General features: G+C 37.8%; 3 protein-coding genes across 4 annotated transcripts; 1 reads left to right on the top strand and 2 right to left on the bottom strand.

Moving 5' to 3' along the window:
* Positions 1-3,913: 3,913 nt before the first annotated feature.
* Positions 3,914-7,093, top strand: LOC145638918 (uncharacterized). 2 transcript variants are annotated; one of them, XM_081689981.1, is made up of 7 exons: positions 3,914-4,211; positions 4,849-4,889; positions 4,973-5,071; positions 5,156-5,212; positions 5,289-5,352; positions 5,442-5,651; positions 6,419-7,093. In XM_081689981.1, the coding sequence occupies exons 2-7, from the start codon at positions 4,858-4,860 to the stop codon at positions 6,917-6,919; spliced, it is 963 nt and encodes a 320-aa protein (XP_081546107.1). In that variant the 5' UTR covers positions 3,914-4,211; positions 4,849-4,857; the 3' UTR covers positions 6,920-7,093. The 2 variants fall into 2 exon arrangements, with proteins under 2 accessions (XP_081546107.1, XP_081546106.1); XM_081689980.1 differs by having other exon boundaries at positions 3,916-4,211; positions 6,410-7,093.
* A 9,838-nt stretch (positions 7,094-16,931) lies between these two features.
* Positions 16,932-17,480, bottom strand: LOC145640014 (uncharacterized). The gene has a single exon (XM_081691324.1). It carries the CDS (start codon positions 17,478-17,480, stop codon positions 16,932-16,934), a length of 549 nt encoding a protein of 182 aa, XP_081547450.1.
* A 1,669-nt stretch (positions 17,481-19,149) lies between these two features.
* Positions 19,150-19,833, bottom strand: LOC145640015 (glutathione S-transferase T3-like). The gene has a single exon (XM_081691325.1). It carries the CDS (start codon positions 19,831-19,833, stop codon positions 19,150-19,152), a length of 684 nt encoding a protein of 227 aa, XP_081547451.1.
* Positions 19,834-72,089: the final 52,256 nt, after the last annotated feature.

The following is a 72,089-nucleotide window of genomic DNA, read 5'->3' on the forward strand; positions in this document are numbered from 1 at the left end:
AAAAATCTTCTAAAGGCATGCTTGGATTGGGATATATTAAGGGGATAATAAAAGTCAAACTTGAAAAATACAAGTAATTAGAAATGTTGTTATGGGATACAAGGTGTTTACAAATGCAAAAGATAGTTGTACCATGAGCCATTGAGGAAAAGATAGAGACAAAGAAATTATTATCCTTATAAGGAGAGTTATAGTTACCCACTCTCCCCGTCCCCTAGAGTGAGTATTACCCCTAAAATGAGGGTATTAGTTCTTCTTTCTTCACCTTATACCACACCATTATTACATAATTTCCTTACAATCACACCATTAGAATTTCCTCCTTTCCTATATTCACTTTCATTTTGGTTAGTTTGACTTTTATTACTCTAATAATACATCTCCATCAGTCCAAGCATGTCCTAAGAGAAAGAAATACAATAAGTCGTACATGTATATTAGAATTTGGTATAGATACACCCGGTTGTACCGTACACCCAATTAATTTAAAGTTAGTTTCTTCATTTGATAATTATATGAAAAACAATCATCAAAATGAGTATAAAATACACATAGGTATATGGTACACCCGGATGTATATAACAATATGTGCGTTAGTGCGTATGTATATAAAATGAATTTACGTTAATTATATTGTATGACATGCAAACGCAAATGCAATTATCAATTAACTAATGTTATTAAATAAATTTTTCTTTGTATTAAAAAAATTAGAAATATAACATTCTGAAATAGCTTATTGGTCCCTTGAAAAAAGAAAGATTAATTGAATTGAAAGATTAAAAAAAAGAAATAGAACAGAATGGTAGCAGGATGATGTCTTATTGTGGTGATAAAAATGATTGTCCAAAAAGCCATGCACCACTCACGTGAGACAGCAGTAGGAGTGTAAGTATCAGAATTGGTGAGAGTGTGCCGTTAAAGCAAATCACATGCTCCGTTTTTTTTTTTCGTTGTTATAATAGTGGATTCAATTTAATTACATGTACTGTGCCGTTAATTATGCTAGGACAACAAGAATTCACTGTAACATGAAGTAAATATTTATGTGAAAAAAAAAAAAAAAAAGAAAGTGATAAAGTGGGGCAATAGGTAAAAAATTTATGGACAACAAGAATTTGGGAAAATTTGTAATTTTATTTAGATGGGAGGGGGCAATAAGTTTATATTCCCTCTTTCTCTGAAAAATTGATATTGATATGTTGAGCTAGCTTTGATTAAATGAGTAGTTTATGAGCATAAATAAACAAATATAGTTCATAAATATAAATATACGAGTAGTTAGTGAACATATATATAAACAAGCAGCTCATGAACATATGTAAATGAGTTGTTCATAAACTTTTTTAAACGAGTAAATCTATATTTGTGTTCAAACTCATTTATTAAACGAGGTTTAAAATTGTTTACGCTTAGCTCATTTATTAAATAAACAAATGTGAACAAGCTTCAACCGAGCTTGAACTCTTGTAGTTTGTTGATCTGCTCGGTTCATTTATAGGCCTAACAATGACAATTCTTGATAGATAAAATTTAGACAAGACCATGTACTTAGATAATGTATGTAATTGTACAATCAAGTAAGTTGGGTTAAATTTGAGTCGATTTGAGTACAAGTTAGCTTTATGACTATTTGGATTGAATTTGAGTCGAGTCAATAAGAAGTTCAGTTGAACATGGATCGACCGGATTAGTAACAGGTCAAGTTAAATATATCGGTTTGCCTATTCTTCATAAGTGTGGTATATGAGTTGTAAATTTTACAAGCTTCAAATCTATGACTAAGGTTTTCATGAGCCCATGAGGCCATGACTTTAATCTTGCTTCCAGAACACTCATTGAAACTTGGTGTTTGTAAGAGATTGAGAACGTAACTTAAATTCCTATATACAAACACATACATGTTTTCTAAATTACATTACCATTACCACAACCTATATATTAAAGGTGGTTTCATACAAATTTTAACATTAAGAAGTTTTCTAACAACATTTCCTTATAATTTTGGGGGTTAACTGAAGTCAAGTGTCTTGCACATATGCTCAGCTAATGCAAGAAAGTTTGGTCAAAATGTCACATACTCGTGCAATAGGTTGTTTTTCATATTTATTTATTTATATTTTTTTTGAAGAGTGCATGCAATAGTAGGCTGTGTACACCGCAAAATTTATTTAATATGTTTTTTTTAAAGCTTTTCCAGTACTTATAAATAAAAAAAAAAAAAAAAAAAAAAACATTCAAAGAACAAAATCTTTATTAAGGGCTCTGTTCACTCCGCTTTAGAAAAATGATATTGAGTAAAAATAATTTCAGTTCAATAAAAATAATTTCAGTTCACCAAAAAATGAGTTCAGTTTAGTAAAAATAATATTCAGTTCAGTAAAAACCAATAGCTTCAAAGAACAAATATAATAAAAATTAGTAAAAATTATTTCAATTCAGCAAAATTAATTTCACTTCAATAAAAATAATTTAAGTTCAAAAAAATAATTCCAGTTCAATGTAAATAATTTCAATTCAGCAAAAATAAGGTGAAGTGAACGGGGCCTAATTCTTAAGAATTTTGTCGTTTTCCTCCAGCATAATATGGGGCAGACATGAAACAAACCAATTCAAGGCATCAAACTAAAAGGTTGTACATAGTTCAACTTATTTTTACTTATTTTAGATCAAATTAAGAAAAATAAATTCAAATTACAGTTTAGAAAAAAAAATAAAAATTTGACATGCTTTATCGTTTAAATTTGCGGGTTTTTATAGCTAAATATCAATAATTTAATAATGAAAAAAAATATAAAGGTTACAAATTAATAAAATTCATATTATTACAAATCTAAAAACACCTCATTTATACAATTTTTTTCTAATTTATAAATTAGCATACAAATAAGGTCAAATATTAGTCTAATCTTAAATCAGATTAGATTAAAAAAGAAAAAACAAGTACTAACCCTTCCTAGAAGGTGTTCAGTTGCCTGAGTCCAATAGTTGTTCCTGGTTCAGCTTAGATCTCTTCCTAGAAGGTGGCTAGGTGTGATCCTGGAACTAGTGTGGTGGTGTTTGGCCTATTTTTGGGTCTTGTGGTGTTTGGTGGCTAGTTATTGCTTAGCTCTTTGTAAGCTGTAACTTTGTTTCTTTTGGTAATAAAATTTTCTATTTACCAAAAAAAAAAATTAAAAAGCCCTAAGTATATTTTAATGATACCCCTTTCCTTCCAATCATAAGGTTGATGGTTCAATTCCCCGTTAGGGTCCCAGTAGGGGACAAATCGATTTTGAGGGTAAGAAATCTAAGAATCCCTTAACTTCACCCATCACCTTTTAAGTGACTAAATTGATATGATTGGGTTATGTTTACCTTCAAAATAATAAGTATTAGGGTTAATTAAGTCTAATCAGAGTCTAATACTTAGTAAGAAATTAGAGGTAATCAGCTTTACTCAAGTGTATTAAGGCAACAATTAGAACTAATCAAGTCTAATACTTTGTAAGATATACTACCATAAACTTTTAAAAAAATTCAGATGAGGAAAAACGTATGCTATCCCAACTCCTGAGAGTTAACTTATACTGATCTAACTCAAGAGTTAACTTGTATTGGATTTTGACCCAACAAGATAGTTATTCTCACTTAAGAAGAATAATAAGAATTCATGGCTTACAAGGTTGAAGACAATTCCTAGCGAAATCTATTCCTTTCCTATCCTAACTTTGCCATAAACATCTAATTCCTTTCCTCCCTTCAATACAGAGGTTACCGTTTACTTCAACTCCAAAACTGCCAAATGTCAACCATCCAATCAACTATCACCCAATTCAACCTCATCAGCCGTCCGATTAAACTTTAAACATTCAACTAACTCATTTTCATCCCCACTATAATATAAATAAAATAAAAATAATAAACCTTGAAAAATAAATTTTCCCAAAAAAAAAAAAAAAAATCTAAAATCCAAAAAAATGAAGAGAGAGAGGGAGGTGGTAAATTTGAAAAAAAACAGGGATAGGCACAAATAAACATCTCTGACTCTCTCTCTTCCCTCACTTTCTCTCTCCTCTTTTCTCAGTCACTATCTCCGCCGACTTCGCAACGGTTAGCCGTCGCTCTTCGGCGGAGAAACTTTCGACCGCCACCTCCGTCGTCTTCTTCTCTCTCCTCTTCTCCTGCTCTTATTGATTTTTCAATAATCCGTTAAAGATAATCTATTACAGGTACGGAACAATGGATAATCTATTAGTGTTATTGAATGTTTGATATTCTAATTTGTTTGATTTTTGTAATGATTTTGTAATTGTTTATCTCATTGTAATATTTGATTTAGGTTTTGTATGTTTCTTATTGATTTTTTTTTTTACCTTATTTGAAGATGTTTGTTGGAATTGAATGTTTGAATCTGATTTTGTGCATATGCATTGATCGAAGTTGTTTTTGTTTGATTGTTGATTGTATTATTGTAATTACTTCAAGTTTCAGCTTCGAATGTTATTGTATTAAGCTTTAATTCATTTATTTTTTATGTTAGAATATTGATATATGTAAAATTATCTTTTGTACAATGCATTTGATGCAATTAATCGTAATATTACTATGTGAATCTTAGCTCAATAGCTATGAATTATCATCATTGTGGTTTAATGGTGTATGTAAGCTGCGATTTCTATTGATTGCGGCTCGTATTAGGCGATTCATTTGAAATTATTTAACAAACATTGGAGTTTTGTATAATTTCTTCATTTGGTAATTATATCTATGTTATGAATGTAATAGATTATTGCAGGTGCTGACCATGTCTTATTTTGGGTGAAATCTTGATTACCTTTTCTGCATTTGTTTTGTTGTGTGTTTCAGGAACTCAAAATGATTGGGCATTTTCTTACTAGAGGACTTGTGTAAGTCGCCTACTAATACTCTATTATCTTGCGATTTTAGGGGTGGCTCTAATTTCGGTCTTAATTGGATGATTGTTTCGCAGGATGATTTTTGGCTATGCCTATCCGGCATATGAGTGTTATAAAACGGTTGAGAAGAATAAACCGGAGATAGAGCAGCTCCGCTTTTGGTGTCAATACTGGTATATACTAATCTGATTTGGTTCGTTTGTGTATTTTCTTTACTTGTATTTGCAATTTTTAATATTGTTTTGGTATGATTTCAGGATTTTAGTTGCTCTAATGACGGTCTTTGAGAGGGTTAGTGATACGTTCATTTCATGGTAAGAGTGCTGCTGGAATTGGTTTTGATTGACTTTGCAATGTCATATGGTCGTTTATTAATCATTTTTTTTATAGGCTTCCCATGTACAGTGAGGCTAAATTGGCATTCATAATCTACCTGTGGTATCCTAGGACAAAGGTAATAATATACGTATGCACAATTGTTTGATTTGATGTCAATATATTAGTTTTTATTTCTTGTGCGACCGACTTGTTATTTTGTTTCAGGGAACAACATACGTATATGATTCCTTCTTTAAACCATATGTTTCAAAGCATGAGACGGAAATTGATCGCAACTTGCTGGAATTAAGAATTAGGGCTGGTGATATGACTTACACGTACTGTCAAAAAGCCATGAGCTATGGTCAGACAAGAATCTTTGAGATTTTACAGTATGTTGCAGCACAATCTACCCCAAATCGTCGTCCTACCCAGGTATTCATTTTGAGCTTTATTGTTCACCGGGAAAATGACAGTGTGACATTTTTACAAGTGTTATATAGTCATTTCCATTAATGTCTTTGGTGTTGTGTTTGGGTAAGTATGGTTTGCTAGTTCAACTTGGGAAAAAAATATAACAGAGTTTAGGCTAGCCACAGCCCACAAGTAATATGCAGCCTTTTGTGATTCGTCATTTTATCACCAAAAGATTGAAACTCCTCTTTTATATTCAGTAATAAATTCATTATATTTCTGGCATTTAGAAATAGAAGTTTCAATTCTGGAAATCTTTATAGATTGCTAATGCATCTGATTATGATGAATAATTTTAGTTATCAGCGATATAGAACTCCTGCTGTTCTCAATACTTTTATGGTTATCTCATTTATAAGACTGAAGGAAGTTGAATTATACAGCTCAATTTTACTAATGGTCTGTTGGCCATTTTCTTGTTATTTGGGGAAGTGTGTAATGGGCTATGTTTGGTCTCCACTTTAAATAATCAATAGTCTTGTTTGTGAATGCTTTTTGAAAGGGTAGGGCATATCCAGAGATTCATTTTTTATGTCGTTTGTATTTTTCAATCGATATCTACTTATTTCTTTTGTTAATGTTGATTAAAAATGTGCTTGAACTATCCTGTTCATGAAAAGGGCATGTAAGTGCAATCCTTGTCAGCAAATTGATGCTAGTTATACTTGGTTTTCGTTATTTTTTGGCTCATCTGATCATGCAATCCTGCTTGTATCCAGCCACAACAGCCGCAACAACCAGCTCCAAGACCCCGCCCATCTCCTCCTGCTGTCAATGGCACTGCTGCTCCTCGGCAACCTTCGACAAAACCCCAAACTACAACACAGAAGCAGGATGAAGAGCCCATGTCTCCTACTTCAAGTACATCCTCCAGTCAAGACAATGAGATGGAGGAGGAGCTCAGCTCTGCCAAAGAGCCATCAAGCTCTGCTTCTGCTCCTGCTCCTGCTCCTGCTCCAGCTGCCGCTGCTCCTCCTTCACCATCCTCAACCTCTATAAAGAAGTCGGTATCATTGCCTTCTGCACCTGAGAGCCGCTCAAGTCAACCAGCAAGTAACACAGTAGATGTCAAGCTGATTGAATCAGCTCCCACCAAGGTTGTAAAATCACCAATCAAGCCTTCGGGGGCAAAGTCTCTGCCTACCCCAGAAGAGACGGTAATGGAAGAAGCTATTCGGGTGACTCGGGGCAGATTGAGGAAGACTAAATCCACCACAGCAAACAAATAGATTGACTTGCCACACTTCTCATCTCATTATATTAAATGTGAGTATTTTAGCAGTAGGTTGGATGTGCTTGTGAAATGATTATTCGAAAAATATAAAGATGGAATAACTGGGGATTATTTTTTGGTCTCCTTGTATATTCGTTCCACATCTATTTTGATTCAATTGGTTGCTTTATATAGTTTATATATCTTCTGATCTCATTAGCTATGGTAAGAATATACACAATGTGACGCCTCATGCGTTACCAACTTTCTTTAAGTTGCCATCACCTGCAAGGACCACCACTGGTTACTGGTTAGTGGTTACAGTTTTAGGTAGTTTGGATAGCATTTATTGTAATTTGTTTTATGTTTTATTTTGGCTAGTTAGCATAGATGAGATTTGGTAAAAGAGACATACTACTATTAAATGTATTGTTGGTTTAAATCTAATCAATCTTATGTTGATTAGGTAGATGGAAAATCAGCTTTACGGTGTTTAACAACTTGATGTGCCATTTAAGCTTTACATGTTAGAATATGCCTTGAATCTGTTTGTCTACTACAAACGACTTAGCATGGGGATTTCACTTCTTGGTTAGTGACTCGGGGTCTAGGCGTAATGTGCTCTTGTTGTAGGGTTTAGTGGTGCAATGATATTTATTACATTGGGCTATGATAATCTATTTGGCTCAATTTCAGGGGACTTATTTTGACTCTTCAAGTTTTAATCCAGCATATCTTTACTTTGTACTCGTAGTTAACATTGTTAGTGATTTCACTTCTTGGTCAGGGAGTCAGGTACTAGGGTGACACGCCTCAGTTTGGGGGCGTAGGGGTGCAATAATTATTGTCATATTAGGCAATGACTTGTGTTAAGGCCTATTTTGTGGCCTTTTTCATCATTAGTGTTTTGAGAATGTCATATAAACAACTTAGTTTTGAACTTACTCTCTGTAATCTGTATTATCTTCCAATCCAATAAAACTTCCTCTCGCACGATGCATTGTCGTGGATATAGATAACTAGAGTCGGTTAAGGCCGACACAACACGATACGAATCGGACACTAAAAAGTCGGGTTAGTGTCAAGGGTTTACAATATTTTTAATAAAACGAGTCAACATGACACGACACATTTTATTAAATAGGTCGGGTTTGTTTTGGGTGTTTTTGTCCCTCGGGAGAGTTACAACACGAAGTATGATCCGGCCGAGCTGTACCTGCAAAATAACGGAGACTCCGGGTGATTGGAGCTCCGCCTCCGACGGTCAAGTTAGTAACTTGAAAAGGAATAAAGAGGACGGAAATTTAGGTGGATATCTGCTCGGATTCCAAGCTCAGGTGTTTCTCTGATGTGAGAGAATGCAAATGTAATAAATGGTAAAACGTGTCCTCCAAATGAGGGACATCTCCCTATTTATAGGGTCTTGGGGAATTGCCCCTGATTAGGTCACTTTACCCTAATCATTGGTGGGTTGCGCCGTTTTCCGGCGTTCTCGGGATTTGGGCCTGAAGGCCGCATTTTCCCCTTTATTTCTGGAATGACACGTGTCAAGCAGGGATTGGTCCATTTTGGACCAATCTGAGGCTGACACGTGTCACCCTCTGATTGGGCCACGTGGCAGGGTAAAAATACCCTAAACAGGGTTAGTGTTATGAATTCCAACCTGAAACTAACACAAATCAACCCACTTTATGAAAATTTACCAATAATGTATGAGAATTATGATAGTTATACATGAGACTAACATTTTTATTTATGACACGACAACACGAAATCAGATACAAAAATAGGGAGTTAGCTAGTGTCAAGATTATTAAACACGATTGATTAAGCAAGTCAATGTGATACGTTTATTAAGTGGGTCGAGTTAGTGTTGAGGTTCTCCAACCCGTTTAACTTTGTACACGAACACGATAATAACTCGACATGACACGCTTGTCAGCTCCATGACACGTTTGTGAAATTATGTACGTATGTTCTTAGCATAACATATCATTTCTACCTTCTAATGATGTGGATCGGATCATCCCCTTCTGGCCCGGCCGAGATCTAAAGAGACTTTTAGTGTTCCAAGCTTCCAACATCTTGAGGATCACATTGTTGGAAATACGACTGATCCACGTACCAAAGAGGGCAACACGACTATAATCCAAGTATATACTTATATACTTATTGTTTTATTCTTTGCGAGAATCTATGAATGAGTTTATCGTTTACTAGTTCACAATCTCAGAGGAGATCACGTGGATTAGGTGATTACTCTGATTAGGGTTGGATTGTTTTTTATTTAGAAAATCTGCTTATTTCCCTGGTTCTCGGGACCAGATTATAACATAATTTGAGAATGCTCGTTGGAAGATCTAGTTTCATGTCTAATGTTTAAGGCTCAACAATTATTAATACTCTAACTCTCACCATCTTATTATAATATAGCATACATTTTTCATTATACCGTTATAAATATGTAAGTTTGAACTTTAAAAAAAAAATGTATAACTTTGACCATCAATATCATAAATTACATATTAACAAAATTTATAAAAAAAAGTAATGGTAAAAAACTATATGTTGAAATGAAAATGAATCTAAGAATAAATTATGCTGTTTGTAGAGGTATATGCTACTGAGAAGTGGGAAACTTTAGTCAAAATGTAGAAAGTGTAACTATGAAAATGGAAATAGGCACCTTATTATAGAAGTAATAGAACGAGGGAGTAAAAAATTTATAATCTTGAAATGTAGTGTCGGAGTGTTTGCATGTCTGATTTTCATTGTTAATAATAGCATTATGCGGCAATACACTATCCAACATTGTGTTACAGATTGCGGCAACTGCTCTATTGATAAAGTTTGTAAAGCCAGAGGATTTTGAATTTACTACGGAGTACCAAATAGCTAAAAGCTATTTAAAGATCAAGTTTAATAGAAATTAGAACCTAGTCCCAATTGACCGGGCCCTAATACAGATTGGGCTCCTTTCAAAAAATAAAATAAAAATAAAAATAATACAGTCATACAGATTGGGCTGCTAAGCCTTGTATCTGAAAATCCACTCCTACATGGTGTACCACTCGAAACTAATTTTCCCATAGCAGTTGACAAGGCTCACCTAATCTAATCACCCATCATTAAAATTGAATTTAAACTGACCTACCTAAATAATGATTATTTGGTAAATAAGTCCATTGACAAGAGAACTAGTTATGATTTTGACTTGAATCGATCCAAACCGAAATCAACCATTCAACCGTAACGATATTTTAGTCAAATTTGATCTAATTTGAAATGAACAGACTCAACTATGGTCTGAACAAGTTTAGTGTCATCTCTAGTGATCATGTCTCCATCTATGTTATCATTACCCGACAGATGATGTGGTGTCATGTCATACGGTTAAATATAACTAGTACTCCTTAAACAAAAAGTTACAAATATTAACATTAATTTAGAGAACATTAATGTGTGAACCCATGACCCCATGTACATCGTCTGGGCCATAAACTATTTCTACAGCTAAAAAATCTTCTCTAAATTGAATGAATTTATTACCTTATGCTATTAAAATTTAGAGTAGTTAAGCCACATTAAAGTGACAATGTACGTCGTAATTTGTAACGCTATACAACCCGATTGGTAAGGGGCTTCAATTAGAGTTATGGCCTTGTGGGGCACTAGGGCTTGTGTTGTTGTGGGGATTCATTGCATATGGGCCAAGTGATCGAGTTCTAAAAGGACAGGAAGAAACAATGTGAAATGTACAGCATAGAATTGTTCTATGTGACAACTGAAACGACCTTAAAAATCCGAGAGTACCTTTAATTTGCCATTATCAAGAAGTCAATAATTGGCACCAATGACATTTAATATAGGAAAATACCTACACCTCTTTATAATAAATAAATAATAATAATAAAAAAGAGAAAATACAAGTTTATCAATATGATAAATAAAATTTGTTTATCAAATGACAAAATTATAAATAAATCAACAACTTTTTATTAAATATGAGTCCCACTGTTGTTGATATATTTATGAAAATGCCATAATAACTAGGCATTTATGTTGTTTTATTTACCATTTTGCCTTTTGTTTATCAAATTGATTAACTGGGACTTCTATCCTACTACTCCAAGTAATTGCATTACTTATATTATCACATTTATTGATGCACAAATTTAATCCTTAATTTGACCTAAGAAATTTAGTACCAGAATTTGATCTTTAATTGATCTAAACTTACCTGAATTTGAATATTCATTTTTTTTATGCTATTTGTACTCATATTTCTAACTTAGCTTTCATTGGTGGTAGGGGCAAGCATGGGTCGGTTCTCGAACCATGAATTGAACCAAAGTTTTTAAATCGATTTTTAAATAATTGCTCCATTTCTCTTGGACACGTATTAAATAATACGAAGTATCTGTGTTTGAAAAGTTAAACTTTAAAATAAATTATTATGATATCATTCAACACTAATTACAACATTACCACATAATTTCAACTAAATTACAAAATTATCCGTATTGTTAAGGTTAATGGATTGGGTAACCTATTTTGTTTAGAATGTTTGGATTTTCAATTTTTAGAAATAAATATGTTTAGCCCAAATTATTGGCTGTTAAATTTAAGTCTTGTAATTTAGGGTTCGTTTGGCATCGTTGTGGTTTTCTGTTTTTTTGTTTTTGGTTTTTTAAAAGTATATAATATATGTCACATAATGAATCAAATATTATTTAGAATTATTAAAATCGTGATAATTTTGAAAACTGACAATAGAAAAGTGGAAACACCTTTTTCTTGTTTCCTGTTTTTGGTTTTTAGTTTTCAAAAAAACAGAAAACTGAAAACCAAAAACGATGCCAAACAAGCCCTTAAGGATTAGCTTAAAACCTTTGTTAATTATGGATTTGTTATTTGTATTCGCATATCTATTAGTTTACTTACATTTACTCCAACAACAACAAAAAAAAAAAAAAAAAAAAAAAAAAAGCTCTAGAATTTTAATTTCTGTTTTGGACAAGATGTTAGAGTTATAATTTGGTTTGTTTAGGTTGAGTTCCAATTTGGCGATGGTGTGGCAGACCACATTTAACTTTTTTTTTTTTTTAAAAAAATACATTTATAATTTAATATGAACATATTTATATAATTTTTTCTTTGAAAAAAAAAAATCTATCACACTCTTTTAAAATCTTTGTACATACTGGTATGTTCTAACACAATAACACATTAGTCCCTGAATTAGCTAAGATAGTTAATAATTACAATTTTTTTTGTGTCTTTCAAAATAAAATCCAAATAGTAAGAAAACAAAATTATAATTACAAAAGCAATGTTGCTCGGAAATTTATACTATGTTTCAGTAGAATACACAACTACACAAGTATGAAATTCTGAAAGGCAACCTTTTTTTTTATATGGTAATGATCCAATGAAACACCAAAAATGTTAATTGTAAAAATGTAAGCGACAAGGGAACACCACTAGTTGTGAAATGGGGTGTCCAAACCCTGAAATTTATACTTTCTAACCACTCACTCACTTCTTACATTATTCAAACAACCAAAATTCTTTCCACTATTCTATTATTAAATCATGATGTTCATCTTTTTATTTTTATGTGGAGCACTCCTAAGTCTTTTCCCCAAAACCTTCATAAAAGCCACCTTATATTAAAAGTAAGATAAATTTGCATGGATGTTAATGTTATATCTGAGCATTATAACGGGCGTACACTTTTTTTTTCGTATGGAAAAGTAATGGATTAGACCTACCTTGTCGATCTTTTACATTTATGATTCATAATAGTTCAATTTAATTTGAATTGAAAAAAAAAAGGTTGCATGATTTTTGGTTATGTTGGAGTTAGTTGGACCTCAAATCTTGTTTTGGTGACACTCATATAAGATAATCAGTACATTATCAAAATCAAGCAAATTTAATTTGGCTTAGGTGTGAGTTTGGTCTCATGACCTAATAAGAATTGTTTGAGGTTGGATTCTCATATTCTTCTCCTTCATTGTCAATGTTCCCAAATGCAAATCTTTACAAGATTGAGTTGTGAGAGGTATAAATTTGCTTAATACGATTGACCGAGAATGACCTTGTAATCGTGGTTACTGAGAGCTCAAAAAGGAGGCTCCAATATTGAGCCAATATGATTGCTTGGACGTGTTGATCAACAGCGACAAGGCCTTGATCCGCGAGGCCACCCCGAGGGGTGGGTAGGGCCGAGCGTTGAGCAGGGATGAGTCTATTTCAATATTGAGTCATGTAAAACCATTATTGTATCCATGCAGGTCGAAATCTGAATTGAGTCATTTCAGGTTGCGTGGATGTAGTCAAGTTAATTTCTTTGGACCTATAGTAATTTAATTACCTATATAAATCTAAATACATTCTAGATGTCTTAAGTTTGAGTAGTAGCATCTTCTTTTTGATTCAGAGCAGTAGCATCTTTATTCTTTCTTGATCAAGATATAATGTCCGTTAAATTTCAACTACCCCACATGCCAATTTGCTTAAAATGGTAAGCCTCATATACGATTATACATATAAGACAATTTAGATATAACATAGGTGGATTATGTCGATAATTATTAAACTAATATTGAAGAATTATTAATTAATATTGAAGAAATTAAGGGTACAATCTGAATTTGGAATCCCAAAAATAGATGGTTGGTAATTGTATCCAAAGAATGCAAACATGGTGATGTTGCTAACTATACTTTCTTCATTCTTGTTGTATATGCTGTCATCTGGCTCTTGCTCTTTACCCTTTTGCTAGATTCCGGAATCTTAATTTATATTTTTTTATTCTTGCATACTAAAAATAACACCATGCAAAAAAAAAAAAAAAAAAAAGAAAAAAAAGCGTTTCCCAATAGATAAATGACCACATGCTTTCATTATATTGCATATAATTTACAAATTCAAAAAGTTTATTAAGGAATAAAAGTAGACAAGATCATGAAAATCTTCATGGTGTTCTGCATTTTTTTTTTATTTTTTATTTTTTTTGGATTAGCCACTTAGGAAAAGGCACTTTATACAAATATTTAAATTTGAAATTTAAAAATCTATGTAATACTATTACATTACTTATTACTTCGTACTTACTTATGAACTTGTATTTTATATGATGTAATTCCATTACATACAATAAAGTGTTAGCAACAAAACTATGGGGGAGGACAAAAAAGGGCAAAAAGATGTACTTTTAAAGAACTTCAGTACTTTTGTAATTTTTGTTACCTTTCAAAATGAAGAGCTACTTATATTTTTCCCATCAAATTATTATTTGGCTCCCACTAAATTCGCATAAATATTATCTTTGCTCGCATTGTTTTAAATTACAAGGTTTAATTTGAGAGAATGTCAATTATTTTATTATTTTTTTATTTATTTTTTTTTTTTGACGAAGAGAATGTCAATTAAATTAGTATAGGTTAACATATATTGATATATAACATATTAGAGCTAATTAGATCGACTTGATTGATCTTGGTATATGTATGTTTGATTGGACTTTGATATCTTTATTATACCTACATAATTAGCCATGAAACTTACTTTTCAAAGGAGAGCAAAACACAGCCTTAAAATTTAGGGAATTACTCAATACTTAGGGTTGAATTCCATTTAAATAATTTGTTTTTCAAAATTAATATTAATAGTAGCATTTGCAAGACTAGTGGATCCTTTGCTTAAAACTTTTTTTTTTTTTTTCTTAACACATTTCTATCGTAAACAAAATACGTTTTATTGTTTTTGCCAAAATTTTCCACAAGACCGATCAAACGTCATGATTGTTGTGGTGCATATAGCTAAAGGTGTCAATTCAAATGATCGGGTCAACTTTTAAAGTTGAGACATGCTTCATTATTATGTCCACGCGAGTCCAAATAAAAATCGAATATTTTTCGGGTCGGATTCAAATCGGGTGTGCTTTTGACACCTCTACGTATAGCAAACATAGTGCAGCTGCAAACAACATATACAGAGTATTTCAACCAATAATTGTGCACGTGATAATATGTATGACACTGAAATCCACTTAAATATTGAGAAATTTAAATATTTATGAGTATTATTTACGGAGTAACATTTTAAGTAATATTAGCTATGATAATTAACACAAATAATGGCAAAGGCACTCAACACACAACCTGTACATGTAAAATTTATTTTTCAACCCATTTATTTTTGTGAGGAGTTTTTTTTTTTCCTTTCTTTTGAAGACTTGTGAGGAGCTTATTTGTAAATTGAACTCAATTGTTTGAATAAGGACTTTTTGTTTGGCTCATCAATGGTACTATTTGTGCCTTTAGCTCTTTGAATTAGCTCAATTCAATATTTTAATAATTAAGTGGTCATTATTTTAGTGGGTAAACAAAAGACCTCCAACACTTAGTTAGAATACCCACAATTATTCTTGAAATATTAATAAGCTAAAAACCTCCTACATTTTACTTTTTAATTTTTAATATTTTTTTTATCATAAATAATTTGCATTTCATTGGTCATAAATTCATACATAAATATTATGGAGTAAGTAAGATAGCAATTTTTTTTTTATTTTTATTTTTATTTTTATTTTTATTTTTATTTTTACGAGAAGAAAAAGGAAAGCAGGGGCGAAGCCAGGATTTTCAAGTCCCGGGGGCCGGATTTGTGAATAGATAGTTGAAAAAAATTAAAATGTACTAATAATTTATAGTTACTAAAAATACAGTTAATTTTACTCTATATTTTTTCAAAATAGCAAAATCATCATAAAAGATTCAACACTAAAATTTACCGCATTCTCTTATTATCTTTTCTATATAAAAATGTTTTATTTATTTATTTCATGATATCAATAAAAAAAAAATAATTATCAAATTAAATAGCATATAACTCTAAAAAATTTTTATATTTCATAGGAAGTATTAAATGTAAGCAACCAACCTAAAGTTCCATTCAATTAACAAATAATAATAAAAAGTAGTTTAAGTGAGGATGGTAGGAGTGAAAAATAATACAAAGTAAAATATAAGTGGGTCCTTACAAAATAAGGAAGTATTATAATTATTATGAAATAGATGAAAAAGGAAAGCATTGCGATTATTATAAAACGAAGGGAGTAACAAGGTTCTATTGGTTATATAAAACTAGGTTATCCCCGTGGGATGCACGATTAAAATTAACCTTTCTTATAATCTATATTCAGTTGCATTACATTGTATATGAAGATTAAAACTAAATATAAAAATAATTTATATTTAAGGAAAGTAAATAAAATTGAAACTAACATCAAACAATTAGGTTTGTGAAACTATAATTTAGGAGAGTAACTTGGTTAAATTAATTGAATTTTATATAGACACTTATGCATTAAAGTCAAAAGTGTAGATTAAAAAAAATCATAAATAATTGATGACATCATACATAAAATTGGAGGGAAAAAATTTAATGTGACAATGACACGTAAGATTGTTTCATAATTGATGATGTCAGCAATGTTTTGTTTTAGTAATAGTTAAGAGTACCCACAATGGTGGGGTGGCTCACAACTTTCTCTTCCTTACTTTTCCCCCTCCACATCATATCCCAATATCTTGAGTTACTATCTTGAGTCACTCCCTTTATTTTTCCTTCAACGGTGAGTAACCCCACCATTCTCTCTCCTACTTTTATCAAATACCCCACCATGTTTTCTCTCTCCTACTAATGGAGTTTATGTTTAATTATTCTTCTAATAAACATATTAGTCGAACTTATGACATCTATAAGTTCTTGAATTTGTCATTAATTTAGTTTACGTAATAATTATTTGTACTAATTATCAAAGTATTCGTAATAATGACATGATTAATTTAAATATTATTAAAAAAAAATTGAAGACTTAACTATTATTACTCTTAAAATAACAATATCACATTTAATTTATAGATGGAACTGAAAAGAGGTTTCACAACACGGGAAAACATTGCAATGAAAAAAAACATTACATAAGAAAATAATTATCCGGCTACTGGATATCGTCATTCATTACCAAAACGACTCCATACGTGCTCAACCAAGTCTTTTTTCAATGACACATGAGTCTCCCTGTCTCGGACATTATTTCTGTTTGCCATGTAACCTGCTAAACTGAGATTACGTAGTCGTCCTTCTCTCACAGTGAATGGTTGTTTAATATCTTGGTTTGAAGATCCTGCTATATTTTGAGGTTGATCAGTGATAAATTCAGATGCATCGTAATGCACATAGTTTTCTCGTTCATCTTCAACAATCATATTGTGCATGATAATTTTCCATAGGATTTCTGTCGACCATGCGAGAGCTGGTTGATGTATTATTGCAAATCGAGCTTGTAGCACTACGAAGGCACGTTCAACATCTTTGCGATAACTTTCTTGGTTCCTTATAAATAATCTTTGCTTAGCGGTTTGTGGAAGCTTGATGGCTGGGATAAATGCTGCCCATTTTGGATATATACCATCTGTAAGGTAGTATCCCATATTGTATCTATTTTCATTCACATTAAAACTCACCTCTGGGGCTTGACCTTCACAAATATCATCAAACATTGGCGACCGTTGGAGGACATTTATATCATTGGTGAACCAGGTGTGCCAAAAAAAACCATGCCGTATCCACAGGTCTTTGAAAGCAACAACTTCTAAAATTATGGTCGCAGTTTTATTTCTTCCTTGGTACATTCCTTTCCATGCATGTGGACAATTTTTCCACTCCCAATGCATGCAGTCAATGCTCCCCAACATACTGGGGAGTCCACGAACATTAATTTCACGAAGAAGTCACTTTACATCTGCAGGTGTTGCCCTCCGTCGGTACTCTTGTCCAAATTTAGAGATAACTCCTTTAACAAAGTGATGGAGACAAATTTACCTGTACTTGCCCCGATTTTGAGGTATTCATCAGCTACATCGGTTGCTGTACCATAAGCCAACATCCTCATTACTGCAGTGCATTTTTGGAAAGCCGAAGCACCAAGTCTTCTAGTGGCATCAGGCCTTTGTCGAAAGTATTCGTTACTTTCGCTTAGCTCCTCAACAATGGGCGTGCATGCGAAATCTTCAACGAAACATATCGTCATTATAAATTGGTTTGTGACTAAAGTAGTCGTTATATAACCGTGTATCAGCATCTTCACGATCTCTTGGTACATACCACCTTTGCTTCTCAGTACCGGGAGTGAATGGGACCTGAAAAGTAGAGGTGACAAGGGGGACAACAGCTGAATTGATCGCTTCCTCAATTAATTCCTTTTCCTTACGCCTCTGAGTAATTGATTCGTGCCACTCAACATAATCGTTCACCATATAATCGAAAATACCAGAACTTGATGAACTAGATGAATTTGAATCAGAATTCATTTTTAGGTATATATGGTAAGAGTAGTGTTTAGTGTGAGACTGTTTTTGTGAGGAAGGGTATTTTTGTTTGTGTGTTAAACTACAAAGTGAATAGGCCTTATATAGAAATTTGTAAATGATTTAAAAACAATTACATATGATTTAATGTATGGGCACAAAACTGTAGAAGATGAGATTTCTGATAAGGTTTGCAGATTTCCATCCAATTACAAAACAATACATGTATTGGCACACAAGTCTAGATGATTAGATTTCTGATGATATATCCAGATTACTATCCAATTACAAATTATTAAATAGGCACACAACTCTAGAAGATGAGAATTTTGATAAAGTTTGCATATTTCTATCCAATTGCAACAAACCAATGTTTGTTCACACATCTCTAGAAGATGAGATTGAAGAGCTTCTTCATTTACAAGTCAATGACTTCAATTATATTTAAACAACATTAATTAAACAAGTTATACATATGCTTAGAAAACAATTGTAAAATCATACCAAATTAACAACATAAATTAAGGCAAACTTTAAAGAAGCTTAAACTAACTTAAAATAATATCAACTAACAACATAAATAACTAGCCTAAAAGGTGGCCGAACTCCTCTTTCAATTTCCGAAACATTTGTTGGTCGTCTTCAGAGAAGTTTGGTTTTGCAAGTAGAACACTAAATAACTCGAACCTCTTTTCCTCCTCTTTCCTTTGTCTCTTGATGACATCTCGCTCCTTTTGATAATCCAACATTTGTTGCGCTACATCAGCTCACTTCTCATCAACACTTTTGTATTGCTCCTTCATCACATTCATCTCTGATAGGGCTTGAGTAAACGAATCTAAACTATTAGTTCCAGAACTAGCTACAGATTTACCTTTCTTATTGCCTTTTTTACCCCATCTAGACGTCCACGCCGACCTACTTCTGTTGGAGTATCTGGTTCTGATCTTTTGGAGCTATCACTTTCACAGGTATTCGACACTTGCTTGTTTGTTGGCCTCCATTTATCAGATTTTCTCAACACTTCCCATATGCTGATTAAAGTGAACCGGGATCCGTTACATGATTCACTATACATTTCTTGAGCTTCAGTCATGACATTGTAAGTGTTGGTACCACTTGCATTTCTACGTTGTGCCGCAGCATAGCACCCAACCCATAGGTTCACATCTTTGTTTATTCTACCCCAACAACCTTTCATAGCTCTCAAGGTTCTGCGTCGGATAGTGAAAGAATTGTCTTCCCTGGGTTGCTCATACAACTCATATATGGATTTCCACATCATAGCCAAACTCTGATCAGTTGCTGTCTCCGGATCTTCAATCGCACATTCTATCCAAGCTGAGACAAGTGCGTCGTCTTCTTGTGCACCCCACATTGCATTTGACGAGGTGGATTTGCTATCTTGCGGATCTTCACCATCAACGTCATCATCGTCATTTTCATCATCATTGGCATTTCTTTCTGGAGGAGTTTTGTTACTACTTCCATCTCCCCCGGGAGTTGTTGGACTATTCTCCACTTGGTTTCCAACGTGTTGAGACATTGAGAACATTAAACCAAAAGAAATTTTTTGGTGAATTTGATTCATGAATTGTTGTTGGAATTGGTTAGGAAACTATTGTTGGAACTGGTTAGGAAACTGCTGATTAAGATTTATTATTGGTCGGTTAGAATGTTATAATATAAAATTCTTTGAACATTTGGATTAGCAAGACCATTTGGATCAAAGTGGAGATTAGCTTGAAAATTTGGAGAATTGGAATTAATTTGGTAATTTGGGTTTGGGTTATGTGGGGAGTAGAAATTATTTCCTTGATTCTTAGGAATATTAGGATCCATAATTAGGACTAATATTATTTTTTTAAGTTTAGATAATATATAACTTAGCTTTTGTGGGTTAGTAGAGGGATGGTAAAAAATTTAAGTGTGAATAACATAGCCCAATATTGGTCTCATTTTATAGGAAAAAATATAAAAAAGCCGTTGGTAATTTTTTTTTGAAAAAAATTCATAGCAGATTTTTTTTATTACTGTTGAAAGTTTTGAAAGAGATAAAAATCATTTGAAATTATAAGCTCCAACAGCAATAAAATCCATGGCTTCAATTAAATCAACACAACGGTAAGTGGACTGTAGGGAATATTTCAAACATTATCCCAAACTTGAACCTTACTGTGATCATACACTAAAGTACGGTGGCATCCAAAGGGAAGGAAGCTAGAGCAAAAGAGTCGCCAACAAGTTTTAGGAACTTGTAAACCGTTCACGAGGTGAAGGTTACACGCCTTAACGATCCAGGAGATCGTCAACTCCAATAGGTCTGGAACCATAACTGGTAGTTCGGGGATGAAGGAACAAATCCAACCTAAAAGAGATTGAACCTGCCCTAATAATAGGCCTCTACTTTATTCTGATCGTATTCATGTGCGCTTTCTGACTAACATGCAATCAATAGATTTAACCCTAAACCTGTTTAATCTATGTTGGTTGAATATTAATGCACAAATAAAACTATTATTGGCGATCACTTGAATTATAATCAAATCAACCCTAAACAAGATTATTAATTATCTTATTAAGCGTGATTACAAGTACCAATTCCCTTTAAACATGCATAAAAGGCGTGATCAAGAAATAACAATAAATATATATCAAGCAACATAATAACAATAATAATTATAATCATCATCAAAATAATTATAAATCATAACAATTATAACAATGATAATCATAATCATGTTCATGTTAAAAATAAAGCATAATAATAGCAAGATCCTAGGCATGATACTAACAAGATTAATAACAAACCCTAGCATGTCACTAAGCAATAAAAATCAAATATTTAACCCTAACATGATACTATCATGATATTAGGAAATAATATAGGAAGTATACTTTTAGTCATACTTGACATTAGAAATATTTAGTTGTCACCCTAAACATGATATTAGGAAGATCAAAACACCCTAACATGACACTAGGAATCATAACAACAATCTAACATGATTTCTATATCATAATATCAATAAAACAATTAAAGCACTTACTTGGATGCCTCGTATCTCTTTCTAATAACAAAATACACGCATTAGTAACTTCAAGGAAAATAATAAACAATATAATTAAATTAAATAATTGAAATAGAGATTTGGGACCAAACCCTCAGAAATTAAAACCCTTTCATGTCTAGGGCGAAGGCAACTTTGAATTTGGCTAGGTGTTTCTTGGTCTCGTGAATGTGGAATTTTGTATATAAAATTAAAGAGAAAAGAATTCTTACAAACAAGAAAGAATAAGAAAACTAGAGAATATATGAGAATTAGAGAGAATTGATGATAGTTGATGATGAAAAACGGAGGTTTTAGGAGGCTATTTATAGAGAAAATCAGCCAAACGGATAAAAAAACAAATCAGAATTTCGCTGAGGATAAAACAAGTTAGTGCCAGACGTTGGACGTTAGTGCCAGGCGCTAAGGCTAGCGCTAGGCGCTAATGTCTGTCGTCAGGCGCTAATTATTATTTTCACGTGTTTTCTTAATTCTGATAAAATTTAACCGTACAGAAGGGCAAAATCGTATTTTCCTTAAAAACACTCTTTTATTCTGATTAAAACTCCAAAAAGTCAACCAAAGTCAAGTTATCAATGCTAATTGAATTAGGAATGAAAAGACCCTTCTAGAAGAATCTAGAAGACTAAAATCAATTCTAATTGCATTAGGAATGATAAATCCATATTAGGCCCTCCTCTAGATCATTGGGCCGCATATAAGGATCAAACCGGGCCCAATTTAGTAATTTGGCCATAACTTCCTCATTATTCATCGGAATTAGGCTTATAATATATCGTTGGAAAGCTCTTTTCAAGACCCATCCAATTACACTATTATTGGACCCTTGCTATGGACCAACCAAACTGTATTTGCTGTTTTCTTAAAATAGGTTTTCAAAAACAGAGAGAAAAGAAAAGAAATTAAAACTAACTGCAACACCAGACTTTCCACACTTTCACTTCATTCGATTATGATTTGACATGAAAGGTACTCATCACCGAGTTTGGTTTTGGGGAGACACAAATGGGTGTCTACAGAAGCCCCCACTTTGACTGAGTTTGGAGAAACGCAAGTTTCGAAAACAAAAGTCAAAGTATCAATAGGGACGAAGAATGATTCAGAATGTTCTGCGATCCTAAATCACTCTTGTAACGCCAATTCCTGCAAACTAGCGTTAGTTAAACATATAAAAGAGTTAAGAGACGCGTATCTTGCACCGTTGAGCACACGTCTCTGAAAGTAACCGATTTGTTGCTGCATTGCTGTATTTTTGTATTTTTGACGACCTCCTGCAAGCTAGAGAATGCCGCCTGAAGACTGCTACGCTCGTAACTGCCTCCAATTATGCCATGATAGACTTCTGCAAGCTAGAGAACCCCATCGAAGATTGCTTCGCTTGAAACGACCTTCTAGCACTTTGTGACCATCTTCCGCAAGCCAGGGAACACGATCGAAGACAACTTCGCTTGAAATCACCTACAATTGTTTGTGACAACTCTCCGCAAGCTAGGGAACGCTGCCAAAGATATCCTCGCTGGAAGCCATCCTCATTTATTGCGATAATATTCCGAGGAAAATTACCGAAGACCCACGCTTGTCGATCTTTAAAAGCTCGCTTGAACTTTGCTTCCGTTATGCCAGTACGTCTTTTGCTGCTTTTGAACCTGTATGTCGGTGCCTTCTGCTGAATTTTGAACCAGTATGTCGGTGCCTTTGCTGTATGAACCATTATGTCGGTGCCTTTGCGATGAGCCAATGCTTAGGCGCTTTAAGCTAAGTGAGACGACCAATCATCAGGTCGATCACTTTATGCAATTGAAATCAAGCCGATTACTAAATCATGTCAAATTTCTTAGAGGGGCTAACTGGCGTACCAAGGAACCCAAAATATTTAAGAAGTTGAAACAACCGCACTGAGTGGCTGAACAGTCTGTCACCGCTGAAATATTGCTGGCGCCATATATTTGGCTCTAGCGCCATGCTCTAAACCTTATTGTCTGGCGCCAAGGCCTGTTGCTTGGCCCTAGAGTCGGGATTTCCATATATACCCCTTTCTTCGTCATTTCCGCTACTGCTGTTCATTTTGCTCGAGAAATCGTCCGCGAACTTCAATTCACTCGTTCTTGCTCGTTTCTCAACCGATTTCGCTCAAATTTGTTGCAAATCAAAGCTTATTTCATCCATTTTCCCGATCTATGTAAGTTTTCTCCAAACTCACTCCGGTTTTAATGAATTTTGCTCATGTTTGTTCACAAATTTCTTGAAAATTTGAAACTTGAATTGCTCAATTCACTTTGTTTGTCAAATTTTAAGCCATGAAATTGCTTGATTATGTTTATATATTGCATTGGGAGTAATTTGAGACTTGTTTGACTCAATTTGGTGAAGAAACGAATAAATCACCATTGTTGAACCTCTTAAGGTTAGGAATACAATGTAGCTTGTTCTTGGTGTTTTTGCTAGCAATTCTTGTCCAATTTGTCACAACAATTACCATAGTATTGCAAGAAATTGTTTGGATGCTTGAAAAATGCCGTGTATGCTCAATTTGAATGTGCTCTGTTTTAGTACTACGTACTCTGTTTTTTTTTTGCGAACATAGTATCATGCGGCTAGGCAAACCTTAGATACTATAGAACCTTAATTTATGATGATTTTGCACAATGTAGCATGGCTAGACAGCGAGGTTCGGGTTCACGGTCCCAAGACGCACGACGGGAGCATGAGCCCGTAGAGGAGGACATCGACCCGTCCACTTCTCTTGGTCCTCTCCATGAGTGGTATGAGCGGACTTTATACTTCTCCCCCGTCCACCATATTTCTGAGAGGGTGCGACGTGGGATCACGGTTGGTAGGACGTGCTACCACGGCTCAGGCTGCGATACCCTGGGCGACCTGTACAAGATGTACATTGGCATTGATGGAGAGGTGAGACTTCTCTGGGAGTCTTGCGGGTTGACTGCACTATTTGAGACCTTGAAGGCCATGATTGCCTTTAGCGGGGGTCAGCACGTGGCTCGTGCCCTGGTGGAGTACTTTTGGGACACCACCAACACTTTCCACCTTCCCTGGGGTGAGATGATGGTCACCCCGACCGACTTCAGTCTTATTACGGGACTGGAGTTTAGTTCTGTTGCGCTGCCGTTCGACAACGAGATCAGCGTCTTTTCTCCTGAGGTTGAGGAGCTGTTGGGTCCGATTGTTGTTCGGGCTCGTGATGAGGTAGAGTCGACTTAGTTCAGCGCTAAGGGCATTCGCCGTTCGACTCTGGCGGCGGCTTTCGAGGATGATGCGACCACCCGAGAGCAGCGGGTGCGCATCTTTATGCTTATCGTGCTGTTAGGGACGTTTTCCCCTGTCAAGGGTAGTAGAGTGCTGCTTTACTACCTACCTGCAATCCGTGATCTACACTTGATCGGGACTTATGACTGGGCCATCTTGGCCTATGCTGACTTCGTTTGAGCGTTACGAGACTCGTGTCGACATCGGTCCTTCACGGGGAACGTCGCTCTGTCCGGCTTCTGGAGAGTAGTAGAGGTATACTTTATCTCCCATAAAGTTTAGCTCTAAGCTTTGGTTAGCATTTACTGATACTTCTTGCCTTTTGTAGATTTGGTTCTACGAGTACTTTCCCTCAGTTGCGCCGGCGAGACCGTCGCCGCACAGGTTTCCAGTGAGTGCCTCTTGGGGAGGCTGCCGCGCTGGGTTGTCTACTGCTCATGTCCGAGATCAGATCATCTCGGTATGGTTCTTTGCATATTTGAACACTTTCGTATCTGACAGGCGTTCTTTGCAGGAGACTGACGTGCAGTACCGGCCGTGGATCGGCTTGGTTGTCCCTGGGTTAGCTGCGCAGTATACCGCTGAGCGTCGCTATTTCTTAGGGACATATGAAGCAGTTGCATATCTTGGAGAGAGGGTTGCTATTCAGCATTCCTCAGACACTTTGGTCGTTCCTGCTCCTCCGTCGCGTCATATGTTCAATGGCGCGAGGTTGGTGAGCATGTTAGAGAGAGCTGGTACCCATTGGCGATCTTATACGATCCTTGGGCGGTGCTATGAGGAGGAGCTACTACCGTTGTTAGCTCCAGTCCCTGTACTGGCTGAGGAGTTGGCGGTATGATTTTCATCTTTTTCCTTCCGTTAAGTAGCCCCTAAGTAATGTTTTACTAATTTTGATTTGCTTTTGTTAGGCTGGAGCTACTGAGTTCGTGCCACCTCGTATGTCCATCCATTATCAGGGGACATACGGGCCGATTGAAGAGATGATTCCTCCAGCTCCTGAGGGTGAGCGCTTTGTGGAGCGAACGATTCCTCGTCACCAGACTCGGGTAAGCTTTATTTATTTGCAATTTTTGTCCATATAGTTATGCATTATTACTGGCTTTATTTCCTTGACAGTACTCGCGCGAGGTGGTCACGGCGATGGCACGGTGCATAGATGCCTTCCGGAACTAGCTCGTTCGGATGAGGAATGTGGCTACATGTCGTCGCGACAACACCGTTCAGGAGGTAGTTTCCCTTCTTATATTTGCATTATTGATTCTATTTTGATTGATTCTGACTTAGTTTCATCTCGAAGGGTCAGCCCATTCCTTCTCATACCCGGACGAGACCTGAGGTGCGGAGAGAACCAACGAGGTCTAGCTCGAGACGTTGCCGTACCGGCTTTGGAGGTCGGGGTGGTCGTTCGGAGGCTGCCCGGACCGAGGCGGTGGAGGGCTCGGGCTCTTCATCTGAGGGTGCACACGCTGCGCCGGTAGGCCAGGGAGAGGATACCTCGGCTCTTAGAGGTGGTGGGATGTACGAGGTCGGCTCGTCATCGCAGCAGCCTCCGCAGCCTCAGCCTCAGGTTGATCTTAGGTGGACGGGTCCTGAGCTGAGTTTTCCACCTCCCGATGAGACTGGAGCTGGAGCTGGTGGAGAGGTTACTCCTCGTACTGCGCAATTTTATGACATGATGGGCGTCCATCCTCCGGTGCTGTAGTTTATTATTGTGCTTTTTATTATTTTGACTTTGTATAGAACTTTGCCTTTAATAGACTCATTTATTAGACGTATTTGTATATACATACTACTATGAGTTTATTTAATATTTATTTATTATTATTTTTTCATTTTATGTGCATGTTTGTGTGTGCAAGAATTGTGATAATTAATAATTTTGCGCAAAAAATCCGTCATTTTTATTATTGATGGAGGGTATTCGACTTTTTCCCCCAAAAAGAAAAAATGAAAAAATAAAATTATTGGATTTACAAAAACTTAAAAGTTAAGTCTAAATAAAATCCAAAAAATAATATAATTAATATGATTGATATATTAATTAAGAAAAAAAAGGGAAAAATATAATTAGAAAAAAGGGTATAAAAAGGTAAAAGATCGTAAAGTCATTATTCAGACTCGAATCAGGCCAAAAAACGCGGTTAATGGAAAGCTCGTATGATAAGACAAGTCAGCGCTATCTGGCACCACACGTTTTGGGTTAGCGGCGGACGCTAACTCTTAGCGTTTCGCGCCAGGCGTCAAGCGCCAATATCTGGCGTCTGGCGCTGATGAGCGATGACTCTGAATCCTTTCTGGATTGAAACTGTGCCGATTTTATGTATAAATAGCCCCCTGCTTAGCCGATTTTCTTCATAATTTCAGCAGATTAAATAAAACCTTAGCTTTTGAAAAAATAATAATCATGTCTTTAGTCTCTAAGAGTTTTACCAACTTCACTCATGAATGGTGTCGTTCTCTAACTGCCAAGGAGAGAAAAGATTTAGACTTTTTTCATATGGGGGGTATTTATGGTGTCAAGGGGGTAGATCTTGATGTAGACTTTATTCATACCGCCTTAGAATATTGGGATGTGGATACTCATTGTTTTAGATTAGGGTGTGATGAAATTAGCCCTTTGCCGGAAGAGTTCGGTGCTATCTTAGGCTTCCCTGCATTAGATCTTGTAGTAATCCCTAGAATAAATGAATATTATTATAAGGATTTTGAGCGCTTCTTTAATTTAAAAGACAAAGATCTAACAAATATAGTAGATGGTAGCATAGTTAATTTGAAAGAATTTGCTCGCCATTATTTTGATAGACCTTATTTTGAGTCTTTTCATGTTTATAGAAGAAGGGCTTTTCTTTTTTGCATGCTTAACCAATATCTCCTCACTAGTGGTAGAACTAATGAGGACAAACAATTATATCAGCTGTTTTAAAGCAGATTGAATATGGGAGAAAGCTAATGCCATTAATCGTTGGAGAGACTATGCTTAGTCTTGATGAATTGAAAAGAAATCCAAAAGCACCTTTTCGGGGCTCTCCAATTTTATTACAGGTAGAAAAATAATATTTTTAATTACAGAAATCAAAAACATATTTTTGTATAGTAATATTAATTTATTTGCATTGATTTTTTTTTTATTATTTTTTTTACATATGTGGCTAATGGAGAGACTAGAATTAATTAGTCCTCCAGACAATGTTGAAAAATACACTCCAAATTTCTTTGTGAGAAGGAAGAAACGCTTCTCTAAGATGGGGCGCCATGAATGGAAGAAGGTCTTTGCGTCTTGCAACTTTGCCATCAAGTGGGTCATCCCTTGGTGGAAAATAGAGAAGATGGTTGTTATCAACAAGCAACCCTTCTGCCGTCTTCCAAGCTTGTCCAGGATGACTTTTTATTATCCCTGCAGGGTAAAAAGACAGTACGGCCTACTTCAAACAATTCCTGCTGGGGATCTTCGTCGTCCCTATGTATTTCCTGTCTCTCAAGAAGTAGACAAATTTGATGCTTATTGGAGCGCTAGACCTTTATGGGAAGTGATTACCCAAAAGGTTCCTCCTTCCTTGCCTAATGATGTGAAGAAGTGGCATCTGAAGAAACCTTCAAAGGACATAAAGAAAAATCAAAGTAAAACTACTATGAAGAGTTGTTAAGGTGACAAAGTGATTCCCGTTAAGGAACGCTTAGGTGAAAAGGTTGAGTTCAAAACATCTACAATGCCTAGAAGAAAAGCTCTACGAAGGATAAAGGGAAGAGAAAAGCTTACACTTCAGAGAAGAAGGCTTGGGTAGAGAAGAAACATGGGGTCCTAGCTAAAGGAGAAACTATTTACTCCAAAATTGAATGCAGGTCCTCTAAAGGATGCCTACTAGCTAAAGTTATGGATGAAGAAGAGGATACAGACAAAAATTGGAAGAGAGCAAAGAAAGAGAAAAAAGATTAAAGCATTGCTTAACTTTCAATTATTAGACTTAGTTTTAAATTTAAAGTTAATTTGTTTAAGATTTATTTAAATTCCATCAATAATGTAATTGTTAATTTATTTTATTAATGACATTGCACCTTTTTTAATTAAATCATCTTCTTTAAATTTAATTTATTAAAGCAATGAAAACTGAAAATTTAATTTTTCAGAAATTTTTTCGAGTACGGAAGTCGAAAATTTTCCGAAAACACCGAAATATTCCCAGGTATTTTGCAGAAAAATGGCGCCGCTTTTTTCTGAATGGCGCCAGCTGCGACAGTCTGGCGTCAGGCGACAGACATTGTCGTCTGGCGCTAAGGTTAATCGGCTGGCGACGGGGTTTTTTCCGTGACGTCGATGCTTCGTCGAATTTCTGTCGAATTTATTTTTAAATCTGGGATGCGAGGTTTGCAAAAAAATAAAGTGGCCGCACCCGTAAAGGGTTGCCTACGTATCCTTTCTTAAGAAATCAGGCCAAACGTAGCTCTCTTGAGTATCCTACTCAACTTATTATGGGTGGTACTTTTTAAGTTGGTCAAGGTTTGTCATGTTTGAGAACTCATTGCCATCCATATCAATTAATTTTGCAGCACCTCCTGATAGGATTGTTTTGACAATATAGGGTCCAGACCAATTGGGCCTAAATTTCCCCCTTGGATCTAAAACATTCTTTCTTAATGGTTTTAACACCAAATCTCCTACTTTGATGTTTCTTGTCTTGACCTTCTTATTAAAATGTCTAGCCATACGAGTTTGGTAGCATTGAGTATGATGTAGAGCTTCTAGTCGTTTTTCATAGCTCCTCATATCTCGCCCTAGTCCATTCAACTTCATCGAGTTTTCTTTCTAATGCAATGCGTAGAGATGGCATCTCTAGCTCTACAGGTTGTACGGAATCCATTCCATAAACCAAGGAAAGTGTGAATTGACGTGTGATAACCCCACAATGCGAAGTGGAGTTTGTCAGGCCAATCCTTGTAATTTTCTGTCATTTTCTCGATGATAGTCTTTAAATTTTTATTAGCTGCTTAGACTGCTCCGTTTGCCTGAGGTCTATAAGGAGAAGAATGATGGTGTTGAATGCCATATTTTTGTAACAATTCTTCACACTCAGCTTGAAAGTGAGTTCCATTGTCACTTATCATTTCATGTGGGACTCCATATCGACAAATAATATTTCTTTCGATAAAGAGTGCTACATGTTTGCAGTGAGTTTAGCGTATGATTGTGCTTCGACCCACTTTGTGAAGTAATCAATTGCTACTAGGATATATTCGTGACCTCCTATTCCTGGGGGAGTGATTTTACCAATAATATCAATTCTCCATTGTAGGGAATAATTTCAAGCTTTAATCCCACTAGCTTGAACCCCACTGTGATCATACACTAAAGTACGGTGGCGTCCAAAAGGGAAGAAGATAAAGCAAAAGAGTCGCCAACAAGTTTTTTAGGAACTTGTAAACCGTTCACGAGGTGAAGGTTACACCCCTTAACGATCCAAGAGATCGTCAACTCCATAAGGTCTAGAACCAAATAAGGTTTCGGGGATGAAGGTACAAATCCAACCTAAAAGAGATTGAACCTGCCCTAATAATAGGCCTCTATTTTATTCTGATCGTATTCATGTGCGCTTTTTAATTAACATGCAATCAATAGGATTAACCCTAAACCTGTTTATCTATGTTGGTTGAATTTAATGCACAAATAAACTATTATTGGCGATCACTTGAATTATAATCACATTAACCCTAAACAAGATTATTAATTATCTTATTAAGCGTGATTACAAGTACCAATTCCCTTTAAACATGCAATAAAGGTGATCAAGCAATAAAAATAAAAATCAAGCAACATAATAACCAAAATCAATATCATAATTATAATCATCATAATAATAATCATAATAACAGTAATTATAGCAATAATATCATTATAAATAAAATAATCATCATCAAAATAATAATAATAATAATATTCATAATCATCATAAATTATAACAATTATAATCATAATCATATTAATATTAAAGCATAATAATAGCAAGATCCTAGGCATGATACTAACAAGATTAATAACAAACCCTAGCACGTCACTAAGCAATAAAAATCAAATCTTTAACCCTAACATGATTCTAGCAATCATAAATATTAGGAAGAACATAGGAAGCATCATAGCAATCATATTTAATATTAAAGTTACCCTAGACATGATACTAGGAATATCATAATGACAATTTAAACATGATTTCTACATCAATAAATCAATAAAAACCATTAAAGCACTTACTTTGATGCCTCGTATCTCTTTCTAATTACAAAATACACACGTTAGTAACTTCAAGGAAAATAATAAATAAACAATCAAATTAAATAATTGAAAGAGAGATTTGGGACCAAACCCTCAGAAATTAAACCTTTCACGTCTAGGGCGAAGGCAACTTCGAATATTGCTAGGTGTTTCTAGATCTTGTGAATGCGGAATTTTGTATGAAAAAGCAAAGTTTAGAATTAAGAAAGAAAAAGAGAAAGATTAATGAATGCTAATTAAAACTGATTGTAGATGAATGATGGATGTAGATGATGAGAATTGGTGAATGATTAGTGAGAATAAGTGAATGAAAACGGAGTTTTTAATACGATATTTATGGAGAAAATCAGCCAAAAAGATAAAATAAACAAAACAGAGTCTGACGCAAAGAAAACAGAGCTGGCGCCACCCTTGGCTAGCTGGCGCCACCCTTGGCTAGCTGGCGCCAGGCACCAACACTAGCGCCAGGCACCAACACTAGCGCCAGGCGCCAGGCCTGGTTCCAGGCGCCAAGGCCTGGGGTTAGGCGCCAAGCCTGATTTTAACGCGTTTTCGAAAATCAGATAAATTTACCGTACTGGAGGATAAAATCGTATAATTTCCTCGAAAATGCTATTTGATTTTAATTAAAACTCTAAAAAGTCAAAAGTCAATTTATCAATGCTAATTGAATTAGGAATGAAAATAACCTTCTAGAAGATTCTAGAAGAATAAAACCATTCCTAATTGCATTAGGAATGATAAATCATATTAGGCCCTCCCCAAGATCATTGGGCCGTATATAAAGCTCAAACAGGGCCCAGTTTAGTAAATTGGCCATAACTTCCTCAATATTCATCGGAATTGGGCGTATAATATATCGTTTGAAAGGTCTTTGCAAGCCCCATCCAACTACACTATTATTGGACCCATATCATGTACCAACAAAACTGGATTGACTGTTTTCTTAAAATAAGTTTTCAAAAACAGAGAGAAGAGAAAAGAAATTAAAACTATCCGCAACACTAGACTTTCCACACTTTCGCTTCATTCGATTATGATTTGATTTTCCTCTCTAGGTAGATACGTGTATTCCACCTTCTCTTACTGATTAGTGAGAGTTTCCAGATAAGTTTGGTAAGGGGCTAGACTTTCGCTCCTTACTTTCCATCTCTTAGAGATCTATTTATGATCAATGAAGAGTCCCCGAATATTCGTAATTTCTTCACTCCCAATGCCAAAGCTATTTCAAGGTATAGCACGCATGCTTCGTATTCAGCAGCATTGTTGGTAACGTCGAAATCAAGCTTTATGGAGATTGGAATATGCTCTTCTTTAGGTGATACTAGTAGTACTCCAACGCCACATCCTTTTTGGTTTGAGGCTCCATCGAAATATAAGGTCCAAGTATCATCCTTCGTGACCATCAAGTCTTCGTCTGGAAATTCATTGTCGTGTATTGGCGTTGAATCTTCTATTGGAAAGTCCGCTAGAAAATCTGAGAGCACAGACCCTTTGATGGCTTTTTGTGGCATGAATCTTACATTGAACTGGGCTAAGTTGACTATCCATCTTGATATGTGCCCATTGAGTGTAGATTTCTTGAATAAATACTTGAGTGGATCCATTCGGGAAACTACAAAAACTGTATGCACGAGCATGTAATGTCTTAACTTAATTGTGGCCCACACCAATGCGAGGCAAAATTTCTCAAGTGGTGTATAACGTACCTCATACTCGAGCATCTTTTTACTTAGATAGTAGATTGCATTTTCTTTACCTTCTACTTCTTGTGCACGCATGGCTCCCATTGTTACTTGGAGACTAGTAGAAGAAACAATGGGAGCCATGCTTGCACAAGAAGTAGAAGGTAAAGAAAATGCAATCTACTATTGTAGACACCCATTTGTGTCTCCCCAAAACCAAACAACAGTGATGAGTACCTTTCGCGTCGAATCATAATCGAATCAAGTGAAAGTCTGGAAAGTCTAGTGTTGCGGATAGTTTTAATTTCTTTTCTCTTCTCTCTGTTTTTGAAAACTTATTTTAAGAAAAAAGCCAATCCAGTTAGTTTGGTCCATGATATGGGTCCAATAGTAGTGTAGTTGGATGGGGTTTGAAAAGACCTTTCCAACGATATATTATAAGCCAAATTCCGATGAATATTGAGTAAGTTATGGCCAATTTACCAAACTGGGCCCGGTTTGAGCCTTATATGCGGCCCAATGATCTAGAGGAGGACCTAATATAGATTTAGCATTCCTAATGCAATTAGGAATGGTTTTGGTCCTCTAGATTCTTCTAGAAGGTTCTTTTCATTCCTAATTCAATTAGCATTGATAAATTGACTTTTGTTGACTTTTTAGAGTTTTAATTAGAATCAAAGAACATTTTTTAAGGGAAATACGATTTTATCCTCTTGTACGGCAATTTTTATCTGATTTTAAAAAAATGCGTGAATTTCTGAATCAGCGCCAAACGCCAGCTGTAGCGCCTGGCGCTACGCTTGGCGCATGGAACTAGCATTGGCGCCCGGCGCTAATGTTGGAGTCTGGCGCCAATAGCCAGCGTTGGCGCTAATCAGGTTTTATTTGCGTCAGAACTCTGTTTTGATATTTTATCTTTTTGGATGATTTTCTTTATAAATAACGTCGTAAAAACTCTGTTTTCAATCATCAACAACCATCAATTCTCATCAATTTTCTCTAATTCTAACCAACTCTCATCAAGATTCTCTTGATTACTCTCTCTCTCTTTTCTAAACTAGCTTTCTCTCAAATATAAAAATTCCGCATATATTAGATCTAGAAACACCTAGCCATATTCGAAGTTGCCTTCGCCCTTGTAGACACCTAAAAATGTCTCCCCAAAACCAAACCCGATGATGAACAACCTTTCACCGCCATTATTGGTCGGGTTGAGTATTTAATTTTTGGAGTGCTTAAATCCATATTTCCATTTCATAAACCAACCCAATTCCTAGCCCATTTCCCCAAACTATAACTCATTTTCCTCTTTTCGTGCCTTTAAACCCAAAATAATTCATTTCGTGTCCTTTAAAATCATTCATTCCGTGTCCTTTTTATAAAAACGTTTAATCCAGTTTATTTTGGTCCATAATCTGGGTCCAATGAATAAATTTTTGGATTGGGCTTTAAAAGAGCTTTCCAACGATATATTATAAGCCCAAATCCGAGTTATAACGAATAAGTTATGGCCAAAATATTAAACTAGCCCAAACCGAACCTAAGCCCACCTTACCTACGACCCAATGATCATGTGGAGGGTCCAAATTATTTAATCCAATTCCTAAACTAATTAGGATTAATTAGAAGCCTCTATAAGTTTCTAAAATATCTAAATTATCCTTTTTGAAAAGATAAGATTAAAGCATTTGAAATTGAATAAAACTTTTCTTTTTGAAAGTCCTAATTCTATTCGAATTGAAAGACGTTCAAAGATAGTCAGAAATTATTTTCGTTCCTAAATTTTTTATCTGATTCTTAGATGGTTGGATATCTCTTGAAATTATCTTTCCAATGATATATTATAATATCAATTCCGAGCTATAACAGAAAAGATATGAATAAAATGTCAAACTCTATCCAAAACTGACACCGTTTCACTATTTCGGCTATATCTTTTGTTCTACAATATATTTTAATCTGATTCTAATTGGGTTAGAAAGTAGACTTCAAGAGCTTTCCAACCATATCTTATTCATTTTATTCCGATTTCTGGATCAAAAGATATGATAAAAACAAAAACCGCAAAAACTGTTGTCTATCGCAAGAGTTTTATCCGATTCGAATTCTTATCCTTTCTTGATTCTTCGACCCTCTTTTTTCTCTATAAATAGAGGTCATATCACCCTTTTTTCAAGCATCAACAAGCTTGATCAAAAAATAATTCTCTTCTCCCTCTTTAGCCTAAACACTAGCCTCCCCATTCTTTCACTATTTCTTCCTTTAAGCACTCCAAGGAGTCCATACAATACCTGAAGTTCTATACTTTAACCAAGGCGTGATAGGTAGAATTAACTGAGGGTTTGGACCAAATCAACTCTACTTTTAATTTAATTTAATTTCCATTTGATTTATATTTTTATTGAAGTTACTTACAGTTTATTCATGATGTAGCAATTTAAAGGAACGCGCGGAATGTGAGTAAGTAATTAATTTAATTATTCTTATTTTATTTTCTTATTGCTAGTATCATGATTAGGTTATTTTATATTTGATTTGACTAACGCTATTATGGTTAAATTGCTTCCAATATTAATGTTTATTCTATTATTATTTTTATGATCACCATATTGCATGTTAAAGGGAATATGTAATTGAAAATCACGCCTAATAAGATAATTTGGACAACCGGTTTAGGTTCCTTTTTAATCTTGTTGTTTAATCAAGTGATCACCAAATTTTTAGAATTATGTGTGTATTAATTTTAAACCAATTTAGTTAAATAATAGTTTGGAGCGAATTGAATTATTGTTTGTATGCTTTTGAGATCACAGGAATGCTTTTCACTATAAGAATCGAGTAGAGGCCAATACGGGCGAATGTGACTCCATGACTCACTTCGTACCATCATCCCCGATCCTCCTTTCGTGGTTCCAAACCATATGGAGTTAGTAATCTCATGGATTGTGAATGGGGTGTAACCTTCACGGGTCAATCGTTGTTGCCTATCATTGTCCCTTATCGTGGTTGCCTTTTTATGATCCGTGAACGGTTTACAAGTTCCTTAAAAACTTGTTGGAGGCTCCCTACTTTATTTGTCCCTAATCGTTGTCCCTAATCGTAATGTCAATTCCCACTTCCTATGAGTGCCAAGCATATTCACAACATGTAGGCGTCGCTCGAAGTGCGCCTACGTTAAAGCATGTTTTTATAAAAAGGACACGGAATGAATGATTTTAAAGGACACGAAATGAATTATTTTGGGTTTAAAGGCACGAAAAGAGGAAAATGAGTTATAGTTTGGGGAAATGGGCTAGGAATTGGGTTGGTTTATGAAATGGAAATATGGATTTAAGCACTCCAAAAATTAAATACTCAACCCGACCAATAATGGCGGTGAAAGGTTGTTCATCATCGGGTTTGGTTTTGGGGAGACATTTTTAGGTGTCTACAGCCCTAGACGTGAAAGGTTTAATTTCTGAGGGTTTGGTCCCAAATCTCTCTTTCAATTATTTAATTTAATTGTTGTTTATTATTTTCGTTGAAGTTACTAACGCGTGTATTTTGTTATTAGAAAGAGGTACGAGGCATCAAAGTAAGTACTTTAATGGTTTTTGTTGATGTTATGATGTAGAAATCATGCTTAGGTTGTTATTATGATTCCTAGTATCATGTCTAGGGTAACTTTAATATTAAGTATGATTAAAAGTATGATGCCTTTTATGTTCTTCCTAATATTTATGATTGTTAGTATCATGTTAGGGTTAAATATTTGATTTTTTATCGCTTAGTGACATGCTAGGGTTTGTTATTAATCTTGTTAGTATCATGCCTAGGATCTTGCTATTATTATTATGCTTTGACATGATTCATGATTATTTTTATAATTGTTTTGATTATGATTATATTTTTATGATTGTTATAATTATTATTTTGATGATTATTATTATGTTGCTTGATGTATATTTATTGTTATTGCTTGATCACGCCTTTTATGCATGTTTAAAGGGAATTGGTACTTGTAATCACGCTTATATAAGATAATTAATAATCTTGTTAGGGTTAATTTGATTATAATTCAAGTAATCTCCAATAATAGTTTTATTTGTGCATTAAATTCAACCAACATAGATAAACAGGTTTAGGGTTAATCCTATTGATTGCATGTTAGTCAGAAAGCGCACATGAATACGATCAGAATAAAGTAGAGGCCTATTATTAGGGCAGGTTCAACATCTTTTAGGTTGGATTTGTACCCTCATCCCCGAACCCTATTTGGTTCAAGACCTTATGGAGTTGACGATCTCTTGGATCATTAAGGGGTGTAACCTTCACCTCATGAACGGTTTACAAGTTCCTAAAACTTGTTGGCGACTCTTTTGCTCTATCTTCTTCCCTTTTGGACGCCACCGTACTTTAGTGTATGATCACAGTGGGGTTCAAGCTAGGGGGATGAACGCTTGAAATATTCCCTACAGTTTTTGGCGACTCCACTGGGGAGGATTTCTATTTTAATTCCTGAATTTGTTTCGGCAATGATTTAGAATGAGTAGATGAGACTCGAAACGTTCTAAGTATTTCATGTGCGTAATTTTGATTAACATTATTGTCATATGCATAAAAAAGATCTCATTGGAAAGACCATCTGTAATGAGTTAAAAACATAGGATTTTACACGTAGGAAATTTGAGAAATATCTTTCACAACTATGACCGAAATAACACTGCGCGAAACTGGAAAATTTTATCGAGCACAGGAAGCTGCTGAGGCATGTAGGAATTAGGGTTAGCGACCAGAGCATTGGCGCCAGACATTTAACTGTAGCGCCAGACGACAGGCTTGTCGCCCGGCGCTACAGCTAAAACCTGGCGCCAATCTCCGATTACTGGCGCGAAATTCTTCCAATACCGAGCCAGAAATATGCGTTCTAATTTCGACCAGTTTTTCGCATTGTTTGCTCGATCCTACTTCCTGATTGAATTTTTTCTCACTTTTCTGAAACCCATATGTGTTCTACATATGGACATAACCCTCTGGGAATTCATGCTCCATCTACCTGATTGAACGCTCTGAGAAACAAAGGGTACATCCGAGAATGTTGAATTCACCAAACCATGGAAGCGAGTTTTCCTAAAACTCAAGGTGTCCCATCCACTCGCGCCAACCCTTCACGGTTAGGCTTTCGTGCGGTGCATCCGGACAATTAACCATGGACCCTCTATTGACTAAACCATATCCCGAACTTTAGAGAACTAGAGCCATGGTTAGGTTGCAAACTCATTGCATCATATTGTGCCTACTTGACTAATTGTGCATTATTTATTGTGCATATACTATGATTTCTTAACCGTTTGTTTGACTTGTGTTGAGATTTAATAAATTAATGACTTAAAGAACTTTGCCTAATTAATTAATTTGAGTCAATAAAGTCTAATATTTTAATCAAAATTGACCTAGTACGACTTTAGGCATACCCCTGTTGATTAATAACACCGAAAACAGTCCTAGATTGAAGCTCCAGCATTGGCGCAAAAGTCTGGACTGTACCGCCACTCTGAGGAGTGTGGCGCCTGGCGACAACTCTGTCGTCTGGCGCTACACTACACAGTGCGACGCCGGTCCTGTCGTTTTGCCGACAGTTCGGATTATTGGTCGAGTCATCACCTAGTGTCTAATTAACCAGTTTGCTAATTAATTCGGTTAATTTTCGCTGTCAATAGTACTTGGTCGAGTCGTTAATCGAGTTTAGGCACTAAGTCCCGTGGTCTTATACAAGAGTCCAAACATGTCACTTACACTCAACGCACACACCAATACACATACTTTGACCATGCCTAAGAGAGTCTTGTATGCGCGTTTTTTCCGTCATTTTTTTAGGGGGGTAAGTCGGATATTAATCCTCCATTTTTTCTAAAAAAAATAATACTATACTTAGCTCTTAAAAATATACACATTATTTTTGCTTATTTTTGCCTAAAATATGCACCCATTTTTCTTATTTTTTCCTCTTTAAAAAACCGTAAAGTTAAGTCGATTCGAGTCAAGTAACTAGAACGCAAAATGGTTTAAATTACAGCGCGTGGTCAAGAAAGGAAGGACGGTTAATCAAAGACAACCTTTTCGTACAAGTCTAACTTTTCGACAAACCCATAGCTCATAAGAGGATAGCTAAGACCATAATGGCAACACAAGAAGAAGTCAATGAGCTTAGGAACCAACTGGTTACCGTGACTGAGGCACTAAAGCTCCTCACACTAAAGATCAATGATCCCGTGAAACAACAACAGATGGACCTCATGCAAGAGAGTCTAAGCAAGCTATCTAGCGACTACAAGTTTCAAGGGCTTACTTCACTAGGGGTCTCGGTGGACAAGGATCTTCTTCCGCAGAAGTTCAATGCCAACGACATCCCGAAATTCAAAGCAACCGACAACCCTTATTTTCATTTAAGAGCCTTCGAAACAATAATGAGTATCAAGGGTATCGATAAGAAAGTTTTCCCCTCTCTGTTCTCCCTATCTCTCGAGACCGTTTGCCAACAATGGTTCTTTTCTCTCGAGAAAGAAAAGACCTCTACCTAGGATTCCATAGCAAACGCTTTCGTTGATAGATATAAGTGCAACATTCAAGTTGAGACTGACCATAGAGAACTAGAAATCCTCAAGCAGAAAGAGAACGAAGGCTTCGCCTCTTTCTTTAACAAATGGAGAGAAACCTCAGCTAAGATGATTGAGGTGCCACGGGAAAAAGAGTCTGTAAGGTTGTTCATAAAAAACCTTCAATTAAAATACACCAAGCATCTCAAGTATCAAAATAACCTCCATACCTTCAAGGCCATCTACGACATTGGGATCAATAATGAAAACGACCTGGCTAAGTTAAAAGCTGCCAACAATAACTCCAACAGTGGCTGGAAAGGAAAGAAGAACGACAATCCTTCTTCTTCCAAAACCACCCACTCAAACAACGTTAGCACTTTTAATTTAGGTGAATTCCTTGCTATGAACAATCAAGGACAAAAGAAACCATTTAGGAGAAACTTTACTTCTATTGGCATGAGTTATGACACCGCATTTGATCGATTAAATGCAAAAGGTCTTATAACTCCTATTGGACCATTTGGGGACCCACCAGTCGAAAAGAGGTCGGCTAATTGGAACCCCAATGTACACTGTAAGTATCACCAAGGTAGGGGCCATCTCACCGAAAACTGTTGGAAGCTTAAGGAAGCTATCCAAGACTTAATCGATAACAACAAGCTACCATTTCCCCCTGCCAGCAAGAAGCCAAGCATTGATAATGCACCTCTTGCTCACGCCTTGGCTATCTCTGATGAGGAAAACGAGGTTGACCCCTCGTCTCTCATTAAACCTGTCAAAGAAATCCATGCCATTGAAGAAGACGAGAAGATATTCTTCGACGCCATGGATAGCCTTCCAGAACCGGCAAGTAAAGAAGACATACAATCGCTCACACTGTCTATGATTGAAGGGTCGCATTTGCTACGTGAAACTCTCAAAGCTATAAAGGAACTTCAAAAGAAATATGACGAGGTTCCACTCCTGAAAGATGAACTCAAGAGAGAATTCACACCCATGAGAACAACGTATGAGGCAAAGCGTTTTCCTTTACAAGTCACTGAAAAACCCAAGAAGAGTAATAGAATTTACACTCCAATTGGGATCCCATATGCACAAATGTTCGAAATGCTCTCCGAGAGTGGCGAGATCAAACCTCTCGAACCGAGACCATTCGAATCATTGAAAAAGACAAATAGATCTTACTGTCAGTATCATCAATCAAGGGGTCACACTATCAAAAACTGTTTTAAATTTAAGGATTTAGTTCAGAAGATGATTGATGAAAAGAAACTAGTCCAAGTTCCACAAGAGGACGGTTCAACCATTAATGGAGTTTGGGACAGTGATGAAGAAGACGTCTACTTAAAAGACATAGTAGGATCTCCACCTTCTGTGTCGTACGCCATGGATGACTTTTGGACTGAAGAACTCATCGATAGACTTCCTCACAAGATCCGGGAGAATGCAACCTCCCGTTTCAACACAACCTATGCCGACCATACAACAAGTTCCCATACCTATCATTGAAGAGAATGATATCGTTAAGCAGTTTAAGAAGACAAAAGTTGAAATGAACGTATGGAAACTTTTGTCGACATCTCGAGAGCATAGGTTGGCTGTAATGAATGCCTTGGACAAAATAGGGATAGATTTTGACACCACTCCTGAGGGGTTAGCCAACTTCCTCACAAGTGATCTTCCTAGTCCAATCAATTTGATCACCTTTTCTGACAAGGATTTACCTCCAGAAGGTGACAAACATTACAAGGCATTAAACCTCACAGTAGTTTGCAAGAGAATGAATGTCCCTATGACTCTTGTAGACAATGGATCGGCCATCAACGTCTGTCCACTTAGAACTGCGAGGATGCTAGGCATAAGGGATGAAGATTTAACTCCGTCTACACAAGGAATAAGCTCTTGGTAAAATTACCATGAACGTAATGGCCGGAGCAATAGAACATGCTACCACTTTCCAAGTAGTAGACATTAAAGCTTCGTTCAATTTGATGTTGGGGCGTCCTTAGCTTCATGACCTAAAGGCCGTCCCCTCATATCTCCACCAACAAGTCAAAGCTATAGTTGGGGGAATTCCTATCACCCTCGATGCTTCACCTATGAGGATCAAGTCTATAGAAAATCCAATCATTAATGTGGAGCACGACGAGGATGATGAAGACTTATGGGGCTTTAACGAAGAAGTCTCCTTAATCTAGGAGGATGAAAGGACCCCTCTTTACCATGACCCCCATTCCAACATGATTGTAAATGCTATGCTGAAGAAACAAGGACATTTTCCTGGGATGACTCTAGGAAAGAAGAAAGGAATTGAAAAATCGCTGGAGTCACCTGACCTCCTTAAGTTAGACACTTTCGGACTTGGTTTCGAACCGACTCGGAAAGATCTCAAGCGAGCCCAGAAAAAATCAAAGGCACGTAGAGACGCTCGCACTCAAAAGAAAGCAATCCCAATGGATCAGTACCCTCTTACACTTAATGGTCAATTTATAAAAGAAGGAGAGAACTATCCATGCCATGAATTTCCCGAGCCATTTGTTGTAAACGGCATAAGGCAACCGGGATTTGAGATTTTCTTGGATTGTTACTTCATAGATGAAATCCCAACTCCTGTCCATAAGGAGAAAGCACCCCCATGCTTTGACTTTAACGTCATGGGAAGAATGAGCCAACTTATAAAGAGGATAACTCCTCACTCATTCAAACAGTCCTACAAAGCGAAAGCTTCGATCCCTCGAAGCTAATTACTCCAGCTGAAGGATCACTACAAGGGTGGCGCAAGACTATCAAGGTGACTACTCCAAGTGGAAGGAAAATATCCATCACGACAGGGCAAAGACCAATTTTTGAAGAGTCGTCTGAGTCAGAGTCTGAGTCGGAGTCTCTCCCTATAGAGTCATCTAGGTCTTTAGTAGTAGCACCTCCTCCCTCTATTTCTTCTCCTAGAATAGTTAGTAATCAAGTCCCGAGGACATATCACTCTTTGATGTAATGATCTCAGAGATAATAATATTTCTCCTTCTCCTTATTTCTTGTGTTCTTCTCTAACCCAAGATAACGAGCATTTCTTAACTAACAATGAAAAAGACAAAGAAATTATTAAAGCAATGGAAACACTCAAAAAGAAAACACCGGTAATTGAAGAAACTGAAACGGTTGATATCTCAAATGATTCAACCAATAAAAGAGAAGTTAAAATTGGACTAACACTTAATGAACAGATTTAATTAACTTACTTAAAGAATTTATCGATGTATTCGCTTGGTCATACGAAGATATTCCAGGCATTAATAGAGAAATAGCTCAACACACTATACCACTAATTCCAGGAATGAAACCCGTAAAACAAAAGTTACGTCAAATGAAACCCGACGTAGCTCTTAAAATAAAAGAAGAAGTCCAAAAACAAATAACTGTAGGTTTCATCAAGGTATCCAAATACCCCGAATGGGTCGTCAATGTCGTCCCAGTTCCAAAAAAAGACGGAAGGGTAAGAATGTGTGTCGACTATCGAGATCTAAATAAGGCAAGTCCAAAGGATGACTTCCCTTTACCACACATCGATATTCTGGTAGATAACACGGCAAATCACGCGCTTCTCTCGTTCATGGATGGGTACGCAGGTTACAAACAGATTCTCATGGCAGAAGAAGACATGGAGAAAACAACTTTCATAACACCATGGGGCACTTACTGCTACACGGTAATGCCATTCGGGTTGAAAAACGCGGGTGCTACTTACCAACGTGCAGCAACTGCCTTACTCCATGACATGATGCATAAATAAGTCAAAGTATATGTCGACGACATGATTGTAAAATCAAAAGACCGTCCAGGCCATCAAGCCTTAAGAAAATTTTTCGAAAGGCTAAGAAAATATAATATGAGGTTGAACCCATCTAAGTGTGCTTTTGGAGTCACCTCAGGCAAGCTTTTGGGTTATGTCATAAGCTCTAGAGGAATAGAGATAGACCCAACCAAAATCAAAGTAATCATGTCAATGCCACCGCCCAAAACCGAGAAACAGATTTGAGGATTTATCGGCCGGTTGCAATACATAAGTAGGTTCATATCAAAATTGACGACGATATGTGAACCAATCTTTAAAAAGTTCAAGAAGAATGTACCAGTAATATGGGATGATGAGTGTCAAAAATCCTTTGAAAAGATCAAAGCCTATCTCGCAAATCCTCCCGTATTAGCACCAGCACTTCCCGAAATACCTCTTAGGTTATATTTGACGGTTACCAAAGAGACAATGGGAGCTATGCTAGCAGAAGAAGTAGAAGGCAAAGAAAACGCAATCTACTATCTGAGCAAGAAGATGCTCGAATACGAAGCACGCTACACACCACTTGAGAAGTTGTGCCTCGCCTTGGTGTGGGCCACAACCAAGTTAAGACATTACATGTTAGTGCATACTGTCTTCGTAGTCTCCCGATTAGATCCACTCAAGTATCTATTCGAGAAATCTACACTCAATGGACGCATATCGAGATGGATAGTCAATCTAGCCCAGTTTGATGTAAGGTTTATGTCGCAAAAAGCTATCAAAGGATCTGTGGTGTCAGACTTTCTAGCAGACTTTCCAATAGAAGACTCGACGCCAATACAAGATAATGAATTTCCAGATGAAGACTTAATGGTCACTGAAGATGATACTTGGACCTTGTACTTCAACGGAGCCTCAAACCAAAAGGGATGTGGCGTTGGAGTATTACTAGTATCACCTAAAGAAGAGCATGTTCCAATCTCCATAAAGCTTGATTTCGACGTTACCAACAATGCTGTTGAATATGAAGCATGCGTGGTAGGCCTTGAAACAGCTTTGGCATTGGGAGTAAAAAAGTTAAGGATATTCAGAGACTCTTCTTTGATTATCAACCAAATATCTAAAAGGTGGAAAGTAAGGAGCGAAAGTTTAGCCCCTTACCAAACTTATCTGGAAACTCTTACTGATCAGTTAGAGAAGGTAGAATACACATATCTACCTAGGGAAGAAAATCAATTTTCTGATGCCTTGGCAAGACTAGCCTCAATGGTTAGGATTCCCACGAAAATCGAGCAAATGCCTCTAACTATAGAGAAAAGGCATAAACCCGCATACATTCAGGCTATAGAAGACGACGAAGTAGTCAAAGACGAAGAAGAAGAAGAAGAAGAAGAAGAAGAAGAAGAAGAAGAACCGTGGTACACGGATATACTCAATTATGTCACCAAAGGAGAATACCCTCCCCACGCTGACAAAAGAGCAAATTGAGCATTAAGACTCTTGGCTTCCCAATATGTACTCATAGACAATGAGCTACATAAAAGGGTACCTAAGGGTCAAGCTCTCTTATGTGTAGGAAAAAAGGATGTACAAAGAGCAATGAGAATAGTCCACGAAGGAATCTGTGGCACGCACATAAATGGCAAAATGTTAGTCCAAAAAATAATGCGAGAAGGATATTATTGGACTACAATGAATAGGGATTTCCATCAATATGTAAAAAGATGCCCTAAATGCCAAAACTATGCCAATTTACAACATGTTCCTCCATCCTTGCTCTACACCTACACATCGCCATGGCCATTTTCTACATGGGGAATTGACATCATCGGCAAAATCACTCCCCCAGGAACAGGAGGCTACGAATATATACTAGTAGCAATTGATTACTTCACAAAGTGGGTTGAAGCGCAATCATACGCTAAACTCACTGCAAAACATGTAGCACTCTTTATCAAGAGAAATATTATTTGTCGATATGGAGTCCCACATGAAATGATAAGTGACAATGGAACTCACTTTCAATCCGAATGTGAAGAATTGTTACAAAAATAAAGCATTCAACATCATCATTCTTCCCCTTACAGACCTCAAGCAAATGGATCAGTCGAGGCAGCTAATAAAAATTTAAAGACTATCATCGAGAAAATGACGGAAAATTATAAGGATTGGCCTGACAAACTTCACTTCGCATTGTGGGGTTACTGCACGTCAATTCGCACATCAACAGGAAATACGCCATTTTCCTTGGTATATGGAATGGATGCCGTACAACCTGTCGAACTAGAAATTCTATCTCTACGCATTGCATTAGAGAGTAAACTCGATGAAGTCGAATGGACTAGGGCAAGATATGAAGAATTAATTCTACTCAATGAAAAACGACTAGAAGCTCTACATCACACTCAGTGTTATCAAACTCGTATGGCTAGGCATTTTAATAAGAAGGTCAAGACAAGGAACATCAAAGTAGGAGACTTGGTGTTAAAAGCATTAAGGAAAAATGTATTAGATCCAAGGGGTAAATTTAGACCTAACTGGTCTGGACCCTACATTGTCAAAACGATCCTGTCAGGAGGTGCAGCAAAGCTAACTGATATGGACGGCAATGAGTTCTCGAACATGACAAATCTTGACCAACTTAAGAAATACTACCCATAATTACTTGAGTAGGACACTCAAGAGAGCTACGTTTGGCCTGATTCCTTAAGAAAGGATACTTAGGCAACCCTTTACGGGTGCGGCCACTTTATTTTCCAAAAATCTCGCATCCCAGAATTAATTAAAAATTCGATAGAAGATCGGCGAAATATCGGCGTCACGGAAAACAGTCCAGCGTCAGAAATTGAGCGTTAGCGCCAGCCGACGGCACCGTCGCCTGGCGCCAAACTGCTGTGACCGGCGCCAGTCGCAGACAAGCGGCGCCAATTCACAGTTTAAATTCTGGGAATATTTTGGTGTTTTTCGGTTTTCATTGCTTTAATAAAATAAATTTAAAGTAAATAATTTAATTAAAAACTGAAATTTCATTAATAAAATAAAATTACATTATTGATGGAATTTTAATAAAGCTGAAATAAATTAACTTTAAATAAAAAAACATAAACTAAGTCTAATAACTAAGCAATGCTCCTAATCTTCCTTTTCTTTCCTAGCCCTTTTCCAATTTTTGTCTGCTTCCTCCTCCTCATCCATAACCTTAGCTAGTAGGCATCCTTTAGATGACCTACATTCAATCTTAGAGTAGATAGTTTCCCCTTCAGCTAAGACTCCATGCTTCTTTTCTACCCAAGCTTTTTTCTCTGTGGTGTCAGCTTTCCTTTTTCCCTTATCTTTTGTAGTACTTTTCTTCCTAGGCAGTGCAGGTGTCTTGAATTCAATTCTTTCACCTAAGTGTTCCCTAACAGGGACCACCTTGTCACCTAAACGACTCTTCACATCAATTTTACCTTGATTTTTCTTCAAGTCCTTTGAAGGTTTCTTCAGCAGCCACTTCTTCACATCATTGGGCAAGGAAGGAGGAACCTTTTGGGTAATCACTTCCTATAGAGGTCTAGCACTCCAATAAGCATCAAATCTGTCTACTTCCTAGGAGACAGGGAACTCGTAGGGAGGACGAAGATCTCCGGAAGGAATATTCTGAAGAAGGCCGTATTGTCTTTTTACCCTGTAGGGATACTAATAAGTCATACGGGACAAACTTGGAAGACGGCAGAAAGGTTGCTTGTTGACACCAATCATCCTTTCTATTTTCCACCATGGGATGACCCACTTGATAGCAAAATTGCGAGATTCGAAGACCCTCTTCCATTCATGGCGCCCCATTTTAGAGAAGCGTTTATTCCTCCTCACGAAGCAATTTGGAGTGTACTTCTCAATATTGTAGGGAGGGCTAATCAATTCTAGCCTTTCCATTAGCCACATATGTAAAAAAATTGCAATGCAAATAAATTATTATTACTATACAAAAATATATTTTTTGATTTATGTAATTAAAAATATTATTTTTCTACCTGTAATAAAATTGGAGAACCCCGAAAATGTGCTTTTGGGTTCCTTTTCAATTCATCAAGACTAATCATAGCCTCTCCAACTATCAATGACATTGGATTTCTCCCTGATTCAATTTGTTCTAATACGGTGGTTATAATTGATTGACCCTCATTATTTTTACCACTACTAAGAAAAAATTGATTAAGCATACAAAATAAGAAAGCCCTTCTTCTATAAATATGAAAAGATTCGGAGAGAGGTTTATCAAAATAATGGCGAACAAATTCTTTCAAATTAACTATGTTGCCATCTACTATTTTTGATAGATCCCTTTCTTTTAAATTGAAGAAGCGTTCAAAATCCTTGTAATAATACACATCTATTCTAGGGATTACTATGAGGTCTATTGCAGGGAAACCTAAAATAGCACCAAATTCTTTTGGCAAAGGGCTAATTTCATCATACCCTATTCTAAAGCAATGAGTATCAACATTCCAATATTCTAGAGCGGTATGAATAAAATCTAATTAAGTCAAGATCTACCCCTTTGATACCATAAATTCCCCCAAAGTGGAACACATCTAATTCTTTTCTGTCTTTGGCATTAAGAGACCGACACCATTCATGGGTGTATTGGGTAAAATTTTTGGTGATTAGAGACATGATATTATTTTTCTAAAGCTAAAGAATTATTTTATTCGCTGAAATTATGAAAAGAATCGGCTGGGCAGGGGGCTATTTATGCACGAAATCGGAGCAGTTTTAATCGGGGTAGGATACGGAGTCAGCGCTATCTGGCGCCAGACTCTCCTATAAAGTGCTAGCTAAAATGTAGAGCTAAACTTTATAGGAAATAATGTTTACCTCTATGACCCTCCAAAAGCTGGACAGAGCAACATTCGTCCCAAAGGACCGGTGTCAACACGAGTCCCTCAGCGCTTGAATGAAGTCAGCATAGGCATAGCTGGCCCAGTCGTAAGTCCCGATCCGATGTAGATCGCGGACGGCAGGAAGGTAGTAAAGCAGCGCTCTACTACCCTTGTCAGGAGAGAACGTCCTTGACAACAAAATAAGCGCAAAGATGCGCACCCGTTGCTCTTGGGTGGTCGCACCATCGTCGAAAGCCGCTGCCAAAGTCGAGCGGCGAATCCCCCTAGCGCTGAACTGAGACGACTCTACCTCAGCTCGGGCCCGAATGGTAATCAGCCCCAACAGCTCCTCGACCTCGGGAGAAAAGACGTCGATCCCACTGTCGAACGGCAGTGGCACGGAGCTGAACTCCAGTCCTGTGATGAGACTGAAGTCGGTAGGAGTAACCATCATCTCACCCCAAGGAAAGTGGAAAGTGTTGGTGGTGTTCCAAAAGAACTCCACCAGAGCACGCACTACATGGTGACCCCTGTTGGAGGCAACCATCGCCTCGGAGGTCTCATACAACGCAGCAAGGCCGCAGGACTCCCATAGGAGTCTTGTCTCGACATCTCTGGCGATGTACATCTTGTACAGATCGCCCAAACCGTCACAACCGGAGCCATGACAGCGCGTCCTCCCAAATGTGATACCTCGTCTCACCCTCTCAGAAATGTGGTGGACGGGGGAAAAGAACAAGGTCCGCTCATCCCACTCGGGGAGTCGACTAAGCGAAGTGGACGGCTCGGCGTCGTCCTCCACGGGCTCATGCTCCCGTCGAGTGTCTCGGGACCGTGAACCAGAGCCTCGCTGTCTAGCCATGCTACATTGTGCAGAATTATCATAAATTAAGGTTCTGTAGTATCTAAGGTTCGCCTAGCCGCATGATACTATGTTCGCAAAAAACAGAGTACGTAGTACTAAAACAGAGCACAAATTCAAATTGAGCATAACGACATTTTTCAAGCAATCAAACAATTTCTTGCAATACTATAGTAATTATTGTGACAAATTGGACAAGAATTGCTAGCAAAAACATCAAGAACGGGCCACATTGCATTCCCGACCTCAAGAGGTCCAATAATGGCAATTCATTCATTTCTTCATCAAATTGAGTCAAACAAGTCTCAAATTACTCCCAAGGCAATATATAAACATAATCAAGCAATTTTATGGCATAAAATTTGACAAACAAAGAGAGTTGAGCATTTTAAGTTTCAAAATTTCATGAAATTCGAAAATAAACATATGCAAAATTCATAAAAACCAGTGTGAGTTCGAAGAAAACTTACATAGATCGGGAAAATGGATGAAAAGAGCTTTGATTTGCTACAAATTTGAGTGAATTTGGTTGAGAAACGAGCAAGAACGAAGCAAAGGAAATTCTGGAGATTTTCGAGCAAAACGCGACGAGCAAACAACAAAAATGAAGAAGAAAAGGGTATTTAAGGAATACCCTATTCAGCCGCCAAGCGCTAGACCTTGGCGTCACAATATAGGCTTGGCGCCTGGCGCCAATCCCAGCGTTTGGCGCTACGGCCAGTTGTGTGGCGCTGAAGTTTTTTCAGCGGCGCCAGGATGTTTAGCCACTCAGGGAGGTTGTTCTACCTTTTTGCAATATATTTTGGGTTCCTTGGTACGCCAGTTAGCCCCTCTAAGCAATTTGACACGATTTTTAGTAATCGGCTTGATTGCACAAAGTGATCGACCTGATGAAAGATCGTCTCACTTAGCTTAAAGCGCCTAAGTATTGGCTCATTAAACAAAAGGCACCGACATAGTGGTTCATTCGCAAAAGGCACTGACGTACAGGTTCAAGAACAACAAAAGCGCCGACGTACAGGCATAGCGGAAGCAAAGTTCAAGCGAGCTTTTAAGGATCAACAGGCAGAGATGTTCGGTAATTTCTTTGGAAAATTATCACAACAAATGAGGATGGCTTCAAGCGAGGATATCTTTGACGGCATTCCCTAGATTATGGAGAGTTGTCACAAACAACTGAAGGTGATTTCAAGCGAAATTGTCTTCGATCATGTTCCCTTGGACGTGGAAGATGGTCATAAAGCGGAGGAAGATTTTTTCAAACGAAGCAATCTTCGATAGTATTCCCTTGGACGTGGAATATTATCAATGCGAAGGAAGATTGTTTCAAGCAAAGCAATCTTCGATAGTATTCCCTTGGACGGTGAATATTATCAATGCGGATGAGGATTGTTTCAAGCGAAGCAATCTTCGATAGTATTCCCTTGGACGTGGAATATTATCAATGCGGAAGAGGATTGTTTCAAGCGAAGCAATCTTCGATAGTATTCCCTTGGACGTGGAGTATTATCGAAGCGGAAGAGGATCGTTTCAAGCAAAGCAGTCTTCTATATTGGAAGCAGTTACAAGCGTAGGGGTTTTCAAGCGGGATGACATTCTCTTGGCAGGAGGTCATCAAAACAACAGTAAAGCAGCAGGAAATCGGTTACTTTCAGAGACGTGTGCTCGACGGTGCAAGATACACGTTTCTTAACTCTTTTATCTGTTTAACTAACGCTAGTTTGCAGGTATCGGCGTTACAAGAGTGGGTTAGGATCGCAGAATGTTCTGAATCATTCTCTGTCCCTATCGATACTTTGACTTTTGTTTTTGAAACTCACGTTTCTACAAACTCAGTCAAAGTGGGGGCTTCTGTAGACACCCATTTGTGTCTCCCCAAAACCAAACCCGGTGATGAGTACCTTTCGCGTCGAATCATAATCGAATGAAGTGAAAGTGTGGAAAGTTTAGTGTTGCGGATAGTTTTAATTTCTTTTCTCTTCTCTCTATTTTTGAAAACTTATTTTAAGAAAACAACCAATCCAGTTTGGTTTGTCCATGATATGGGTCCAATAATGGTGTAGTTGGATGGGGCTTGACAAGAGCTTTCCAACGATATATTATAGGCCCAATTCCGATGAATATTGAGGAAGTTATGGCCAATTTACTGAACTGGGCCCGGTTTGAGCCTTATATGCGGCCCAATGATCTAGGGGAGGGCCTAATATAGATTTATCATTCCTAATGCAATTAGGAATGGTTTTAGTCTTCTAGATTCTTCTAGAAGGTTCTTTTCATTCCTAATTCAATTAACATTGATAAATCGACTTTTATTGACTTTTAAGAGTTTTAATTAGAATCAAAGAACATTTTTTTTAAGGAAAATACGATTTTATCTTCCTGTACGGCAATTTTTATCTGATTTTAAGAGAACGCGTGAATTTCCAGATCAGCGCCAAACGCCAGCTGTAGCGCCTGGCGCTAGCATTCGCGCCTGGCGCCTATAGCCAGCGTTGGCGCTGGTTCAATTTTATGTGCGCCAGACTCTGTTTTGATATTTTATCTTTTTGGCTGATTTTCTTTATAAATAACGTCGTAAAAACTCCGTTTTCAGGCACCAATTGTCATCAAGATTCTCTTGATTACTCTCTCTCTTTTCTAAACTAGCTTCTCTCAAATATAAAAATTCCGCATCTAGATACACCTAGCCATATTCGAAGTTGCCTTCGCCCTAGATGTGAAAGGTTTAATTTCTGAGGAAAGAGATACGAGGCATCCAAGTAAGTGCTTTAATTGTTTGCATTGATATTATGATATAAAAATCATGTCTAGGTTGTTATTATAATTCCTAGTATCATGTTAGGATGCTTGATGTTTTGAATGACAACAATGATTCCTAATATTATGTTTAGGGAAAATGTTATAATATCAAATATGCTTATTATGATTCCTGCGATGCTTCCTATTTTCTTTCCTAATATTCATGTTAGTATGATGATAGGGTTAAAGCTTTGATTTTTAATGTTTAATGACATGCTAAGGTTTGTTATTAATCTTGTTAGTATCATGCCTAGGATCTTGCTATTTTTATTATCTTTTAACATGATTATTATTATGATGATTATTATTATGGTTATTTTTATAATTGTTATGATTATTATTATTATTATTGATTAATATTATGTTGCTTGATATTCATTGTTATTGCTTGATCACGCCTTTTATGCAATGTTTAAAGGGAATTGGTACTTGTAATCACGCTTATATAAAGATAATTAATAATCTTGTTAGGGTTAATTTGATTATAATTCAAGTGATCTCCAATAATAGTTTTATTTGTGCATTAAATTCAACCAACATAGATAAACAGGTTTAGGGTTAATCCTATTGATTGCATGTTAGTCAAAAAGCGCACAAGAATATGATCAGAATAAAGTAGAGGCCTATTATTAGGGCAGGTTCAACCTCTTTTATGTTGGATTTGTACCCTCTTCCCCGAACCCTATTTGGTTCAAGACCTTATTGAGTTGACGATCTCTTGGATCGTTAAGGGGTGTAACCTTCACCTCGTGAACGGTTTACAAGTTCCTAAAACTTCTTGGCGACTCTTTTGCTATATCTTCTTCCCTTTTGGACGCCACCGTACTTTAGTGTATGATCACAGTGGGGTTAAAGCTAGGGGGATTAACGCTTGAAATATTCCCTACACATATGTGTTCTACATATGGACATAACCCTCTGGGAAATCATGCTCCATCTACCTGATTGAACGCTCTGAGCAACAAAGGGTACATCCGAGAATGTTGAATTCACCAAACCATGGAAGCGAGTTTTACTAAAACTCGCAGTGTTTCATCCACTCGCGCCAACCCTTCACGGTAAGGCTTCCGCGCGGTGCATCCGGACAATTAACTATGGACCCTCTATTGACTAAACCATATCCCGAACTTTAGAGAACTAGAGCCATGGTTAGGTTACAAACTCATTGCATCATATTGTGCCTACTTGACTAATTGTGCATTATTTGTTGTGCATATATATGTTTTCTTAACCGTTTTTTGACTTGTGTTAAGATTTAATAAATTAATGACTTAAAGAACTTTGCCTAATTAATTAATTGATTAATTAATTTGAGTAAATAAAGTCTAATATTTTAATCAGAATTGACCTAGTACAACTTTAGGCATACCCCTGTTGATTAATAAAACCGAAAACAGTCTTAGATTGAAGTTCTAACATTGGTGCCAAAATCTGAACTGTAGCGCCACTCTGTGGAGTGTGGCACCTGGCGACAACTCTGTCGTCTGGCGCTACACTACACAGTGCGACGCCAGTCCTGTCGTTTTGACGATAGTTCGAATTATTGATTGAGTCATCACCTAGTGTCTAATTAACCAGTTTGCTAAATAATTCGGTTAAATTTCGCTGTCAATAATACCTTGTCAAGTCATTAATTGAGTCTAGGCACTGAGTCCCATGGTCTTACACAAGAGTCCAAACATGTCACCTACACTCAATAGTCTTAGCACGCACTTTGAGTACATATCACCATGACCATGTCTTAGGTTCATGCATGAGTCGGTTTTTTCCGTCATTTGAGTTGGGGGTATATTCTATTCCTAATTCTTCATATCCCTCCATCTAAATCATTTTTCTTCACATTCTATTCCAATCTTTTTTCACTTCCTCCATCCATTGCATGTTGAATAAAATTTGAGTCAAATAACTAACAATGAATATCCCCAAATTTCTTTTCCACAGTACTTGGTCGAGGAGAGAAGGGCGATTAATCAAGGACAACCTCTTTATTCAAGTCTCACTTTTTGATAAACCAATTCGTCAAAAGAGGAAGGCTAAAAAGATAATGGCAAGTCAAGAAGAGGTCAATGAACTTAGGAATCAATTGAATGACGTGACTAAGGTGTTAAAGGCTTTAACCCTCAAAATTGATGACCATGTGATGCAACAACAAATGAACCTTATGCAAGAAAGTTTGAGCAAGCTATGTAGTGATCGTTTATCAAGAATCTAAGAGCTATAATGAGCATTAAGGGTATCGATAAGAAGGTTTTCCCCTCTCTATTCCCACTATCTCTCAAGACCGTTTGCCAGCAATGGTTCTTTTCCCTTGACAAAGAAAAAACCTCCACCTGGGAGTCCATAGCAAACGCTTTCATAGATAGATATAAGTGCAACATCCAAGAAGAAATAGACCATAGACAACTCGAGATGTTAAAACAAAAGGAAAACGAAGGGTTCACGTCTTTCTTCAATAAATGGAAGGAAACTTCCGCTAATATGGTCAAGGCTCCTATCGAAAAAGAATCTGTGAGGCACTTAAAGTACCAAGGGAAGTATTCAAGGCACTTAAAGTACCAACACAACTTGAATACTTTCAAGGCTGTCTATAATATAGGCATTGACATTGAAGATGACATTCTGAAAGATAATAGTGCGAGAGGAAAGAAGAACGACCATCCTTCTTCTTCCTCTCCCATTAATGAGGTACATTCCACGAACGCCTCTAAATCGCGAATCCAAAGGTCAAAAAGAGTGTTCACCCCACTTGGCATGAGTTATTGTAGACACCCATTTGTGTCTCCCCAAAACCAAACCCAGTGATGAGTACCTTTCACGTCAAATCATAATCGAATGAAACGAAAGTGTGGAAAGGTCTAGTGTTGCGGAAAGTTTTATTTCTTTTCTTTTCTTTTCTCTTCTCTCTGTTTTTGAAAACTTTATTTTAAGAAAACAGCCAATCCAGTTTGGTTGGTCCATGATATGGGTCCAATAGTGGTGTAGTTGGATGGGGCTTGCAAAGACCTTTCCAACGATATATTATAAGCCTAATTCCGATGAATATTGAGGAATTTATGGTCAATTTACTAAACTGGGCCCGGTTTGAGTTTTAAGTACGACCCAATGATCTAGGGGAGGGCCTAATATGATTTATCATTCCTAATGTAATTAGGAATGGTTTTGGTCTTCTAGAACATTCTAGAAGGTTTTATCATTCTTAATTCAGTTAGGACTCTTCAGAGTTTTAATTAGATCAAATATCATTTTCGACTGAAATTATTTTATCTTCCAGTACGGTAAGTTTATCAGTTTTTCGAAAACGCGTTGAAATCCAAATTGGCGTCCAACCCCAGGCCTTGGCGCCTGGAATCAGGATTGGCGCCAGACGCCAGCATTGGCGCCTGGCGCTAGCCACTGGTCCTGGCGCCAATGAGCCAGGGCTGGCGCCAAGGTGTTTTTGTGGTCTTCAGACTCTGTTTTGATAAATTATCTTTTTTGGATGATTTTCTCTATAAATATCGTATCAAAAACTCCGGTTTGGGGGATCAATATTCACGGATTGTCAATTATCATTCATCAATTTTCAATAACATTCATGCATTCTTTCTTCTTTGCTCTTTAATACAAAATTCCGCATTCACAAGATCTTGAAACACCTAGCCATATTCGAAGTTGCCTTCGCCCTAGACGTGAAAGGTTTTAATTTCTGAGGGTTTGGTCCCAAATCTCTCTTTCAATTATTTAATTTAATTACTTTATTATTATTTTTCCTTGAAGTTACTAACGCGTGTATTTTGTAATTAGAAAGAGGTACGAGGCATCCAAGTAAGTACTTTAATTGGTTTAATTGATTTATTATGTAGATATCATGCTTAGGTCGTTATTTCGATTCCTAGTATCATGTCTAGGATAACTTATATCAAGTATGATAAAGTATGATGCTTCCTATGTTCTTCCTAATGTTTATGATTATGATTTATTATGATTGTTTATTATGTTGCTTGATATGCATATTATTTTGTATTGTTATTGCTTGATCACCTTTTATTGCAGGTTAAAGGGAATTTGTATTTGCAATCGCGCTTAATAAGATATTAATAATCTTGTTAGGTTAATTGTGATTATATTTCAAGTGATCGCCAATAATAGTTTGTTTGTGCATTAATGTTCAACCAACATAGATTAAACAGGTTTAGGGTTAATCCTATTGATTGTATGTTAATCAGAAAGCGCACATGAATACGAGTAGAATAAAGTAGAGGCCTATTATTAGGGCAGGTTCAATCTCTTTTAGGTTGGATTTGTACCATCATCCCCGAACCCTTATTTGGTTCATGACCTTATGGAGTTGACGATCTCTTGGATCGTTAAGGGGTGTAACCTTCACCTCGTGAACGGTTTACAAGTTCCTTAAAAACTTGTTGGCGACTCTTTTGCTCTATCTTCTTCCCTTTTGGACGCCACCGTACTTTAGTGTATGATCACAGTGGGGTTCAAGCTAGTGGGATTTTAAAGGCTTGAAACTATTCCCCACAGTTTTTGGCGACTCCACTGGGGAAGATTTCTATTTTAATTCCTGAATTTGTTTCGGCAATGATTTAGAATGAGTGGATGAGACTCGAAAAGTTCTAAGTATTTCATGTGCGTAATTTTGATTAACATTGTGGCATATGCATAAAAAGGTTCTCATTGGAAAGACCATCCGTAATGAGTCAAAAACATAGGATTTTACACATAGGAAATTTGAGAAATGTCTTTCACAACTAGGACTGAAATAACACCACGCGAAACGGGATGATTTTATTGAGCACAGAAAGCTGTTGAGGCATGTGGGAAGTAGCGTCAGGGGCCAGAGCTTGGCGCCAAACTTTTAGCCGTAGCGCCAGACGCCAGTATTGGCGCCAGGCGCTACAGTTAAAAGTTGGCGCCAGTCTCTGTTTGCTGGCGCCAATTTCCCCCAATACCGAGCCAGAAATATGCGTTCTAATTTCGACCGGTTTTTCATATTGTTTGCTCGATCCTACTTCCTGATTGAATTTTTTCTCATTTTTCTGAAACCCATATGTGTTCTACATATGGACATAACCCTCTGGGAATTCATGCTCTATCTACCCGATTGAACGCTCCTGGCAACAAAGGGTACATCTGAGAGGTTGAATTCACCAAACCATGGAAGTGAGTTTTTTCTAAAAAAACTCGCGGTGTTCTATCCACACGCGTTAACCCTTCACGGTTAGGCTTCTACGCGGTGCATCTGAACAATTAACCATGGACCCTATTTGACTAAACCATATCCCGAACTTTAGAGAACTAGAGCCATGGTTAGGTTGCGGACTCATTGCATCATATTGTGCCTACTTGCCTAATTGTGCATTATTTGTTGTGCATATATATTATATGCTCCTCCTAACCGTTTGTTGATTTGTGTTGAGATTTAAATTAATGACTTAAAGAACTTTGCCTAATTAATTAATTAATTAATTAATACGAGTCCATAACGTTTTTTCTTCTTTTAATTGGAATTGACCTAGTACGACTTTAGGCATACCCCAGTTGACTAATAATACCGAAAACAGTCCCGGATCGAGGCTCCAAAGTTGGTGCCAAAATCTGAGCTGTAGCGCCACCGTATGGTGTGTAGCGCCAGACATTTACTAAAAAGTCTGGCGCCAACCACCATATTGTGACGCCAGTCCTGTCGCTTGGCCGATAGTTCGGATTATTTTTCGAGTCATCACCTAATGTCTAATTAATCAGTTTCCTGTTTAATTTGGTTATTTTTGCTGGCAATAATGCTTAATTGAATCAATATTCGAGTTTAGGCACTAAGTCCCATGGTCTTACACAAGAGTCCAAGCATGTCACTTACACTCAATACACACATTAATACACATGTCTTGACCATGATTAAGGGAGTCTTGTGTGCGCGCGTTATTTTTCGTCATTTTTTTTAGGGGGGTAAGTCGGATATTAATCCTCCAAATAAATAATAGTACTTAAGTTCCCTAAACACATGTACATTATTGCTCCCTAAAAATAAGCATACTTTTTTTTATATAAAAGCCATAAAGTCAAACTGATTCGAGTCAAGTAATTAAAACGCAAACTGGCTTAATTTACAGCGCGTGGTCAAGAAAGGAAGGACGATTAATCAAAGATAACCTCTTCGTACAAGTCCAACTTTTTGACAAACCTATAGCTCGCAAGAGGAAAGCAAGAGTTATAATGGCAACTCAGGAAGAAGTTAATGATCTCAAGAACCAACTGGCTACTGTAACTGAGACACTAAAGCTTCTCGCACTTAAGATCGAAGATCCCGCGAAACAACAACAAATGGACCTCATGCAAGAAATCCTAAGCAAATTGTCCAGCGACTACAAGTTTCAAGAACTCACGTCCCAAGGGGTCTCGGTGGATAAGGATCTTCTTCCGCAGAAGTTCAATGCCAACGACATCCCAAAGTTTAGGGCAATCGACAACCCCTACTTCCATCTAAGGGCATTTGAAACGATAATGAGTATCAAGGGTATCGATAAGAAAGTTTTCCCTTCTCTGTTCTCGCTATCTCTCGAGACCTTTTGCGAACACTGGTTCTTTTCTCTTGAAAAAGAAAAGACCTCTACCTGGGAATCCATAGCAAACGCTTTTGTTGATAGGTACAAGTGCAACGTTCAAGTCGAAACTGACCATAGAGAACTTGAAATCCTCAAACAGAAAGAGAATGAAGGCTTCACATCTTTCTTTAACAAGTGGAGAGAAACCTCAGCTAAAATGATTGAGGTACCAAGTGAGAAAGAGTCCGTGAGATTGTTCATTAAAAACCTCCAAGAAAAATATTCAAAACATCTTAAATATCAAAATAACCTTCATACCTTTAAGGCTGTTTATGATATTGGGATTAATATTGAAGATGACCTAGCTAAATCTAAAGCCGCCAACAATAACTCCAACAGTGGCTGGAAAGGAAAGAAGAACGACAATCCTTCTTCTTCCAAAACCGCCCACTCAAATAATGTTAGCGCCTTTAATCTGGGAGAAGTCCTCGCCATGAACAACCAAGGACAAAAGAAACCGTTTAGGAGAAACTTCACTCCTATTGGCATGAGTTATGACACCGCGTTTGATCGGCTAAATGCAAAAGGTCTTATAACTCCCATTGGACCATTTGGAGATCCACCAGTCGAGAAGAGGTCGCCTAACTGGAACCCCAATGAGCATTGCAAATATCATCAAGGTAGGGGCCATTCCACTGAAAGCTGTTGGAAGCTTAAGGAAGCTATTCAAGACTTAATTGACAGTAATAAGCTGTCATTGCCTCCTGCCAGTAAGAAACCGAGTATTGACAATGCACCTCTAGCCCACACATTGGCTATCTCCGATGAAGAAAGCGAAGTTGACCCCTCATCTCTCATTAAGCCTGTCAAAGAAACCAATGTCGAAGAGGAAGAAGAAGAGACCTTTTTCGATGTCGAAGATAATCTTCCAGAACCAGCAAATGAGGTAGAGATACGAATACTCATACTGTATCTGAGGGAGACATCGCATCTGTTACGTGAAAATCTCAAAATTTTGAACGAACTCCACAAGGAATATGATGAAGAACCTAAGAGAGAATTCACACCAGTAAAAACGACTTATGAGACAAAACACTTTCCCTTACAAGTCACCAAAAGACCCAAGAAGAGCAATAAAGTTTATACTCCAATTGGGATTCCGTATGCACAAATGTTTAAAATGCTCTCCGAGAGTGGCAAGGTCAAACCTCTCGAACCGAGACCATTTGAATCATTAAAAAGAACAGATAGATATTACTGTCAATACCATCAGTCAGGAGGACACACCGTAGAAAACTGCTTCAAGTTCAAAGATTTGGTGCAGAAAATGATTGACAGAAAGGAATTAGTCCAAGTTCAACAAGAAGAGGATATAAATGTTAATGGAGTATGGGACAGTGATGAAGAAGATGTCTATCTAAAAGACATATTAGAACCTTCACCTTCCATATCATACACCACGGACGACATTTGGGCTGAAGAAGATTCATCAATAGACGTCCTCACAAGATCCGGGAGAATACAACCTCCTGTTTCAACACAACCCATGCCTACCGTACAACAAATTCCCATACATGTCATCGAAGACAATGACATTGTTAAACAATTAAAGAAAACAAAAGTGGAGATGAATGTATGGAAGCTTCTGGCAACATCTCGAGAACATAGGTTGGCTGTGATGAATGCCTTGGATAAAATCGGGATAGATTCTGACACCACTCCTGAGGGACTAGCTAACTTCCTCACGAGTGATCTCCTTAGTCCAATTAATCTAATCACCTTCTCTAATAAAGATTTACCCCCGGAATGTGACAAGCACTACAAAGCGTTAAACCTCACAGTAGTCTGCAAAAGAATGAATGTTCCCATGACTCTTGTAGACAATGGATCGGCTATTAATGTCTCTCCACTTAGGACTGCGAGGATGCTCGGCATAAAAGATGAGGATTTAACTCCGTCCACACAAGGAATAAGAGCCTAAGATAACACTCGACGTCAAGCTCTTGGAAAAATAACCCTAAATGTGACGGCAGGAGCAATAGAACACGCTACTACTTTTCAAGTGGTAGACATCAAAGCCTCATTCAATCTGTTGTTAGGACGCCCTTGGCTCCATGATCTAAAGGCCGTCCCTTCATCTCTCCACCAACAAGTGAAAGCTATAGTTGGAGGAATTCCCATCACCATTGACGCTTCGCCAATGAGGATCAAATCAGTAGAGAATCCAATCATCAACGTGGAACACGACGAAGATGATGAAGACCTATGGGGCTTTAACGAAGAAGTCTCCTTAATCCAAGAGGATGAAAGGACATCTCTTTGCCACGACCCCCATTCCAACATGATTATCAACACTATGCTAAAGAAACAAGGACACTTCCCTAGGATGACCTTAAGAAAGAAGAAGGGGATAGCAAAATCGATAGAGTCACCTGGCCTCCCTAAACTAGGTACTGTCGGACTTGGTTTTGAACCGACTCGGAAAGATCTCAAGCGAGCCCAGGACAAACTGAAAGCATGTAGGGACGCTCGCATTCAAAAGAAAGCAATTCCAATGGATCAGTACCCTCTTACGCTTAATGGACAGTTTATAAAAGAAGGAGAAGACTATCCATGCCATGAATTTTCCGAACCATTTGTTGTAAATGGTATACGACAACCAGGATTCGAGATTTTCTTGGATTGCTATTTCACTGACGAAATCCCAACTCCCGTCCACAAGGAGAAAGCACCTCCATGCTTTGACTTTAACGTCATGGGATTACTGTTTGGGCGAGAAAAGAATGAGCCCGTTTATGAGGAAGATAACTCCTCACTCATTCAAACGGTCCTACAAAGTGAAAACTTCGACCCCTCAAAGCTCATTACTCCAGCTGAAGGATCACTGCAAGGGTGGCGCAAGACTATCAAGGTGACCACTCTGAGTGGGAGGAAGATATCAATCACGACAGGAAAAGGGCCAATGTTTGAAGAATCGTTAGAGTCAGAGTCTGAGTCAGAGTCTTTCCCTTTAGAATCTTCTGGGTCTTTAGATATAACGCCTCCCCTTCCTTGTTCTTCTCCTAGGATAGTTAATGATCCAGTCCCTGAGGACATATCACTCTTTGATGTAATGGTCTCAGAGTATAATAATATCGCTCATTCTTCTTACTTCTCGTGTTCTTCCCTAACCCAAGATGACGAACTTTGCTTAGCTAACGATGAAAAAGATAAAGAATTTATTAAAGCAATGGAAACACTTGAAAAGAAAACACCGGTAATTGAAGAGACTGAAACGGTTGACATCTCAAATGATTCAACTCATAAAAGAGAAGTTAAAATCGGACTAACATTGAATAAACAAGAAAGAACCGATTTAATTAACTTGCTTAAAGAATTTATCGATGTATTTGCTTGGTCATATGAAGATATGCCAGGCATTAACAGAGAAATAGCTCAACACACTATACCATTAATTCCAGGAATGAAACCTGTAAAACAAAAGTTACGTCGAATGAAACCCGACGTAGCACTTAAGATTAAAGAAGAAGTTCAAAAACAAATAACTGCAGGTTTCATCAAGGTATCCAAATACCCCGAATGGGTCGCCAACGTCGTCCCAGTTCCAAAGAAAGACGGAAGGGTAAGGATGTATGTCGACTATCGAGATCTAAATAAGGCAAGTCCGAAGGACGACTTCCCTTTGCCACACATCGATATTCTGGTAGACAACACAGCAAATCACGCGCTTCTCTCACTCATGGACGGATACGCAGGGTACAATCAGATTCTCATGGCGGAAGAAGACATGGAGAAGACAACTTTTATCACACCATGGGGAACTTACTGTTACACGGTAATGCCATTTGGGTTGAAAAACGCAGGTGCTACTTACCAACGTACATCAACTGCCTTGCTCCATGACATGATGCACAAAGAAGTTGAAGTATATGTCGACGACATGATTGTGAAATCAAAGGACCGTCCAGGCCATCAAGTAGCCTTAAGGAAATTTTTCGAAAGGCTAAGAAAATACTATATGAGGTTGAATCCATCAAAATGTGCTTTTGGAGTCACCTCAGGCAAGCTCTTGGGGTACGTCATAAGCTCTAGAGGAATAGAGATAGATCCAACCAAGATTAAAGCAATCATGTCAATGCCACTGCCCAAAACCGAGAAACAGATTCGAGGATTCATTGGCCGGTTGCAATACATAAGCAGGTTCATATCAAAACTAACAATGATATGCGAACCAATCTTCAAAATGCTCAAGAAGAACGTACCAGTAGTATGGGATGACGAGTGTCAAAAAGCCTTTGACCGGATCAAAGCCTATCTTGCAAATCCTCCCGTATTAGCGCCAGCACTTCCCGGAATACCTCTTAGGTTATATTTGACGGTTACCAAAGAGACAATGGGAGCCATGCTAGCACAAGAGGTAGAAAACAAAGAGAATGCAATCTATTACTTAAGTAAGAAAATGCTTGAATACGAAACACGCTATACACCACTCGAGAAATTGTGCCTCGCTTTGGTGTGGGCCACGACTAAGTTGAGACATTACATGTTGGTGCATACCGTTTTCGTGGTATCTCGATTAGATCCACTCAAATACTTGTTCGAGAAATCAACACTCAATGGACGTATTTCAAGATGGATAGTCAACTTAGCCCAGTTCGATGTGCGGTTTATGCCACAAAAAGCTATTAAAGGATCCGTGGTGTCAGACTTTCTGGCAGATTTTCCAATAGAAGATTCGACACCAATACAGGACAACGAATTTCTAGATGAAGATTTGATGGTCACCGAAGATGATACTTGGACCTTGTATTTCGATGGAGCCTCAAACCAAAAGGGATGTGGTGTCGGAGTGCTACTAGTATCACCTAAGGAATAACACGTCCCAATCTCAATAAAGCTTGATTTCGACGTTACCAACAATGCGGCTGAATATGAAGCATGTGTGGTAGGCCTTGAAACAGCCCTGGCATTGGGAGTAAAGAAGTTAAGAATATTCGGAGATTCTTCTCTGATCATCAATCAAATATCTAAAAGGTGGAAAGTAAGGAGCGAAAGCCTAGCCCCTTACCAAACTTATCTGGAAACTCTTACCGATCAGTTAGAGAAGGTGGAATACACATATCTACCTAGAGAAGAAAATCAATTTGTTGATGCCATGGCAAGATTAGCCTCAATGGTTAGGATTCCCACGGATATTGAGCAAATGCCTCTAACTATCGAAAAAAGGCACAAACCAGCATATATACAGGCTATAGAAGAGGACGACCCAGTCCAAGACGAAGATGAAGAACAAGAAGAAGAACCATGGTATACAGACATTCTCAACTATGTCACCAAGGGAGAATACCCTCCTCATGTTGACAAAAGAGCAAAACGATCCTTGAGACTTTTGGCTTCTCAATATGTACTCATAGACAACAAGCTACATAAAAGGGTACCTAAAGGTCGAGCTCTCCTATGTTTAGGGAAAGTGGATGCGCAAAGAATAATGAGAATGGTCCACGAAGGAATCTATGGAACTCATATAAATGGCAAAATGTTAGTCTAGAAAATAATGCGAGAAGGGTATCATTGGACTACCATGAATAGGGACTGCCATCAATATGTAAAAAGATGCCCTAAGTGTCAAATTTATGCCAACTTACAACACGTTCCTCCATCTTTGCTCTACACCTACACATCACCATGGCCGTTTTCTACATGGGGAATTGACATAATTGGCAAGATCGCTCCTCCAGGGACAGGAGACCATGAATTTATTCTAGTAGCAATTGATTACTTTACGAAGTGGGTCGAAGCACAATCATATGCCAAACTCACCGCAAAACATGTAGCACTCTTTATCGAAAGGAATATCATTTGTCAATATGGAGTCCCACATGAAATGATAAGTGACAATGGAACTCATTTTCAAGCAGAATGTGAAGATTTGCTACACAAATATGGTATCCAACATCATCATTCGTCCCCTTATAGACCTTAAGCAAACGGAGCAGTCGAGGCAGCTAATAAGAATTTAAAGACTATCATCGAGAAAATGACAGAAAATTATAAGGATTGGCCTGACACAAATATGTATTGCACTAGAAAGTAGACTCGATGAAGTCGAATGGACTAGGGCACGATATGAAGAATTGATCCTACTCGACGAAAAACGACTAGAAGCTCTACATCACACTCAATGCTATTAAACTCGTATGGCTAGACATTTTAATAAGAAGGTCAAGACAAGAAATATCAAAATAGGGGATTTGGTATTAAAAGCGTTAAGGAAAAATGTTTTAGACCCAAGGGGAAAGTTTAGACCTAATTGGTCTGGCCCCTACATTGTCAAAACAATCCTGTCAGGTGGCGCAGCAAAATTAACTGATATGGATGGCAATGAATTCTCAAACATGACCAATCTTGACCAACTTAAAAAATACTACCCATAATTACTTGAGTAGGACACTCAAGAGAGCTACGTTCGACCTGATTCCTTAGGAAAGGATACGTAGGCAACCCATTACGGGTGCGGCCACTTTATTTTTCGACACCTCCGCGTTCCAGAATCAACAAAAAGTCAACAAAAGTCGGAAAAGCAACTGGCGTCACAGAACAGAGCCTGGCGCCAGCCAAAAGCCATTAGCGCCAGACGATGGAATTGGCGCCTGGCGCCAGACCTCAATAGCTGGCGCCAATCTGCAATTACTGACGTCAATTCAGTCATAAAATCTGGGCAAATTTCGGTGTTTTTCGGAAAATTTTCGACTTCCGTACTCGAAGAATTTCTGGAAAATCAATTTTTTCGGTTTTCATTGCTTTCATAAAATAAATTTAAAGTAACAATTTAATTGAAAGATGAAATTTCATTAATGAAATAAAATTGCATTGTTAATGGAATTTAAATAAGGCTGAAATAAATTAACTTCAAATAAAAATTAACAATCTAATAAATCTAAAGCTAAGCAATGTTCTAGTCTTTCTTCTCCTTCTTTGCTCTTTTCCAATTCTCTTCCACCTCCTCCTCTTCATCCATTACTTTAGCCAGTAGGCATCCTTTAGAGGACCTACATTCAATCTTAGAATAGATTGTTTCTCCTTCAGCTAGCACCCCATGTTTCTTTTCCACCCAAGCCTTCTTGTCTGTAGCTTTCCTTTTCCCCTTATCTTTAGTAGTCTTCTTCTTCTTAGGCATTGTAGGTGTTTTGAACTCAATTCTTGCACCTAAGCGTTCCTTGGCCGGTGTCACCCTGTCACCTAGACGATTCTTCACATCGGTTCTACCCTGATCAATTGAAGACTTCTTCAACAACCACTTTGTTACATCATTAGGTAAAGAAGGGGGAACCTTTTGGGTAATCACTTCCCATAAAGGTCTAGCGCTCCAATAAGTGTCAAATTTATCTACTTCTTGAGATATGGGATACTCATAGGGAGGACGAAGATCCCCGGAAGGAATATTTTGAAGCAAGCCATATTGTCTCCTTACTCTGCAGGGGTAATAATATGTCATGCGAGATAAGCTTGGAAGACGGCAGAAAGGTTGGTTGTTAACACCAACCATCCTTTTTATTTTCCACCATGGGGTGACCCACTTGATAGCGAAATCACGTGATTCAAAGACTTTCTTCCACCCATGGCGCCCAATTTTAGGGATGCGTTTCTTTCTTCTCACAAAGAAAGTGGGCGTATAACTTTCAATGTCGTCAGGAGGGCTAATTAATCCTAACCTTTCCATTAGCCACATCTGTAAAAAATTTCCAATGCAAATAAATTAATATTACAATACAAAAACATATTTTTTGATTTCTGTAATTAAAAATATTATTTTTCTACCTGTAATAAAATTGGAGAACCGCGAAGAGGTGCCTTTGGATCCCTTTTCAACTCATCTAGACTAATCATAGTCTCTCCAACTATCAATGGCATTGGATTTCTCCCTAATTCAATTTGTTCTAGCACAGTGGTTATAATTGATTGACCCTCGTTAATTTTACCACTACTAAGACAATATTGATTAAGCATGCAGAATAAAAACGCCCTTCTTCTATATATGTGAAAAGATTCAGAAAGCGGTTTATCAAAATAATAGCGTGCGAATTCTTTTAAGTTCACTGCATTGCCATCTACTATCTTTGATAAAGCCCTTTCTTTCAAGTTAAAGAAGTGCTCGAAATCCTTATAGTAATATGCATCTACCCTAGGGATTACTATCAGGTCTATTGCAGGGAAGCCTAAAATAGCACCAAATTCCTCTAGCAAAGGGCTAATTTCATCATACCCTAGTCTGAAACAATGTGTATCAATGCTCCAATATTCTAAAGCGGTATGTATGAAGTCTATGTCTAGATCTACCCCTTTTATACCATATATTCCCCCCAAGTGAAATAAATCCAATTCTTTTCTTTCTCTAGCATTAAGAGATCGACACCATTCATGACAATATTGGTTGAAGGTTTTAGTGGCTAAAGACATAATAATTATTTTTTCTAAAGAGAAGAATAAATTTTTTTCGCTGGAATTATGTGAATAATCGGCTGAGCGGGGGCTATTTATGCACAAATTGCGAGGAATTTCAACCTGACTGGAATACGGAGTCAGCGTCAATTGGCGTCACACACCCGAAATTGGCGTCACCCATAAGCTATTAACGCCGCACGCTATGTGTAGCGCCTGGCGCCACGCGCCACAAGCTGGCCACAGCTGGCGCCAAGTCAGCAGGACAGCCGCGCGTGCTCAGTTTGCGTTTTTATATTAAATTGGAGTCGGTTAATGACTTTGTGGCCCCATTTTAATATTTTTCTATCCTTTTATTAATTAATTAAATATAACGATTATTTTTTAGTTAATTTTTATTTTCTCTTGGGTTTATATTAAAATTCAAAAATCAGCCTTTTTCTCCGTTTTATTTTTCCTTTTTATTTTTCCTTTTGGGGGAGAGAGTCGGATAATACCCTCCATCAATAATAAAAATGACGGAATTTTTGCGCATAATTGTCATCACATTTGCACACACTAACATACACTAACATAATAGTAGATAAATTCACAATAACATAATGTACAAAGTGTCTAAATAACAAGTCAAAGGCAAAGTTCTATAAAAAGTCAAAATAAAATACATATACAGAAGCAAACTACGGCACCGGAGGACGTAGGCCCATCATGCCATAAAACTGCGACATCCGAGGAGTCACCTCTCCACCAGCTCCGGCCTCAGCACCAGCTCCAGTCTCCGTAGGAGGAGGGAAACTCAAAACAGGACCGCTCCAGCCAAGGTCAACTTGAGGCTGAGACCGCGGAGGCTGCTGCGATGATGAGCCAACCTCGTACATCCCACCACCTCTGAAAGCCGAGGTAGCCTCTCCTACCGGTGCAGCAGGAGCACCCTCAGAAGAAGACCCTGAGCCCTCAGCAACATCGGCTCGAGCAGCCTCAGAACGACCACCTCTACCTCCTGACGAAGTGCGACGACGTCTCGAGCTAGACCTCGCCGGCTCTCTCCGCCCTTCAGGCCTCGTACGGGTGTGAGAAGCAATAGGCTGACCCTGCAAAAAGGATTAAATCAGAAACAAGGCAAAAAACAAGCGTAGTGCATCTATAAGTACAGAAAAGTTACCTCTCGGACGGTGTCATCTCGACGATAGGTAGCCGCATTCCTCATCCGGACGAGTTGGCTCCGGAAGGCATCTATGCATCGTGCCATAGCCGAAACCACCTCACGTGAGAACTGTCAAGGAAAGTCAAGTCAGTAAAAATGCATGATAACTAAATACAAGATTCTGAATTAGAACTAGACTTACCCTAGTCTGGTGACGAGGAATCGACCGCTCCACGAAGCGCTCGCCCTCAGGAGCCGGAGAAATCATCTCCTCGATCGGCCCGTACATCCCCTGGTAGTGGATGGACATACGTGGTGGCACAAAGTCAGTGGGACCATCCTGATGAAACAGAAAGAAATCAGCAAAGCATTACTTGGGGGCTACTTAGCGAAAAACAAGAGGTTAAGAATTTTACCCTCACATCCTCGGCCGGCACATGGGCTGGAGCTAACAAAGGAAGTAGCTCCTCAGCATAACTCCGCCCAAGGATCACATGGGACCGCCAGAGGGAACCAGGCTCCTCAGCCATGCTCGACAACTCTCTCTCGTCGAACATGTGACGTGGTGGAGGAGCAGGAACAACAAAAATATCGGAAGAGTGATGTCTAGCAACTCTCTCTCCTAAGTACACAACCGCTCCGTAGGTTCCCAAAAAGTAGCGACGCTCAGCAGAGTACTGCGCGGCTAATCCAGGGACTGTCCAACCACCCCATGGTCGGTATACTACCTCAGGTCCCTATAAAAAGCACCAATCAGATAAAAACATGTCTAAAAACACCACAGAAGAGCGAGATAAACACTAAAAGTCGTACCGAGATGATCCGACTCCGGACACGTGCAGTAGACAGGTCCACATGGTGGCCGCCCCAAGAGGCGCTCACCGGATATCCCCTCGGCGATGGTCTCGCCGGCGCAATGGAAGGAAACTACTCATAGAACTAGATCTACAAAAGGCTAAAGTATGAGTAAATGCTGCCTAACATATAGGGCTAGACTTTATAGGGAATAATGTTTACCTCTACGACTTTCTAGAAAGCAGACAGAGCAACATTTGTCTTAAAGGACCGGTGGCGACACGAGTCCCTCAGTGCGCGAACGAAGTCAGTATAGGCCAAGCTGGCCCAGTCAAAAGTCCCGATCCGCCGGAGATCGCGAACAGCAGGGAGGTAATAAAGCAACGCCCTACTACCCATGTCAGGGGAGAATGTCCCTGACAACAACATCAGCACAAAGATGCGCACCCGCTGCTCTCGGATGGTCGCATCGTCATCAAGAGCCGCTGCCAGCGTCGAGCGGCGAATCCCCCTAGCACTGAACTGAGTCGTCTTGACCTCAGCTCGGGCCCGAACAGCAATCGGCCCCAATAGTTCCTCGACCTCTGGAGAAAATACATCGATACTGCCGTCGAATGGCAGCGGCACAGAAGAGAACTCCAGTCCTGTGATAAGACTGAAGTCTATAGGAGTGACCATCATCTCACCCCAAGGAAAATGAAAGGTGTTGGTGGTGTCCCAAAAGAATTCCACCAGAGCGCGTACTACGTGGTGACCCCCGCTGGAGGCAACCATAGCCTCGGTGGTCTCGAACAGGGCAACCAGTCCGCAAGACTCCCATAGGAGTCTCGTCTCTCGATCTCTGGCGATATGCATCCTATACAAATCGCCTAGACCATCACATCTAGAGCCGTGATGTCGTGTCCTCCCAGGCTCGGTTCCCCGTCTCACCCTCTCAGAAATGTGGTGGACAGGGGCAAAGAACAAGGTCTGCTCATCCCACTCTGGGAACTGACCAAGCGAAGTGGACGGTGTGGTGTCATCCTCCACAGGCTCATGCTCCCGTCCAGTGTTTCGGGACCGTGAACCTGAGCCTCTTCGTCTAGCCATGCTACATTGTGCAGAATCATCATAAATTGAGGTTCTATAGTATCTCAAGGTTCGCCTAGCCGCATGATACTATGTTCGCAAAAAAACAGAGTACGTAGTACAAAAACAGAGCACAAATTCGAATTGAGCATAACAGCATTTTTTCAAGCTATCAAACAATTTCTTGCAACACTATAGTGATTATTGTGACGAATTGAACAAGAATTGCAAGCAAAAACATCAAGAACGAGCCACATTGTTCTTCACGACCTTAAGAGGTTCAACAATGGCGGATTGTTCATTTCTTCACCAAATTGAGTCAAACAAGTCTCAAATTACTCCCAAGTCAATATACAAACATAAACAAGCAATTTCATGGCATAAACTTGATAAACAAAGCAAATTGAGCATCATAAGTTTCGAATTTTCATGAAATTCGTGAATGAACATGCCAATAATTCATAAAAACCGGTGTGAGTTGGAGGAAAACTTACATAGATCGGGAATATGGATGAAAAGAGCTTTGATTTGCAACAAATTTGAGCGAATTCGGTTGAGAAACGAATGAGCAACGATCAATTGAAGTTTTAACTTCTTTCGAGCAGCGTTCGCAACAAACCAGAGCACGAAATGAACTGAAAACGGGAATTTAAAGTGATTCCCGTGCTGGCGCCAGTCCCTAGGCATTGGCGTCACATTCTGTGCTTGGCGCCAGACGCCAATATCAGCGCATGGCGCTAGTGCAATAAAGCTGGCGCTGATTGATTTTAAGCGACGCCAAAGCAGCCAGCCACCTGTTGGGGTTGTGCTAGATTTCTGCAACATATTTTGGGTTCCTTGGTACGCCAGTTAGCCCCTCTAAGCAATTTGACATGATTAAGTAATTGGCTTGATTACATAAAGTGATCGACCTGATGAAAAGATCGTCTCACTTAGCTTAAAGCGCCTAAGCATTGGCTCAGTAGTAAAGAGCACCGACATACAGGTTCAAGAGCAAAGAGCACCGACATACAGGTTCAAGAGCAAAGAGCACCGACATACAGGTTCAGAGCAAAAGAGCGCCGACATACAGGCATAGCAAAAGCAAAGTTCAGGCGAACTTTTAAAGATCGACAGGCGTAGATCTTCGGTATTTTCCTTTGGGAGATTATCGCATCAAGTGAGGATGACTTCAAGAGAAGATGTCTTCGGCATCATTCCCTAGCTTGCGGAAGGTTGTCACAAACAACTGAAGGTAATTTCAGGGCGAAATTGTCTTCGATCATAATTCCTGAGGCATGGAAGATGATCATAATGCGGATGAGAATTATTTCAAGAGAAATAATTTTCGATGATATTCCCTTGGACGTGGAATATTATCATTGCGGAGAAGGTAGTTTCAGGTGAAGCAATCTTCTAATTTGGAAGCAGTTACAGGCGTAGCGGTTTTCAAGCGGGATGGCATTCTCTAGCTTGCAGGAGGTCATCAAAACAAATCGGTTACTTTCAGAGACGTGTGCTCGACGGTGCAAGATACGCGTTTCTTAACTCTCTTATCTGTTTAACTAATTCTAGCATTGCAGGTATCGGCGTTATAAGATTGATTTAGGATCGCAGAACGTTCTGAATCATTCTCCGTCCCTATCGTTACTTTGGCTTTCGTTTTCGAAACTTGCGTTTCTCCAAACTCAGTCAAAGTGGGGGCTTCTGTAGACACCCATTTGTGTCTCCCCAAAACCAAACCCAGTGATGAGTACCTTTCACGTCGAATCATAATCGAATGAAATGAAAGTGTGGAAAGGTCTAGTGTTGCGGAAAGTTTTATTTCTTTTCTTTTCTTTTCTCTTCTCTCTGTTTTTGAAAACTTTATTTTAAGAAAACAGCCAATCCAGTTTGGTTGGTCCATGATATGAGTCCAATAGTGGTGTAGTTGGATGGGGCTTGCAAAGACCTTTCCAACGATATATTATAAGCCCAATTCCGATGAATATTGAGGAATTTATGGTCAATTTACTAAACTGGGCCCGGTTTGAGTTTTAAGTACGGCCCAATGATCTAGGGGAGGGCCTAATATGATTTATCATTCCTAATGTAATTAGGAATGGTTTTGGTCTTCTAGAACATTCTAGAAGGTTTTATCATTCTTAATTCAGTTAGGACTCTTCAGAGTTTTAATTAGATTAAATAGCATTTTCGACTGAAATTATTTTATCTTCCAGTACGGTAAGTTTATCAGTTTTTCGAAAACGCGTTGAAATCCAAATTGGCGTCCAACCCCAGGCCTTGGCGCCAGACGCCAGCATTGGCGCCTGGCGCTAGCCACTGGTCCTGGCGCCAATGAGCCAGGGTTGGCGCCAAGGTGTTTTGTGGTCTTCACACTCTGTTTTGATAAATTATCTTTTTTGGATGATTTTCTCTATAAATATCGTATCAAAAACTCCGGTTTGGGGGATCAATATTCACGGATTGTCAATTATCATTCATCAATTTTCAATAACATTCATGCATTCTTTCTTCTTTGCTCTTTAATACAAAATTCCGCATTCACAAGATCTTGAAACACCCAGCCATATTCGAAGTTGCCTTTGCCCTAGACGTGAAAGGTTTTAATTTCTGAGGGTTTGGTCCCAAATCTCTCTTTCAATTATTTAATTTAATTGCTTTATTATTATTTTTCCTTGATGTT

Source organism: Chenopodium album, chromosome 7, assembly GCF_948465745.1.
Source record: "Chenopodium album chromosome 7, dcCheAlbu1.1, whole genome shotgun sequence".
In the NCBI taxonomy this organism is placed as follows: Eukaryota; Viridiplantae; Streptophyta; class Magnoliopsida; order Caryophyllales; family Amaranthaceae; genus Chenopodium; species Chenopodium album.

Excerpts from the sequence above, each read along its gene's own strand:
- LOC145638918 (XM_081689980.1), top strand. The coding sequence starts at position 4,858 with ATGATTGGGCATTTTCTTACTAGAGGACTTGT. Across the intron at positions 5,213-5,288 it reads AGTGATACGTTCATTTCATG|GCTTCCCATGTACAGTGAGG; the intron begins GTAAGAGTGCTG and ends TTTTTTTTATAG. Across the intron at positions 5,353-5,441 it reads TGTGGTATCCTAGGACAAAG|GGAACAACATACGTATATGA; the intron begins GTAATAATATAC and ends ATTTTGTTTCAG.
- LOC145640014 (XM_081691324.1), bottom strand. The coding sequence starts at position 17,480 with ATGTTTGATGATATTTGTGAAGGTCAAGCCCCAGAGGTGAGTTTTAAT.
- LOC145640015 (XM_081691325.1), bottom strand. The coding sequence starts at position 19,833 with ATGTCTCAACACGTTGGAAACCAAGTGGAGAATAGTCCAACAACTCCC.